Below are 72,089 nucleotides of genomic sequence, written 5' to 3'. Positions count from 1 at the left end.
GTAGCGAACGTTGGGGAGATTACTATAACGTTGTCCAAGTAGCACAGGCACGTGAACTATTTGAAACCGTGAAGAAGGGAGTCCATCATGCGTTCAAAAGTGGCAGGAGCGTTCCATAGACCGAACGGCATCACTTTGAATTGATAAAGACCATCGGGTGTTACCAAGGCAGTCTTCTCGCTTTCGAGATCCTCCATGGCAATCTGCCAGTAGCCGGAGCGAAGGTCAATAGAGGAGAAATAGCGAGCACCGTGGAGGCAGTCAAGGGCGTAGGGGATACACGTCGTTTTTGGTAACCCTGTTAAGGTGCCGATAATCCAAGCAAAAGCGCCATGATCCATCCTTCTTTTTTACCAGTACAACAGGTGACCGCCCATGGACTACATGACGGTTCAATAATGTTCTTGGCAAGCATTTTGCGAACCTCGGCGTGAGTAACTTGACGCTCAGCCGGGGATACTCGATACGGGCGGCGATGAATAGGAGGGGCATCGCCGGTATTCATGCGATGTTTAACCGCTGTAGTTTGGGCCAAAGGACGATCGTTAAAGTCAGAAATATCGTGGTATGATAACAGAATGCGGTAGAGCTCACGAGCGTGCTCGGACGGCATGTCGGGCGCAATCATTTTCTGTAAGTCGGCGATGGTACAAGTTGCCGACTGCGACGGTAGAGGAGGATAGGCTGAATTGTCGTCTACTGCAATAGATGCTACTGAGTGATCCTCTAATTAGCAAAGCTGGGCCAGAGACATCCCGCGTGGCAGCACTTGTGCCGTCAAGCCAAAACTGACCACTGGCAGGCAGACGCCATTCGCCGTAATAGATAAAACTGTATGAGGTACTGTGATCCCGTGTGTAAGGAGGACGTCTTGCATAGGAGCCGCGATGTAGTGACCATCGGGGACTGGTGAAAATGACACGAAGTCAACGTAAATCAGTGCCGAAGGTGGCAAGCGAACGAAGTCGACGGAACTGAAGCGACTGGGGTGTGGTTCAGCGGGATCCAGAACAGGCAGGTCAAGGCGGAGAGTACTGGTGCAACAATCGATGAGAGCAGAATGTGCGGAGAGGAAGTCTAAGCCGAGGATGATGTCGTGGGGACAGTGGGCGATGACTGTGAATAGCACGATAGTGGAGCGATCGGCGAAGGAGACGCGGGCGGCACACATACCAATTACAGGGGCTGTTCCGCCATCGGCGACACGGACAACAGGCGTCGTGGCGGGCGTGATTATTTTCCTCAGCCGGTTACGAAGGTCAGCGATCATTACCGACAAATGCGCCCCAGTGTCTATGAGAGCAGATACAGAAACACCGTCGACTTGCACGTCAAGAAGGTTCAGATGAGTGGGCAACGTCAGTAGAGGATTTGGTCGCGTAGGGAGCAATGCAGCGTCACCTCGAGGCGCTGCGTCGTCTAGTTTTCCGGCTGGGAGCGGCGTCCGAAGGGAGTCGGCGAATAGGAGCGACGGGGCTGGGGGGAGCGAGATTGTCGTCGTTGGGGCGAAGGCGAACGAGAATAGGGACGGTTCGGCGCAGGAGAATCTGTGGCGGCATTTTCGGAGCGAGCAGCATAGGGACGAGAAGGGCCAGCCTGGGGGGCGAGAGTAAGCAGTATATATAGACCGGTTCGGGGAACTCCAGCGACTGCGACAGTGCCGAGAAATATGCCCGATTCGATGGCAGTGAAAACAAATGGGCTTGTCGTCAGCAGTGCGCCATTCATACGGGTTGCGGAAACGTGGTAGGTAAAAAGATGCGGGACAGGGTGGAATCGAAGAAGCCGGGTGGGTATCAGGGCGATGGGCCGAGGAGATGGTGTGAAGACCCACGTTTGCGAACTCCTGGCGGACAACTGTGCCTGGATCAGGGAAACCGTGACTGCAGGTGCGTTGGAGGGGCTGGAGTCGAAGGCAGCCGGATAGGCGGCCTCGATCTCACGCCGGACGATTCTGGTAACATCGCCAGTGTTATTGGGACGAGGAGCGTCGGCACAGGAAGATGTCGCTGGGGTGTTGGGCAGACGGGCAAACTGTTGGTCGATACGTCGGCTTTTAGCGAGTTCCACGCGGCGGCACTCTTTTATAACTGCATCCACCTTCGCCACGTTGTTGAAAACGAGCAAGTTGAAGGCGTCATCGGCAATGCCTTTGAGGATGTGGGAAACCTTATCTGACTCAATCATGTGTGTGTCAACTTTGCGGCACAGAGCCAAGACGTCCTGAATGTACGTGCCGTAGGGCTCTGCTGACGTCTGCACACGGCCGGAAAGCGCCTTCTGCGAGGCAAGTTGGTGACCGTAGGGGTTGCCGAACAAGTCTCGGAGCTTTTGCTTAAGCGAATCCCAACTGGTCAGCTCATCTTCGTGCGTCCGAAACCAAACTCGAGGTGTGCCACCGAGGTAAAAGACTACGTTCGCGAGCATGATAGTAGGGTCCCACCGGTTATTGCGGCTGACGTGTTCGTACAGGCTGATCCAGTCCTCGACGTCTTCCCCATCTTTGCCCGAGAATACGCCAGGATCCCGGGGAGCGAAGAGAGTGATGTAGTTCGTCGAAGTGGCAGCAGGTGTCGGAGCCGGCGGAGTCGAGTTGTCGTCGCCGGGAGCCATGAAGGAAGGCTCGACGTACCGTCCACTGCGAAGCTCCGTGACGAGGTACACGGAACGTCCACCTCCACCAGATATGTTACGTAGGAAGACGCCGACGAAAAGCTATATACAAGTATATTTACAAGGCAATACGCCGCACTTGGCCAAGAGGCAACGGCCCGCGCTAGCCTCTAATCGTCGTCGTCGTCTTCACCCTGCTCGCCTCTTTTTCATCGCAAATACTGTTCCATAGCAATATTTACAGTATCAGCTTAACGCTCAAACGTTATATATTGGTTCTCCAACTGTTTTGAGATGTCTATACATCTTGTTTTGTGGTAAATAGGTTGTCCTTGAATCAGTAATCTTGGGGGGCGGAGAAATAAGAGCCAATCTAGCGAAAACAACATCATGATCCCTTATACAAGGAATAAACTCACGTTTGACACAAAATTAGGGACATCGAAAAACAACAACTGAAGAAGATGAGGACCCAGGGTTGGTTGAGAAACATGCTGATAAAAGCAAAGAGAACTTGACAATGTTTTCCGTTGACAATAGGTTCCAATATTCGAATCGGACAAACAATCACCATTCGCCCACGTGATATCAGGAAGGTTCAATTCACGGTCTAGAATAATGCACTTGTTAGAAAAGCTGTGAGCAATTTTACACAATTGGTTTATAATATTAGTCTCAGAAGTAGGCGGGTGATAGACGGCCCCTACGGCAAACCTTAGGCGTCATTTTGCGTAGAGAGAGAGAGAGTGAGAGAGATAAATAGAAGACAGAAAGGGCAGGGAGGACAACCAGACGCGTGCCCGGTTTGCTACCCTGCACTGGGAGAAGGGGTGTGGGGATAGATAGATAGATAGATAGATAGATAGATAGATAGATAGATAGATAGATAGATAGATAGATAGATAGATAGATAGATAGACAGACAGACAGACAGACAGACAGACAGACAGACAGACAGACAGACAGACAGACAGACAGACAGACAGACAGATAGATAGATAGATAGATAGATAGATAGATAGATAGATAGATAGATAGATAGATAGATAGATAGATAGATAGATAGATAGATAGATAGATAGATAGATAGATAGATAGATAGATAGATAGATAGATAGATAGATAGATAGATAGATAGATAGATAGCAGTTTCGCGCATATTTAAAGGTTCGCACCGAGCCTACGCACGGTTGCCAGGAACTGTCGACTTGAGGTATTTTAACAGCGCTTTCGTGGCTTTCTGTGCCATCGATGCGTACGGCCATGGTCCAAGGATCGTCATTACCAACAACGGTCTAGAGTCCAGCTAGTTCAATGCTGTCCGGAGCGCTTCACGCTCGACGTCATGTTGGAGATAGATACATAGGATGTGTTCAATCGTTTATGTAGTTACACAAGAGTCGCACATGGACGTATAACCCATTAAATTGCGGAACGAGTAGGCGTTTGTAAATGCGACCCCGAGCCAGAGGCGGCACAATACTGTCGCCTCAGAGCGGGAAACTTTTGATGGCACTTGTAGCTCTAAGGATGGATCCAGCTTATATAGATTACACTTCGGGACGTTGGTAGAAGACCAGCATTTGTGTGTCATAGGTTTAGTCATAATATGAAGCTTTCTTGCAGCGTCGGTTCTTGATGAGGGGATCCAACTGGTTGGGCTTCCAGATGGGCAGACCGGGCGGCTTCGTCGGCGAGGTCATTACCAGCAATGCCGGTATGTCCAGGTAGCCACTGGAATACAATTTCATGCCCTTTAGTGATAGCTTGATGGGGATCTTCTCTTATTTCATATGTCAGCTGCTCATGAGTGCTATGATATAGGGCAAAATGCAGACTCTGAAGTGCTGCCTTAGAGTCGCAAAAAATGACCCATTTCTGAGGTGCCCCTTGCAGGAGGTATTTGACAGCAGCACGCAGGGCAGCAAGCTCTGCCGCCATTGATGTTGTCATGTGGGACAGTTTGAATTTCATTGTGGTTTTTGTATAGCCGGTATGACAACGGCACCTGAAGAGCTGGTAGGCGAGGCCGTACCATCAGTATAGATGTGTATTCGGTCCCCGTATGTCTCATTGATTAATAGCAGCGTCATTTGTTTCAAAGCTATTGTTGGGTGATTGGCCTTCTTCTTTACATCCGAAATACTTAGGCGCACCGGAGGCTGTTGGAAACACCACAAGGACAATAAAGGCCTTGCTGCTGGTATGTATCTTAATGGAAGACAATCTGTATGGGTCATTTTGTGTAACTTGGCACCAAACAGACTTTCTAGGGTTGCGGCCAAGCCGAAGTGCGAAAAAGAAATATATTTGCCAAAATTCAGGTAAAAAATTATCATATATGCATCGACAACATGCAAATTCTTTTAGCATACACATAGGCGCCGCGTACATCATAAAGTACACTTTCGTTCATTTCCTTGCGATGCTACAAAGATTCATTGTATATGCAATGTCATGTATTTGTTATTTACGCTTTCTTTTGCAAAACAGATGCACAAAAATCAACTTCGAGAAGCAAATACTAAGCATGATAAAAAATAGATAAGTTGCGGATACAGCAATGCTCGCTATGCTCAGTACTTCTCCAAGTTTGGCGTTTAATAGACCAAAAACATCATGCAAATGAGAAAAAAACCACAACGTGGTCGTATTGGCGAGGCACTTCTTAGCAAAAGTGCATATTATAAGGAAAGCAGGATGTTTCATTTTTCAATTCTTTACAAATAAACATAGTACTGTACATTCAAAAGTACACTGGACTCTAGTGGGTTAATCCGGATATCTATATTACATTCTGTATGAGCCCGTATTTTGCTTTGTGATGTTAAACCTCATAAGACAATCACTCATCAACTGCTTTCTTAAGTAAAAAGGAGGGCAGCAAAGAAAGAGAGCGATGAGGGGGAACAGGGGAAGGTCAACCAAAAAGTAGTTAGTTTCTTAAGCGCGGAAGTAAAAAAAAATGGGGGGAGGGGAGATTAAAAGAGGAAGAAATGAAAATGGACGAGTAGCGGAGCTCAGAAAAAAAAATCAGTAGTAGGTCATAAGATGGCGTACACTTGTCCTCTGAAGACGATATTCCAAACGTATGTGCAAATGCGCAAGTGGCTATTGTTATTGGTAAGATAGAGCGCTAGGATGACGATACTCGAAGAAAGAGGAGACGCACATTGCGTGTTCTTGTCCAAGCGCTCTCTATAGTTTCCCAATGATGAAATGTCAGCAAGCCCAAAACTCAAATTTCCGGCAAAAAAATAGACATGAAATATTTGTGCACATTTTTTTTTAATTGAATAAATATTCCGGAAGATTCCAAGCCTGACAAGAACGCTTCAAAGCGTGTGCTTTCTCGTACGCAAGATCCATCACGACTGACGTGAAAGGGCACTACTAGTTTTTGCTTCTGTGTAGCCAGTGAGATGCTGTATGCCACCGAAGATTCTACGTACGGCGACAGTGGCATAAAAGGCTGCAGCCGGCACGTTCTCATCCCCTCACATGCCCTTACAGGCGGGATGGCTAGCTACCCTACCCGATGCAAGCCAAAACTGGTTTTAAGCCCGCGCCTTCTCCAACAAAGCTTCGCTAGGAGGCCTACAGGTGGCGCAACCACCACCGTGGCGCTGATGTTTTGACGACCGTCATCGAGCACCCTCGTCCCGCCTGAGTGGAGAGGCGCGTTAACTCGCGCGAGTGGTCTCATTCTCCTGCCGCAGCATTTCGTATACCCGCAAAATTAGAAAGCATACACCTGAAGGGTGCATTTTAGTTGTAAAATCCTTCCACGAAATTGTAAAAACGTTTTCAAAATATGGTACGAGAATGTTTTTGCGAAATGGAGATGTGCCAGCAGAGTGATCTTCCTATTCGCATGAGAAAATGTCCAACAATGGCAATTTATTTGCGTAATCAAATTGTCTTTTTCTTCTCTACTTTTATGGAATGCTTGTTAATTATCATTTAATTAGCATAAGCTCTTGCCGCAGGGGAAGAGGGGCATTCTTAGAGGATAAAAATTGAAGTATTCTTTTCGTCGTGTAAATTCGGCGAAACGTATTTGGGATTCTTTGTTATTTGGCGACCCCTAAACTGCCCGTCGCGCATGGTGTTCGGGCCCGTATTAAATATATACACATGATCCCCTAGCTAAATACAATCTATTTGCAGACAATGCACGCTTACTGATAACGTTCGTATGATACAGCACAAGTCCCCTTATCAATCGACGCCGTTGTCAAACTGAAACGAGTGCGGGGAAGTATGGATTGACTCACGAAGGAAATCGAAAGATCCTGATAAGTCGTTTTCGAAAAGTACGGAAATACGCACATACTATTGGCTCCAGAGAGAGAGAGATGAAGAGGAAAGGCAGGGAGGTTAACCAAATATCAGTCTCCGGTTTGCTACCCTACACTGGGTATGGGAGATAGGGGTTAGAAAGATGACAGAGAGGAAAACGGTAAAAAAACAAAAAAGAAACACGCACACATGGACACACACACACAAAAGGCGTTCCAGTTAAAGACGTTCACAAAGGCCGGTAGGTCGCAAAAACCGCAATAGCGCTTGCACGGCCTTCTTCTGTGACGTTAGGTCTCTTCGATGGTGTAGAATTCGTTTTTTCCGATAGCGGATGGTCATCCAGTTGGTCAAGTTCGTGGCGAAGACATTCCCACTGTGCTATAGTGGTAACATGATTTTGGCTTCTAGCGCGAAGCGAAACACGGGCACAGAACGAATCAGACAGGACTGTGTTTCACTTCGCGCTAGAAGCCAAAATCATGTTACCGTACCAACTCGCCCAACTGTCTATCCTTTTGCTATAGTGGTCCTTGCATTATATTGCAGAAAAGAAATTACAGTGACCACTCAAGGTCCTAAAGAGCACACCTAAAATTTTCACACTATCGGCAATACCTATAGTTACGCCCCGTTCGGCCTGACCATCTCTGTGGCAGCAGGTATCAACGCAACATCAAGCCGTTTCACTGCATATGAATAGCGATGTGGGCGAGTTGGTTTAGGTCCATCGTGCAAAATTTCTGCAGTGCGAAGCACTGAAGTGCGGAAAGGAAGGTCAAAAAGGACGAAGGAAGTAAACACTCAGAGCTCGTGTTTGTTGGTTTCACTGCAGCACAAGACTAGTTTACTTAGAACTATCTGCACACGTGACAGCAAGTGAAACTTGCTTGCCTTGTCGAAACACGCTATGAGAAATTGCTCGCGAGTCTTCCCCAGGATAATTGCGGAATCTTGTTATTCAAACACAAAAGCCTGAAATATATAACATTCTTAATAAACATTTTCGAATTTTGTGTCCCACTTGAGAATGTGGCCAAGAAAGTTGATCCATGCTGTTATCTGCGTTTCTGTGATTTATGGGAAAGAATAAGGAAAACATTCACTATGGTTCCACCATGGGGGACGAGGGGGGAGGGGTCGTATATAGACATGCTGGACTCACTCGCTCGCCACAAACAAGCGACTTTTAGGGGGAAACTATAGATATTGCGAAATAATGAAATGCATTACGGGCCATAAATAGAGTCGGAGACGGTATACAAACTAAAGATCCAAGGAACAAAGCGAACGTGTACATTTTGCCGAAATAGCGCAGCACACCGTTCGTATAACCCCAATGGCTTCGGCGCTGATTTCCAGCTAATGTTCTCAGCGGTGTGTACGGAAGAAAACAGTCGCGCTTAAGAATAGTGACCGCAAAGGAAATGCTGCGATGGCTGCGCAAAGCGAGGACGAAGAAGATGTCTATCGGATATGCATGACGCCGACTGTGGAGCTCTCAACGGCGCTTTCACGTCGGATCGTCGAGCGACGTGAGAGTGCGAAAACAGGAAAAACTATAAATTCAGTGGCTCAGTGCTTGCCCAGCAGCATTATTTCCCGCAATAATATAAGACGAGTCAGTGACTCCCTGTTCAATGTAAAATGATACATTAGGCACGTCAAGCTTTTCTATAAAGTCTACTATACTCTTCCCGGAAGTGACGCTATTAAAAGTGCGCGGCTGGGAGAGCCTTGCAGTTTTCCCTAATCACAAAGAAACTGGTCCGGATTACTCCGTTTCTACTTATTTTCCCTCGAGGAGTAAGTGGAAGTCTAACGGCAGCAATTCATAAATATGACACCGAACTGTCATTTGAACTTTCCTACTTGCACAAATTTTTCTAGCCGGTACTATGTCACCAGAACAAACATTTATTTGACTATGTCGTGAAGACGCCAATTCCAGTTCTGAGGAACCGACGGGGAGTCAGCTTGTGTTATACTTTGACTGACAACATTTCAACAAAATGCTGAATTCTGAACAGTCCCACGTTTACCAGTCGGTTGAAATGTTGCAAAAACAAAAAGAGAAGAAAAATATTGTTCTTCACGAGCATGGATACAGTGTTTTCATAAACGGAAGTAAAGGCGCGCGTCTTCCTTACATTTTACTTAAGGCTCCTGGGAAAATGGTTATTTGACGGTTTCACAAGACATATAGTCCACGCCTCGTAGACCCTCTTCTTGGCGACGTTATTTAAGGCCGGACCTAAAGCTTGTGCAATCGACGGCACAAAAACGAATCCGGCGTAGCCGAGACTCTCGTCGTCCAGCACGTGCCGGCCGAAAAATAAAGAACGCCAGCACGGGCGTTTTATTTTCGTGCTCCATAAGCATGGCGAAAACGCATCCCGCTAAGACGGAACTGGCGCGAGGGCCATTTCGCTGCGCGCGTGGTTTCTTCCCATCCCCGCGCGCGCTCTTGTCACAGTTCTGAATGTCGTGTCGCGGAACGACAGCAGTCCGGGAAGCTCGGGTCGACTGTGAAACCCTCGCGCTACACGAAAATTCCTTTCTGCTCCCGGCAGGCCCAGCGCTCGAGCAGCGACGCGCCGCCCAGGAAAGCGCACGTTTTCTCTTTGCCGCCTCAGTGAGGGAACAGACAAAGCAGTGCAAGAGAGGAAAGGGCAGCACCCTTCTGTGCACTTTTTCCGTCTGTATAAGAACGCCCCCCCGGCGAGTGTTGGACACCAGAGTGCCCGTTGTAACTGCAACGCATACGCATACTACTCTCTGGTGCCATCAAGAAGCACACGCCAAGATACCCCACCAAGCCAGCCTTGTGCACCACCGTCTTCGCCGAGTCCTTCCCCCGGAGTACGCGAGCAATGACCGGCATTCACTTCTGGACCTGCATCATCGTCCTTCTAGGTAGGCCTCCTTGGGATGACACCTTGGCTTTCCTGCGATGTCGGATAAAGCCACGGCCCGGCTGTTGACGAATGGTGTTACACATCCGTGCCACTACTATTCGTGCTATAATTTATTGCCCTGGGCCAGTGCTGACTGGCTTGCCTGCTTTGTTTGAGATTGTTGCGCACGTAGGGTTGTGTGGTGTCAAGAGGTGACAGCATCTTTACATGCAGCATCTGGTACATCATGAACTGAGAAAGGCGGGCTAGTTGGTGGTCGATATTTGAATGCACAATGTAACCATGCAAACGACAACGGACGAAGAAGCAAACTCGCTTGTCCGCGCTTGTTCGCGCTTGTCCAATGTGTTTCCTTCTTCGTCCGTTGTTGTTTGGGCGGTTACATTATGCATTCAAACATCATTATCGTTCTTTGGGCGTGCAGGTGCTGACCCCCCTTGCGTGCTCACGGAATGTTCACACGTAACGTTCTACAGAGAATTAACGGCAAAATATTGCGTCGGGCTACTATATATATATAGTTATTGCAGGACTTCTTTATGTCATATACTGAGTTAGCTCAACTTATCAAGAAAATGAAAATCAGTCGTAGGTGCGGATCCAGAACGAGCAATTCCTACATCAGTATTTAACAAACGTGTGCAATACCACCCCAAGAACGACACAAGCTTTCCACTTTGAAGACGATTCTGGAGCTTTAGAGACGCAAACTTGAGCATCGCAATTAGGCAGACTGTCAGATTGCGAAAAAATATGAATGTGTGATATAGCAAAGCCAGAAGAAAGTCAGTGAAAGTGTTAGTTGCAATTTTAGGACACATAGAACGTATTAACGGATTGAAAAGTACTTATAACCTATGAAAGGGACAGAAGCTTGAATATAAAGGAACAATGAGAAACACGTTTTATTGGTCCAACAATAAACCATTCTTGGTATTTTAGGCACCGTACGCTCAACACACCTTACACAGCATTCATAGTAGCTCAGAGTACTACATACAGTCTGATGCACCTGTTCTCACTCACACCGTGATATGGTGATGTTCGCGCTCGGTATTCTTCTACTGTTTATATATGTAAAGCTTTATGGCAAATACTATACTGCAATACGTTATGAGGGCAAAATAAGAGAGTGATTCACTTGGGAGTAGTTAACAGTGGTAGAACAAAGAATGTCGATGAAGCTGACGTTTCGACAAAGGGGCTTGTTTGCGTCAAGGCGGCGGTTTGCTGACTGCTGCCTTGACGCAGACAAGTCCTCTTGCTGAAACCTTGACTTAGCGACATTCCTTGGTCTACCACAGTTAATTACGTTATAAGGGTTGTTTTTAAACACTTGGTTGATGTTAGAATTACTTCTTTTTAAGCGATCATTGTAAGTAGCGGTTTGTACAAAGCATGCAGGGATTTGCGCCATAATTCGAAGGGGCGCATTGGGATTGCTAGAAATGGAGCGACCAACCACAGCAGCAAGAAAGAAAAATAGGTGCTCTGATGACACGTTCAAGGGAAACTACATTTCATTACAAATGCAAAATAAATCCACTGAAGGGGCAAAAAAAAAGCTAATCGTGAGATGAATACATCATTTCATTCGGTATGATGTCATTATTCTCATACACTAGACGTAAAGGGACATGGTATGCAAACAAGCTCAGTATGCGTATTGCAACATTGGGTGCGGAATATACCGAGTGACTGTCTCGGTCTTGTACGCACCTTCCGCTCACGCAAATTAACCTACTGCCAAATATCACCGTTAATTGTACTCTGCCAGAAAAAAAAAGGAACAAATAACAGCGCCTCTACTGTCTTTAGTTTTTTTTTTTTTTTTCCATGTCTGATGGTCCCGAAAGAGTCAGTTTTACGCTCAACTATATCCATTGTCCACCAATGAGCTACAATCTCTTGAAACTGCGTGATCTTTGCTACTTGGTGGCTTTGCTGACGTCTCCTTCGCTGAGATTGTCGCTATCATTTCGCCCTTAAGCAATTGCGCTTTACTGAGGCCCACAGGGGCGACTGTACTTGCTGGAAGCTGTATTTCCTCTTACCAGTAATATATGGTGATGGGCTCTAAATAGAGCCAGTACTAGAGTTGGCAATATTCGCTGTTTTAAATGGCCACAAATAACCTGAAACGGTATCAAGAGCAAATGCATACTCGTTTCTGATCGGAATGGCCAATGGCCCACTTTGTGACTTCTACGGGTGCCGCGAAACGATCGCGCACCTTCTGTGCGAGGGCCCTCCTTTCAGCTCGCATAGAGCAGCCCTATCAGCTACGCTAGACAAATTGGGCAAGTGCCCCCTCAGGAAAACAACATTCTGGGAAACTGGTCTACGAGAACATCAGCGCGAGTCGCTATGAAGGCACTGCTGCGTTATTTAAATGACACCGGGCTGTGTGACAAGTTGTGACATGTTGACACTGTGGAACACTATGTAACGCCTTCGCAGACTGTGTAACAGCGCTCACAGAAACAGTTCTGTATTGTATGTGGTTCTTTTTCTTTTCTTTTCGTATTCTTTTTCTCTCATCTATCGCATTCCCTTCCTCTTCTCCCGGTACAGGGTAGTCAACGCTAGGTGTTCTCTGGTTAACCTCCCTGTCTTTCCTTTGCCTGTCTTTCTCTCTTTCTGTAAAGACTACTGAAATTATAATTGCCTCAGAAAGGGAATAAATAGCCGATTAATGATACCATGATATCGATTCGCAAAAGTACGCTTAAGGCTTAGGCAACATTAAATGACGTCACTTCTAGAAAATTGCAGCATGTGCAAGTGAACTTATAAAGGATAGCGAGTTGAGGATCCTGTACCGCAGTCTAACTAAGAGAACCATAAAATGTTCCGAGGCGCTTAACGGCAGTAAGGGTTGCTGGCTTGTCGGTTTTAATAGTTAGTTCTCAATAATAACTATTACTGAAGTGCAACATAATGTGCAAAATATTCCACCACTGAACATTGACGATGCCATCGTATCGCACGCAGGGACTCTTGGCTCTCTGGACGGCCTTTACGACACCAGGAATTCCAACAGGAACAATGGCCACAAGAACGAGGTACAAATGTTGCAGAGGCATTACAGCCATGTTTCAGCGGCCATTCACTGCTTTGCCCGTTCGCAAATGATTTTTAAATTCTGTGTACTAAAGTAACAAAAAAAGTATACGGTTGTGCATTTTAACTCCTGCTATGTATTCAGAATTGTACTCAGATGCTATTCCATGAACAAACGAACATGAATTCATAATGTACCTTATCGCTTCACATCAATTTAAGGTGTACATTCCTCATTTAAAATGTGCACCCTTCGAAGTTTCATCGTCAGCAATTGTCAACGATCGTCATCTAACTTGCGCGCAGTCCATTCCTTAACTCTGTGCACCTGCTACCGTCCTGGCAGACAAAGAGAAGAGAAAAAAAAAAGAAAAGCAGGAAGGTTAACGAGATGCACGTTCGGTTTGCTACCCTTCACTGGGGAAAAGGGAGAGAAAGAGCGCTAGATACCGAGTCTATAAACGGTTGTAGAGACATGTCGACTTGAGGTATTGCAGTAACGTTCACGTTGATTTCTGTGCCAGCGACGCACCACAGCCATGTTTCAAGAATCTTCGCTTCCAAAAACGCTCTTAAAGAACGCTGCAATGGGTATGGGATGGGACGCTTACGCAGATGTGGTTACATAAAGGAATGTCCCAGGCGGCCATTGTTGCAGAAAGGACATGCGTGGGAGATTGGCGGTGATTGCTGTTATGTGACGACACAACACTCTAAAAAGACTTCATCATCGTTATTAGTGTCGCTATCACGAAAAGCACTTTATTTCATTAAAGTACTTTTATTTTGTGAAAATTCGTAATATCGCAGCAGCGGCAAAGTGTTAGCTAGGTTTGCTGGGGCGCAGAAACATGCTATAGCCAACAGCAGTTAAGTGATAAATGAAAGAGGTAGCAGGTGGCCATAGCGCACTGTATTGTTTCCAAAAGTGTCACTTCCCCCTGAGCGCACGCTCTGGTGTTTCGCTACGCAGCCACGAGAGTCGCTGCCCTCTGGGTCGTCCCTGGTGTTCGTCAACGCAAGCACCACGTTCCGTTGTCGCACTGTCGGCTACTTCGCCGACACGGACACCAACTGCCGCCTCTATCACGTCTGTCATCGCGTGCCTGGATCCCAGTCGACGTTCTTCTACAGGTACTCCTTCCAGTGCCACAACAAGACCGTCTTCAACCAGGTAATTACGAATACACGTAATACTGGCAATCTTGAAGTCGCGTCATTAAATTTATTATCTCGAGATTAAAACACGTCCCCGCGACTTGTAGCACTACTAGTTTACCTTCTGTTTCGCACGCCGTGACCTTAGACAAAGGTTATTCCGTTTACCAGGTTAGGTTGTTGCAAGTTCACTAGTTTATTTGTTTGCTCGTTTGGTTTCGCCCGACGTGTCTATATACACGAGTTTGAGCGTGTATGGTAAAAGGCACGTGTCCTCACCTTTATACGCTGTTAACTTGGAGGAAAATATCGAACATCTACTGTGCTACTGCCCATATTTTGAAAATGAAAGACATGACCTCTGCACAGCTCTCAATCAGTTAGAAATCCGTTCACCTTGAACAAGATCTTGGGACCATGGCCTCGCATATCGCAGCTACAAAAAGCCACAAAAGCGCTGCTGCGATATTTAAAAGCTACCTGATTGAGTCACCGTCTGTGATCCGGACTGAGCGACCGAATTATATCCCCAGTGGATTTTCTCTTCTTCTTTTAATCTTTCCGTCCCATTTTTTTTCCTTTCCCTAGTGCAGGGTAGCCAACCGGGCTCAGTCCTGGTTAAGCTCCCTGCCTTTAATTTATCATTTCCTCTTTCTCTCTCATCTCTCTCACTCTTTCTATCTCTCTCTTTCTGGAGCGTTAAGAGTAGCAACTTGAAATTAAGCGGTTAAGTCGTGCTCATTCGGCAAGTCAATTTCAACATTCGAAACTTTTCTTTCCCTTGACATATGCTTGTAACGTGGCTAGTCTGCCACGGCTATTGACATTGTAAAATTGCGCCCATGAAGACCGCACAATAAGCTCAACTCCACAAACAAAGAAAATATTTTCGTGTGGATCTTAATTTTGAAGGGCGGGAATAGTTTTAATTATCTTAAACTGGATTGAAATAACTTTCTCAAAGAAGCCGTCATAGTGCATATTTTGACCTGGTTATACATGGTCATATGCATTGATTTTTATGTTTTCATGCAATAAGTTTACTGCAGCTAGATGAAAGCGCAGACGGGCGCCTAGCAATACAATAAAGTGTAGGGCGATCTGAGGAGGTCGATGTTGTGTGAGTCACAGCTATACGCATTGGCAGACAGTGAAGCAAGCGAAAACACATGAGGAACTGAATTCTGGGGTTTTACGTGCCAAGCCACAATCTCATTATGAGGCACCCCATAGGGACTACGTAATAATTTTGACCACCAGGGGACCTTTAACGTGCCTCCAATGCATGAGACACGGGTGTTTTCATTGTTTTTATTTTTTTGCATTTCGCCCTCATCGGAATGCGGTCGCCTTACCCGGCATTTGATCCCTGCGACATTGCGCTTAGCAGCCCAACAGCATAGCCGCTAAGCCACCATGGTAGGTGAAAGCATATGGGGAGTCGATTGTTGTGTTTAATTCAAATGTTGAAATAATAATCTAAGGGTAAATGAACGTTTACGAAGTGATAATTTGCCGCAGGTGAGAACCAAATTCTCATCTTCCGCATTACGCGGAAGGTGCTTTATAGTAAAGCTAGCGCGGCGCTATCTTATCTGCATTTGTACAAGATTAGCTCTGGGAATGGTAGCCAGCGCCGCGCATGGCCAAGGCGACAGACCTATATAGAACAGCCTAGAGTGAACTTTGGTATGAGTTTCTCGAAAATTGACTTGTACGACTATCGTTCACGTTACTGTGCCCTTACTATCGCTGTCAGTGCGCACTTCCTACGCCCTTGTGTGTTTTTTTTTATTCATATGAAAATAAAAGAAAGATACGTAGTCTTGCTTGTTCAACATCGTAGAATCCGGAAATCGGTCACACGTAGCAACGAATCCTAACGCAGCGTCGCTCTGAAAGTTTGGCCGTGAGCCCGAAATTCTAAAAGAAAAAGAGCCTGTCCTTTCTTCTTAGACGACTTGCCACAGGAAGGGGGACCGTTTAGAAAAAAAAAAAAGATCCCATTTTGCTTCTTAGGCGACGGATCGTTTTGTAAACGTGAGTGCGCTACTGCTAATCCTAAGTTGCCGCACGTACGCGTTGTATCTTTCATCTCGCAGGCCACGCTGACGTGCACGAACCCGGATGAGTCGCTGCCGTGCGAGATGTCCAAGGACTTTTACTTTCTTCACGGCAACGAGCTGGACGACTCGGACTACAACTCGGACGGCGAGTTTCTGGAGGACCTGTTCGAGCCCGACTTCCCCGTCCCCGTGTACGAGCCGCTGCGCGAGGAGCCGAGTTCCTCCCGGGAGCGTCACGAAGACGAGCTCGACGACTTCCTGCTCGACGCGTGGGCGCCCATTGAGACTCAGCCGCTTGAAGAACGGGAACAGTTCGGCCGCCGGCTCAGCAAGACGTCCCGCGAGGGACGCGATCAGTCGCGCGGTCGATCGGCCGACCCTTGAAACCGCACAGCCTCACAACCTGTCACGGCTCTCGGTTCTAGCATAGTAACCCCGCAAAGGTCGCGCAAGGCGAGCTTCCCCGAAACCTCACAGAACGCTCAGCCTGTCATTTCATATGGCTCCAAACGTGGACCCAACTGTTGCGCGCGTTTTGACGTCACAGCACCGATCAGTTTTCCTCCGTAGGACGCCAGCCTAAACTTATGCGGCACTTTCGTCGCATTTCCTCCAGATCACCTGCCCTGGCCAGCACCCGCCGTCACTTTTATACTAGATGAACCAAGCCGGAGTGTGTTAATTATTTGTTTCACCTTTGTGTTTACCCTAAACTAGGGTAAACTAGGATTTTACTCGACGGGTGATGTCATCCAAGACACTTCAAGTGGGCTAGCTGAGTTCTGCTTAGTTTCTTCTTGTCAAAATGCCTTCATTTTGTTTCTGACAGGTTTTAAACTATGCAGAAACACATGGGACTGTGGCCCTCTTCGTTCCTCAACAGAGACCCTACTATTCAAAGCGCACATATCTCATTAAGAACGACGTCACTCAACGAAAACGCATTGCATCAATATATGTATAGCGGTGGCTAATAGTCCCTCATCTGTGAAATAGAAAGTGACGTAAATCGAAAGATAGTTCGGCGTAAATGAGTCTTCAAGTCAGGCAACTGCTGCTCCTTGTTTCATATTTATTCATTAATTCATTTAATATTACTTTACTTTGCGAAGATGGCCAATAGTTTCAATTTGCTGGTTCCTCTCGGTGTTATGCGGCTCCTAATGGTTCTTTTCTTTCAAAACTTCCGCACTCGGGTTCAGTCTTCCAACTCGTGGTTTCCTCGAATTCGTAGGTAACAGCATAATCTACGCAATGCTGTCCTTCTTTGACACAGGTAAATAAAATTCCTGGGCAAATCTGCGAGTGGTGTGTTCCTTTGTGTACGTGAAAAAAAGAGAGAGGGAGAAAGAGTTTGGTGTTGGTGCGAGCACCAAATACTCGTGGCACACTACAAACATGCACAGTGACAGTAAGCATAAAGGCAGACTCATACATAATGTGTAACATACGATGTGCGATACAATTAAGCCCGTTTGCATACTCAAATGCCCTACAAGCGCTTTGCACTGTGTGCAGTGCGCGGTGTAGATACATTAATGGGTATACGTTCATAGAGAATGAAATGGAAAACAACATCGTCTCGTTTATGTAAAGACAAGCCGACCTTCTGTCGCTAGCTGTTCGAAAACGAAGCCACCCTTTACAAATGAGCGGGGAGTTACGACATTTAATGCGTGATGTGTGCGGCGCTTTGCTTTGGGAACGATTAATCAGATAGAGCCGTCCCAGTTTTGGTGTGCCATTCGCACTGCGGCTTCACTAAATTCCTAAAGCTTGAGGAAGTAAAAGCCTGGTCGGTACTACACGGTAAAATTAAATTATGGTGTTTTACTCGCCAAAACCACGATCTGATTACGAGGCACGCCGTGGTGGGGGACTCCGGAATAATTTCGCCCACGTGGGTTTCGATAACGTGCACCTAAATCTAAGTACACGGGTGTTTTCGCATTTCGCCCCCATCGAAATGCGGCCGCCGTATGTGTGTCTGTATATATATATATATATATATATATATATATGTATACATATACCAGGTGATCATTTTCAAGTTTTGCAGAATTTTTCAAAATCCCCTGTGGCAGATAGCATAGTTCAAGTCCATCAGCTAGTTCATTAAAAGGGGACACTACTTGTACAAGAAATCGAAAAACATATTGCCCTAATTAAAACAAATTCCCGAATTAACATATTAATAACTTTACGGCACATAGTGCAATTTGCGAATTGTAGCCGGTGAGTTCGCAAGGCGTGTCGAGTTCGAATGAATTTTCAGAATGACACCAGTTTCGAGATATTGATTGCCAAAGTGTACAATGAAATACATAGACGTTGCAGTTACTTTTGCCCTTCAATGCGTAAAAGAGCGTTTCTATAAAAAGTTAAGTTGAACAACAGTGCATTTTTACTGCTAGTTTGCTGGCGCATATTTCGAAACCCATGGCGCCCTCAAAATTCCTTCCAAGTGGATATGCCTTGCAAAGTCACCGTCTGCAATTCGAAATTTGCGATATATGCCGTAAAGTAATTAAGTAAGAAGTTAGTCAATTTTCGCTAATTAATTGACCATGTCTTTCAATTTTTCGTGCAAGTAATGTCCACCCCTTTGAATAATCCAGTTCAAGGACTACAATTAAGCTATCTACCACAGGCAATCTCTAAAATTCTGTAAATCTTCAAAATGTCATCGCGCATATACACAAGCAAAATACACAAGGAAAACAAAAGGATTGAAAGTAAAAGAACAAGTTAGAAGCATTTTATAGCAAAACTCAGACGTTGAAAGTTCGAAAGTTTATTTAACATAAATGACGTGTACAGTTACAAAGTACATGCTTTTGTGACCCAAAAATTTGTTAAAGCGTCCCTAATGCTTCCTAACGGGTCTTTAACGCGTAGCGAAAGCATTTAAGAAAGGAATACCGTGTTTCAGACAGTACTTACTGTTTGTATACAACAAACTTGTACACATTACGGTAAAAAAAGTAATCGATTACAATTAGAATTACTTCTACCGAAAATGAAATTTATTGCAATTACTAATTGCAGTCGCACGAGAGCAACAGAGCAATTACATAAACGTAATCGATTACTTTTTACGTTACTGTCCTTCCAACTTATATTATTATTGCATGGATAGAGTATACAGGATGTCCTAACTATCGTGCACCAAACTTTAAAGATATGCAAATGCCACGTAACTGGACAGAACAAAGATAAGGTTGCTTGCCGTCGCTTGGAGATACTCAAACATTTTTTTTTTCATTTCGTTTAATCAGATAATTATTCTTAATTAATTATTCAACTTCTCAGTTATTATAATTAGAAGAAAAGCGTAAATGAGAAAATTGTAAAGCAACATGAAAAGCTCCCTTTACAGCTTTCTGTAGCTCAATACCTGCTACATAGAAGCGTTTTTTTTTTTCGAGCGTGAAAGAAGCCCGCGAATACACGCAAAATTCAGAAGTACACGTTGCTGGGGTAGTCGGTTCACATTGCTGAGTAGATCATAAGTACGATCGCTTGGCGCAAACAAGGATTGACTGAAGGAAACAAGGGGAGCGCCAAGTTTCTACTGTTTGTTCTCTATTGTATGAGATCCAATATATGCACGCAGGCGAATGTGCAACATACGGAAAAGCTTCAATCGCTCCCCTTGTTCCCTTCCGTCAATCCTTGTTCGCGCCAAGCGATCGTATTTATCGTCTACTTAGTAACACGCAAAATTGCCGCGCGACTGGCCGCTCGAAGCACTTGTATTCGCGAGCTTCCTTTAGGCTCGGAAAAACACTTTTATATAACACGCACGTATTGGGCAGCAGAAAGCTGCATAGGGAGTTTTTTTCATGTCGCTCTACAATATCCTTTTGTTATCCTTCTCTCTCTCACCTATCGCATCCCCTTGCCCCTCCTCCAGTTCAGGGTAGCCAACCGGAGATAATCTCTGGTTAACCTCCCTGTCTTTCCTTTGCCTTTTTCTCTCTCTCTCTACAATTTCCTCCTCATTGGCACTTTTCATCTAGCTATAATATTTGAGAAGTTCATTAATTAATGAAAACTAATTATGTAATTAGGCGAAATACAATATAATCTGAGTATCTCCAAGCGACGGCAAACAGCGTTACCTTGGGTTCTGTCCAGCCAAGTGGCATTCGCATATTTTTAAATCTTGGTGCATGATGGGACACACTGCATATGTAAAACGAATTGGCCTGGATCTTTCAGTGCGATGTTTCAGCCCTACACACGTTTTCTTTTTTTTTTTTTGTTCACTAACAATAGCATTTCAAAATATTGATCGCTCGTCTTCCTTCTTTCTCCTATAGAGGAATCGGCAGTGACAGTGAGTACTTGTTTGATGTGCGCGCTGGAAGGAACGGCGATGTTGTAACGTACGAACAAGTTGCGCATGAGATCGCGGTTGCTTATGCTCGCGTCCTGGGTCCTCTATGAAGCGCTTAACCAGCGTGTGTGCGTGTGTGTACAGACATACAGGACCATGTACGCTTAGAGACCAAAAGCTTGTCTGTATATGAGAGAAATCATAGACTTCACTCAGCGAAGAAATGAGTAGTAACGCGTACCGCCTGTGGATGCTGCCTAGAAGCGCCTCCAGGAAAAGTGCGATAAACTAAGGTCTGCTATCGAAACAAGCGTGGATGCGTGGATGCCCTACAGTTGGACGACCGCGGGCGTCCTACTGTAGTTCCTGCCAAACTGAAGTGCTAAAAGCTGCGTCTTCTGTTACAGCTTGCCTCTTCAATAATGCAACTGGTTACATGTAAATGGTTACCGTAAGAAGTAATTGAATTACAGCGACCGTTACCGAGTAATAAACGTAATCGTTAAATTACAAAACCACCAAGCAATGTAATTTTCTACACGTTCTTGCACGTAATCCGTTACGTACAAGTCCGGTAGACCGTGGTTAAAGTTATGGGATATAAGTCCAGCGTAAAAAAATCAAGCTTTATTGTGCTGAAAGGGCCGCTGATCTGGCGGATGCGATAAATGGAAACAAAATTTTAAAAAAATGGGCACAAATGCACTCTTATAGTATAAAGGCACAAATACCTAGGAATGATGCAAGTACCGTAGTGGTAGAACTCCGCGGCTATTAGCCGACAAGGTCACTGTAAATTACAACTCTACTGTGCGTCGATTTCATGGTGTAATAATAAGATAATATCGTCGGTGTACTAAAGAAATGGAGTACAATGCTTAATTAAATGAAAATAGCGCAATCATTGCAGCTTGCTACACGTTAATACAAAGCAGCCCTTTTAATTACTGCATAGAAGAAAAAAGATGAACGCAGACTAACAGCAGCTCGGAATAACCAAACAACTAACCCGTAATTATTGCACAAATTCTCAAACAGCAACAAACAAATGGTGTTAAACGTCACATCAGACGCGGACGCAGTATACAGGAGATGCACGATGGTAAAAGCTCATTCGCACTATAGGCCAACACGACACCGATTTCGGTCTGCCGATTGTCGGTGACAGCGTTTTCTCCATCGTGTCGGAGCCTCAGTCACACTGTACCAACACCGACAATCTGCCGATGGTCGGCGGAGAGCTTGTCGTCGATACAGCGCCACAGAGGTGACGACGCGAAGGAGAAAACGCTGTCGCCGACAATCGGCAGACCGGAATCGGTGTCGTGTTGGCCTATAGTGCGAATGAGCCTTAAGGAAGCAAGGCATGGAACTGTATTGAGAAGCTAATAATTAAAATATACCTGAAATTATTTACGATAATTCTTAATGCAACCCGCCGCAGTAGCACAGTGGCTACGGTGTTGCGCTGCTGAGTTCGAGCCAGCGTTGCCATCTGGTGAAATTGGCCACCAGATTTCGGAAATCTGGTGAAAATGTAGAGCTCCTGGTGGCCAGGCCAACAAACTACTACACCATACAAAATCTGGGGATATCTGGGGAAAACCACTCTACCGAAATTACCGTCTACCCGCGCTGCTCATCCAAACATTTAACACTAGGTAGCGCCTGCGGCCGCCGCGATTCTAAGGCCTATATTTGTATTTGTTTATTCCTCATGAAATCCCTGTGTTGCTGTGCTACTGCTAGGGTACAGTGAACTATATAAAGCTTACTGTAGCTAAGGTTTGTGCTAGCGTGTGATGGGGCTAGCGCTAGGTTTCAACGCACGTATAGTTATAAGTCGTTTCAATAGACGGCACCGGCTGTTCTAGTGGAGGAATGAATTTACCGTGGGAAGCACGGGAAGAGCAACGCCGGGCCACCGGCAATGCGTCAAGTGGCCAGCCGACACACGTGCTGACGCTCCGCTCGTTTCGCTGTCACAAAAACCTGTTGCGCAGGCCGTCTTCGACGGGAAACTTCCTGAGGATTCTGCAACATTCTGGGCTAGAATTTTGAAGTTTAAAAATGCCATGGGGGAAAAACCCTACCAGGATTTTGCATTGTATGCACTGGCATGTCTTTCTTGCCCAGTGTCGAATGCAGTGGTGGAGCGAGTCTTCAGTCAGGTCACGTGTGTTAAGACGAAGTACAGGAACAACATGTCGCTGAAAACTTTGGATTCCATTGCACGAATTCGCACAACGTTGGCCTCCAGAGAGGGGTGTTGCGTGAAGTTCACTATCAGAGACGATATGCTACGCAGGTTTCGTTCAGGCGTCTACGATGCTCCAAGGGATAATTAAAGGCTTCTCATCGTGATTTTATATAAATAATAAGATGAGTGCTTGACGAATGTTAATTCTTGGTCATTTTTGGGCATTTAAAAGCAATTTTATTTTCTGGTGAAATCTGGGGAAATTTTAGCGAGTTTCTGGTGTCGTGCCGACTTTCCAATCTGGCAACGCTGGTTCGAGCTCGCGGGTTCAATTCCGGTCGCGGAGGCCACATTTTCGATAAGGAAGAAATGCAAGAAAAAGCGCTCGTCTATACTTGTATTATTTAGGTGCACGTTAAGGAACTTCAGGTGGTCAAAATTAATCCGGAGTTTCCCACCTGCGGCGTGTGATATAATCAGATCTTGGCTTTGGCAAGTAAAACCCTAGAATTTAATTTTACAGCGACGTTGTCTATGGCTATCCTCAGAGAAAAATCATTGCGGCGAACAGAAAAAGCTTTGCGGCAAAGCCAACTTTCTCGCGAATGCCCTGTAGCTCGAAATATAATGTGGGTATCTTGGGAAAAATCATACCGAAATTGGCCGCTAACATGACTATATCATTACGTCGAGTTTGATTTACTTGTCACAACAGTTAGTTCACAGTGAAGTTGTAAACGTTACAGAATCTGCTGTCAATACATGGGCATCTACGTAGGGAGTATGGTTACAGAAAACGGCTGTAGCTCTTGTTTTATCAAAACTATCCTGAAACAAATTATATGACAATTAGCCGCCAAGACGACTCTAACATTACGCCGAGTTTAATTTACTTTTCATTATTGCGTAGTTCACAGTGAAGCTGTAAATATTGTGGAAATTCCCGTCGACTGTCAATACATGGGTTTTGACAAGGAAGAAACGGACAGCCCCATCCGCTAAAACAAAACTCTGGTCCTTCCGAGTTTCATTCAGCTAATTAACTAGGATGCATGCTCTATCGTAAATTACAAACAAACGTGTTTTGTTTCGTGCACTCCTTTGGACTGCACCCCGGTCAACGCATATCGTCGCTCCCGTCGAGGCTCGGTTTAACGGCCGCCTGCGTCTAAACGGCGCTCCATCGCAGCTGCGTCCACAACGCCTGCATCTCTAGAGCGGCATCGTAAAAAATCCATTGGCAGTGAATCACAGCGACCACAAGGCCATCATCACTTGCGTGACAAGGTAAAGATAAAATAAAGAGAGAAGAGACAAGACAACAAATTATTGTGCATCTCTTCGTATTTCGCATAAAGGACATATGTATAATTTTATGTATAGTTACATGCCGACAAACTATATAACAACACAATGTATACCACCATAGCAGCTTCGCTGGTCAACCACCTTCACGAGGTGGAATGGCTCCTCAATTTTTTAAAATCTAATTCACAGTGGGTGGCTCAACTGTGTGAGTGTGTAATTTTCGGAGCCAACTCATCAAAGTGTACCTGCGTGCAAAATTTAGCCTGCTTTGTTAGAATGTCGCAATATGCGGGGGGATCATTTTTACGTTTTCCGGAATCTTTAAAAATCGCCTTTGGCAGATAACATAATTGTTGTTATACAGCTGGATTACTCGAAGAGGCGGACATTACTAGCACAATAAATCGCAACGCATATTCAAGCAAGTAACAAAAATTCACTAATTAACTCCTCAACTCATTAGTTTACGGCCCACATTACAATTTACAAATTGTAGCCGGTGAGTTCTTAAAACGTATGCACTTGAAATGAATCCTCAGGATGATACCAGTTCCAAAATATTATTTGCCGAAGTTTGTGACAAAATACATGGACGTTCCAGTTACTTTCGTGCTTCAATGCATAAAAGAGCATGGTGCTGGGCTGCTAAGCACAAGGTCGTGGGATCAAATCCTGGCCACGACGGCCGCATTTTGACGGAGGCGAAATGCGAAAACACCCGTGTACTTAGATTTAGGTGCACGTTAAAGAACCCCAGGTGGTCGAAATTTCCGCAGCACTCCACTACGGCCTGCCTCATAATCATAAAGTGGTTTTGGCACGTAAAAACCTATAATTTATTTATTTTTTAATAAAAGAGCACTTTGGTAAAACATGTAAGTGGAAAAACAGTGTATTTTACGGCGAGTTTGATGGCGCATATATCGAAACTGGTGTCATTCTGTAAATTCATTCCAAGTGAATACGCCTTGCAATCTCACCGGCTACAACTAGTAAATTGCAATATGTGCCGTACATATAATTCATCAAGAAATTATGTAGTCGTTTTTATAAATTATTGAATAGGTGTTTCGATTTCTCGTGAGTGAGTGAGTGAATAAACTTTTATTGGGTCAAGCAAAACGCGGTAAAACGCGCACCCGGCTAATCCCACGACGGGACTGACAGATCTAGTCTGTCGGCCCGATCGCGGGCGCGCTGGACGGTCAGGATTTGGTCCTAAAATATGGGACTTCGCCGGAGCGCGTCCCACTTTTTGGTGAACTTCGGGCCCAGCGACCCGCCCTCCTAGAGCATATGAGGCAAAGTAGCAACTTCACCACAGGCCGCGCAAGGACAATTCGGATAAATCTCGGGATATATGCTGTTAAGGGACGGCGGATTTGGGTACGAGTTCGTTTACACGAGTCTGAGTGTGACCACCTGCGGCCTGCTTAGCTTGGAGTGAGGCGGCGGAAAAACCCTTCTCTCTAAGTAAAAGAATTTAGTAAGTTCATTGTGCGTGATAGGAGCGTCTCTGTGTCCGGGGAGAGGGGTGCCCGATCCGAGGGCAGCGCGGTCGGTAAAGCCACGCGCAGCCTCGTGGGCAGACTCGTTGACGTTCAGAGTAACCCCCTCAATCGCCCCGACGTCGGTAGGGAATCAAAGGATGGAGTGTATGGAGGTGTCGCCGTGTTTGGCGCCTTTCAGAATTTGAATTGCTTGCCGAGCTACCCGGCCTTTGTGGAATGCCCTGACGGCCATTTTCGAATCGCTATACACCCTTTCTCTCCGACCATCTTGCATGGTGAGTTCAATGGCCACTTGCTCGGCCACCTCTGGGTTCGTCATTCGGACGGAAGCACAGTTGATGACTTTGCCCAGCTTGTTCACGAGAGAAACCGCAAAAGCCTTGCCGTCTCGGCATGCAGCTGCGTCCACGAATCTTGCTTCGATCTTGTCCTTGTTTATTTGCTTCAGTAAATTCAATGCTCTTGCCTTGCGACGACCTGCGTTGTGAACGGGATGAACGTTGCGGGGCAAAGACGAGACCACGATCTTCTCCCCTATTTCTCTGGGGATTTGGGTGTTTTCAGCCAAGTTCTTTGTGGTTGCGAGTCCGATCTCCTCGAGGATACGTCTGCCGACCGGCGAGGTGGACAGCCGAGTTAGCTGGGCCCGTTCCTGAGCCTCGGCTATCTCCTCCATGGTGTTGTGTATGCCGAGCTGAAGGAGGTCCTCGGTATACCATCCAACACCATCCAAAGTCTCAAGCAGACCACCTTCCAAATCATGCGAATGGTCAGCCGTGTCACCACCAAACAATACGGACTGAAAGAAGACGACATAATACAGCTCGTCCAGGCCCTGATAATCAGCCGCATTGCCTACGCTGCCCCGTACTTGCCCCTCACTCCCAAGGACATAGATCAATTAGACATACTTCTTCGGAAAGCCTACAAGCAAGCGCTCGGCCTACCACCGGGAACAGCGACACTCAAGCTTGAAGCTCTAGGAGTCCATAATACTATAAGAGAAATTATAGACGCCCACCTCACAAGCCAACGAGAACGACTAGCCCTCACACCAACAGGAATAACAGTCCTAGCGCGCCTAGGCTACCCCACACACGGCAAAGGCCACGAACAAGCAATTCATCTGGCCCCTAACTTCCGGGAGCACATCAAGGTAGCCCCTATCCCCAGAAGTATGCACCCGGAACGTCATGCCGATCGTCGCCAACTCCTCAAACAAGCCTCCCAATTCCCGGACGTTGAAATAGTGTGGACTCCAGGACACGAGTCCCTCCACGGAAATCAGCGTGCGCACGCTGTAGCCCGAGCTCATGCCTCCCGGGCGCCACAAGAGAGGGATACGGCCGCATCCATGGAGCCCGTACCTTTACAATACAACGCCATACTACAACACCACAGATTGAACAGACGACAATACCCACCTCCACACAAGACCCTCTCACGTGAGGACGCCGTAACATGGCGACAACTACAAACCAACACATACCCCCATTTAAGCCGACTACACGCACTACACTATATATACAACCTACATACACCCTATACTATATTCATACAAGTGTCCCCTTTGTAATGATTACGCCTCCCTATATCACACCACATGGGCGTGCCCCAACGTGAAGGCGGCCCCGCAAATACCCAACCCCACACCCGAGCAGTGGGAGGCCATGCTGACTAGTTCGGACCCTCGTAACCAGCAGCAACTGGTGCGGCGGGCCCGGGAGACAGCAAGAGCCGCAGGAGCCCTGGACTAAGGGCGCCTCCCGCACAAGCAGAAAGAGACCTGCTTGTCCTTTCTTTTTTTTAATAAATGTTTCTCCTCCTCCTCCTCCTCGGTATGCGTTCTGACGGGCAGCCCGAGGGCTCTCTTGACGAATTTTCTAATGAGGGCATTAAGCTTTTCCCGCTCGGCTGTGAGCCAGTTGTGCATGGCCACTATGTAGGTGAAGTGACACAGCACAAAGGCGTTGATGAGCCGAAGCAGGTTGTCCTCCTTGAGGCCACGATGTCTGTTCGTGACCCTTCGGACGAGACGAAAAGCATTGTCGGTTTTCGCAATTATCTTGCGTAACGCAGTTCCGTTGCCGCCGCGTGATTCGATGAACATACCAAGGACTCTGATGGTGTCGACCCTGAGTATCGGGTCACCGCTCCGAGTGAACAGGTGAATGTCCCTTTTCGAGACCGGTTTCCAGCCCTTGCGTCTGCCGCCTTTTTCTTTTCTATAAAGCAGAAGCTCAGATTTGGTCGGGGAGCAACTGAGTCCGGTGGGTAGCAGGTATTGCTCTGTGACGTCTAGCGCCTCTTGCATGGCGCTTTCCACTTGCCTTCGCCGGTGCACCAGATCGTGATGTCGTCGGCGTAGATGATGTGTTTGATACCTTTAACTTGGGCCAGATTCCTCGAGAGGCCGATCATGCAGATGTTGAAGAGAGCAGGCGAAATGACCGAGCCTTGTGGTGTGCCCCATGGGCCCAGGAGCACCTCGTCGGAGACAAAGTCGCCGATCCGCAGCTTCGCTTTCCTCCTCGTCAGGAACGAACGGATAGTTATATAGTCTGGGGCCCAGCTCGAGGTCTGCGACGGAGGCCAGAATGTATTCGTGGAGAACGTTCTCAAACGCTTTCTCGAGGTCGAGTCCGAGCAGGGCCCTGGTGTCCCTGGTACTGCCGTCGATGATTTGAAGTGTGATCATCTTCATGGCGTCCTGCGACGAGAGGCCGGCACGGAAGCCAATCATATTGTGAGTATAGATGTTGTTCTCTTCGATATATCTGTTTAGTCTGTTGAGGAAAACGTGCTCCGCCACTTTCGCGACGCAGGAGGTGAGAGAGATCGGTCGGAGGTTGTCCACGTTCGGAGCCCTGCCGTGTTTGGGGATCAGGACGACGTTGGCGGTCTTCCGTTGCTCTCGAACGCTGCCATTTTTCCACGTCTCGTTGATCTTCTCGGTGAGGTATCCGATCAAACGGTCGTCAAGGTTCCGCAGCATCCCGTTGGTGATTCTGTCGGCACCTGGCGCACACTTCCCCTTGAGCGCAAAAATGGTTTGTCTAATTTCCCCCATGGTGAAGTCTTCGTCCCAATCCCGACGGGCTGGGCCGAGGTAGTCGGGAAACCGGTCTTCGGGAAACCGCCACTCTTGATTCGCTCGCACCAATCTTCCAGGTCTTTGGGGACGGGTGCGCTGTCGTTGCCGCGGAGCTTGCGAAAAAGGTCCCAGTCCGTGACAGTGAATTCTCTGGATTTACTTCGGGCAACTTCGAAGCGGGTCTCGAGCACGTAATGGGTGCTACCAAAATTTATTACGGTGTTACTTCACTCGGCTCCCTCGACGTTCTTCACGAACGCCAGATCGGAGGTGGTGTCCTGGCTCACCGAGTTGCCGATTCGGGTGGGGAACTCCTTGTCCGTGATGAGCGTGAGGTCCATTTCGTTGGCGTTCTGCCACAGACCCCGGCCATTGCTCGTGTCGATTTCTCGTGCAAATTCGCCTCTCTGAATAATGTAGCTCAAGGACTACAATTATCTTATCTGCAGCAGGCGATTTTTAAAATTCCAGAAAATTTAAAAATGATCACCCTGCACATTCAGAGGCCAATGTGGCCGTAATTAGACTGTTCGAAGCTCTTGGTTAAGAGCGCAGCGGGAGTCACTTCAATGTATTTGCGGTAGAAGATAATAAGAAAAACGCTCGAAGATTGCTTGAGAGAGAAAAAAACACACTCTGAAGTGCATGTAACTTGCACTAATTTAGCAGCGTCACTAAATGTAATGTCACGCCAATAAAAGTACAAGGGCAACGTAAAAAAACTAGCATAAAGACAAGGAAATCTATAGAAGAAACGTCAGCTTAGCATGGCATAAAACATGTAGAAATAGGTTGACTCGTTACCATGCCAACGACTGGTCTTACGGTCGACGAAACAAACGCAGCAGAAAACCAAAAAAGAACTAAAGCTTTCCTAGACAAGTTAGCTCTCACCCCCTGCGTTTCGAAGAGGATGCCCTTAACATCCGTCAATCTATCGGTATTATGATTTATAGCTGGCTCTCTGACACATTTCTCGCCATTTTTATGTAAAATACGCGCATTGACACGCGCATTGACACGCGCAATCTGATTAGACTAGATTTTCTCGCTTTAGAATCGGCGACATAGGTACGTATTGCTCCCAGCGATAATTTTGTAATAGCGGTTAGCCGGCGAAACACGGTAACGGAAAAAATATGAACGATATGCGGATCTCAATACGATTCCGCGGTTGAATGCGTTTTTCTCTTCGCCTCGACAGGCACATTTGTATCAACAAGATTTTATTGGAATTTGCGATAAAAAATGGGCCCCAAGATTCGAGTTGAAAGCGTCCCGCTGCTCTTCTTTATACAGGGTGTCCCAGCTAACTTTAGCCAGAGCTCAAAAAATATGCATATGCCACGTAGCTGGACAGAACAAACCTGATGTTGTTTGCCGTCGCTTGGAGATACTCAAACTATCTTTTCTCACTCCGACTAATTAGATAATCAGTCTTAATTAACTAATAAGCTTATCAAATATTATAATTAGATGAAAAGTGTCAACAGAAATATTGTACCGCGACATGGAAAACTCCCGATACAGCTTTCTCTTCCTCAATACGTACTACATAAAAGTGTTTTTCCGAGCATGAAAGAAGCCCGCGAATACACGGAAAGCGTCTCGAGCGGCCAGTCGCGCGGCAATTTTTCATGCATTTGCATAGGCGTACCGAGAGGATGACGCATTTCTTGTCAACACATCCTCAAATAAAAGGAGCAGACAACGCGGGCTGGCTGTCGATCTTTTTTTTTCTAGGACCACAATTGTGCATAAAACCACAGCAAGTAATGAATGCACCCCGGTCGCTCCCACCAATCATAAAATACAAATGTCTGCGAGGAGATACAAGCGATGTTCCTCATGAGGGCCACATTACAAACACAATATTCGCCAACACGGACACAGTAACTTCAAGTGGGTCACACATTCACAACGCTATTACATCGCTCACGTATAGGCGGAAAGAAGCGAAGCATTCTCTCGTTTGAGCAAGAATGTCTCTTAACACTACGCAATGAAAATTCAGCATGCTAGTCCTCCACTTTATTCGGCTAGGATGGTTTTGCTACAGGTATAAATCACGATGGCAAAGGCATAGTGCATATTAAAGGGCATGCGAGAAAATATTGTCTGCAATACGGCAGCTGGAATGTAATCAAGCTGGCTGACATGGATACGCGTGCGGTTAGTATAATAGTCATCCTTAGACATTCAGAGTATGTATGGACCTCCAGGATGCATGATCACGTGCTGCGACTGCTAGTTCCACTGGCTCCCTCTCATTACTTACTACTAAATCACATTTTCTGTCTTTCCGTAAAGTGCAAATATATTACTTACTTAAACACTATAGGTACACTTGCGAAGCACCCGCTATCAGACGTGAGTAGGGTGATAGTGGGGTGTTGAATGTTCAGATATGTTAACAGGAACGTGCGAGCGCGTTCGAGCTGCTTTGCTTTTCAAGGTCTCAGGACAGCATGAAATGTTGAAATAATGCTGTTGAAATGCACGTTGAAGCGCACCCTCATTTTGTTAAGCGCTGTCATCTGCTACTGTTGGCCTTACTATTAATCATTAACTCTTACTCCTGATTTCATATGTCTTTCGCAAAGAGCAGCAATGTCAACAACCAGCGGTGTGATCGAGTATTTAATCAAACTATTATCGGCATTTATACAAGGGTAGGTGTCATTCTAGGTACTGAGGACGACAGGTTCAGTCATTGAAGAGGAGAAAAAATAGGAAGGAGCGTGACACGACGATCTTGAAGCCCTTATGAAAATACTCAAAAGTTTCGTGGGAAGTAGGCTTTCATCATGTGGCAGGCAAGGGGTAATTTGTAGTCGATAAGCGCACGGAGTATGTAGAGGAGAGTAGAACGGAGAGCGGGTGGCGAAAGCTTATTTTGACGAGGGCGTCGCTAAAATCAAGCACAAACCGAACAATGCCTTAAAAAATCTGGCACCCAAAGAGGGCCTATTTTGTAAGAGTCAACGCGCAGGTGATCCCCGAAGGAAATGGGAGATGGCATCAATGTAGGTCAGCTTGCCGATGCTAGCTGCCTGACGTCATGCTCTCTCCCAGCCTTTTTCGTGCCTAGATGTTCCCATCCTAACCGTTATTACCGTATAAAATAATTTGGCACTACACTAATTTCCTACGCCAAAAAAAAAAGAATTATACGCTTCCGCTCGCGCTGTCTCCACGGCTCTGGATGCTTAGGTTCTCTAGACTGTTCCGCGCGCACACACACACAAATTATCACTTTTCACCACACCATCTATCGACGGTGAGCGCATGCATGCGCTTCCCTCCTCTTCTTTGGTGCACGTACCTTCTCGACTCTGTTTGATTGTTCCCTGGATGACGTCAGCGGTCGCGCCATCCAATCCGGGCGCTCCTACACCGCCAGTGTATTTCTATGGTGTTCCCGCTGTCTCTCCTCCTTCCTCATTTCGACACAGCGCTCACCTGGAAATCGCTCAACGTCCTCATAAGGCTGAGAACCGCTAACGTACCGTAGAATTCACAGTATTCTTCTGCGTCTTTCCCCCACCCCTCCTTGGCCAAATTTGCCCTTGACATTATCTTCCTCCTACCGGGCAATTCTTGTCATTTTCCGATATATTACCAGTCTCTGCCTTTTTCTACACGAGGAGGAGTAGATTTTAATGAAGAGAAAGGAGGAGAGGTCGGCCTGGAGAGCGTGTCTCTAGCCTGCTACTCCTCACTGGGGAATGGGGAAGTGGGAAATACAGGGAAAGGTAGGTGGCGGATGATTATGATACGGTACAATGAGAGATACTATATTTTTCTACACGACTGTACACTCCTGCAATGCACTCGCCATGGTGACGTACTGGGTCTGGCGTTCTGCTGATAAGCCTGAGGATGCGTGATCAAATCCAGGCCGTGGCCGCATTTCTACGGGGGCAAAATTCAATATCGACGATGCTCCGTCCATTGGGTGCACATTAAGGAACCCCAGGTGGCCAAAATTATGCCGGAGTTCCCCGCTACGGCGTACCTGATAATCATTGCGGTTTTTGGCCCGCAAAACCGCGAAATAATATTTAACTCCCGCAATGCGCGGCAAAGGCGGCAGAAGTCTAAACGAAGCTTTGCAGCCGCTGCATTTCTCCGCGTTTTCTCCACGCCGATGTCCTCTAACACAAAGTGAGTTTGTGCTAATGCTTCGCAGAATGTTAAGAATGTTTATTCTGGTAAGTTATGGGCTCGGACTGAAACAGCTTTTGTCGCATAGACTGCAAAAGCTACTCTCTCTCTCTCTCTCTCTCTCTCTCTCTCTCGTAGTCGTTTGCCCCGTGCAATAATTGCACGGCCAACTTTTCCCTTTGGGGGCAAAGCCAATCAGCTCGCCTTGATCATGTTTGTCCTCGCGCACACGTTTCCCCCTTTGGTTCTTGGTATCGGTATTTGCCTAAGAAGCAACTAATCTGCGTAAGCACCATTTGACAGTTAATCCCAGTATTTTGTGCTTGCCTTTTACTAGAAATAGCGCGGTTCTGATACCTGTGAAGAAATTCAGATTCACCGAGATAAAGTGTTTGTTTTTCATTGTTGATTGGCGTAAGCGAGGTATTTGTCTGACTTGTCAACGTATTTCTATTAATGGCATTAACGACGAGGTTATCGAAACCCCCTGACACAACCAACGGTGGCGCTTATTTACTTCAGTGAAATTCGGCTAACCGTTTCTCACGACTCCTACTGGACAGAGGCCCTGAAAGGGCAGAAGAGAAAGAGCAGGAGATTCATAACGGAGAGTGTCCAGACACCGCTACCTGCTGCTCTTTTGCCAGCAGCGCGGGGTTTGATCGCAGTCTTACCAGTCTTTCTGGCCTTTATGACCGGCGCGCACATACATCAGCAGCCGGTACGACAACTCGCGCCGGAAGCGGGCGACACAATCTTCGTCATAAAGGTGCGCTACAGCGTATTTACCTGACCCAGCAGCTTTTTTTTTTCATTTTTCCTTCTTCACTTCTACTTTGCTTCTTCCTCTCGCGCTGTGTCGTTCATTTCTGCGGTCCGCGCCATTTGCATGCGCGGTCGGAGGGGCCGGGCCGCCGGGGCCTGGCCCTACAGCGAAGACACGTGCCGAAGTCGACGGAGACGGGGAAGAAAGCGGCGCTGCTAGAACGAAGAGCGCGTCGCTTTCGTTTGCAGTGTGCCAGTTGTATAATCTGGCCAATTTATGACAGCCCTCCCCCCCCCCCCCTTTCAGCCTTCCTCGCCAGCAATTTGAACGGAACTGAACGGCCTTGCCTGGTTCCGTTAAGACAAAGAACCGCTGCCGAGGAAATCGTTAAAGACGCGACCCAATCGCCGCCACCGCTGCCCAGTGCACGCGTGCCCGGAGATCAAGGAAAGGCCGCGTGATGCTCGCGTTTTGCTGCTTGCGCGGAGGCACGATCGATGAGCGGGCCCGCTCTCGGCCCTACGACCCCCCGGGGCCGCCCTTTGCCGGGCCGCGCGCTGAGGCAACGCGCTGCCGGTCACGCCGTTGTTTTTTGCGCGGCCGCGGCCGCTTCTCCGGGCGCCGCGTCGAGTACGCACGCGGCGAAAAAGAATGCCAGTCGTGATCCGAGCGTTTCCGCAATTTTAGCGCGGTCGGAGGCACGCCGCAGAGAAACACGTGTAACGCCAGCTTTCGAACACGCTTCGCGCAACGAAGTACTCACGCAGCCTTTTGTCTTCGGGCTCCGTGTGAGCTACGAACTTATGTCGGATGTGTAAAGCAGGAATGAAAATTGGAAGAAGGGAGTGAACTGCAGGCGAGCTTAATGAATACGCTCTGCGCGTGACGCTTCGAATTAGCTTGGCAGCCAGGACTGCTGATTTCCCTCGTCGTTTCTCGCGCTGTCGCGACCGTAACGTGACGTTCCTTCTTCTCTTTCTCGCTGTATTTATTCGCTCGATCAATAAATAAGTTCATGCGTGAATACGGCTCGGCATATTCCTCAATTCCTCATGGCCATAGTCCTCGTGCCCACAGTTTGTGTAGAAAACGCTTTTTTTTTTTTGCAATGCCAATGCACACATAACGAAATTACAGCGTAACAATCAAATCTACGATACAACAACAGTGGAGAAGTAACTCGCAAACCAACAGTGCGAGCAAGAACATTGGTTGGTACAATGGGCAACGACAGAACCACATTGCATTAAAAGCGACATGGCGAATAAAACTGATTCTATATATATATATATATATATATATATATATATATATATATATATATATATATATATATACATATACTTTTTTGCCAATGTAATTAAATACGGAAATGTTGGCACCAAGAATTGAAGCCACGTAAACACACATATGTCGCAAGTCGCAGAAGATCACAAAGGTTAAAGAACCCTACGTGGTCAAAATTAAACAGCAATCGCCCAGTACGCAGGCCCCACGGTCAGATCACGGTCTCTCGACGTAAAACGCAAGTACTCAGGTATTTAATTCAGAATATCAAAAAGATAAAATAAATACATCATAAAATGATATAAAGATGGGAAACAGAATACAAGATGTCGCAATAAAGATGAAACCGCACCTTATAACGTCGCAAAGCCTAGATATACTTATAACGCCAACTGTCTGAAGAGATCGAGAGAGCAGGAGAATGGCGTATGTCATTGTTTCAAAACGAAAGTGAATTACAACACACAATGTCATTCTCAGCTGTCAAAACCGTTACATTCTATATCTTAGCATTGGTCAGAAATATTACTGACCTCTGAGAATTAATTTGGAGCTACGAGTGCGCGTTTTAGAAGGGTAATTGTTGGCCATGGGACCAACCACGTCTTCATATATGCTTTAAATTTGAATTGCGGCAAACGGAACTCAGACAAAAGAAAAGAGCCTACACGACGATTTTATTTGGTCCTCCGCCTGTTTGGATCTCTCCAATTTAATAAAGATCAACCAACAAAGCCCAATTCTGACATTGTCTATAGTTTATGTTCATTGGTCTTTCATGAGGCCTAAATAGCTTGGATACGGCCATACCTTTGGTTAATATTGTTTGCGGCATTCTAAATTAAGTTTTCCCTGTCCTAATCTAAGTTATCGCATTCTGCTTTTATACAACTTACCTGGAATGCCATAGCAGGGGCGTAGACAGGCACTCGGAACACTTGCCTCTCTCCCCACTCCCTCAAAAAATTTCTGTACACCCGGATGCGTATATCTAAAATCTAGAAGGCGCAGTGCCTTAGAAACCGTGGTCGAACGCATTTGGCTGAAACACCGCCGGCAACGCTCTGATGTCACGCTGCGAGGATTATTGCCTTTGCGTGTCGCCCGCGATTGATTAAGTTAGGTTAAATAAGGTTGCGTTAGGTTAGGTTAGTGTAAAAGGCGTTAAGGCGGCGCGGCGTACTCTCACAGCGGTTGCAAAGGGCGTTGAGCGTCGTTGGCAGCGTTTCAGCTAATTGCGTTCAACTGCCGTTGCTACGGCGCTGTGGCTTCAAGATTTTCAATACAATCTGGATAGCTGGCATAAAATGACGTCCGACTACAACCCCCCACCCCTCCCCCGGATAAAATTGCTGCATAGCATGCACTTTTTTCTTCTGCTCCTCCTCCTTCTTCTTCTTTTTCTCGTGTTTCATTTTTTTTCTTTTGCAACACTCGCCCTGGGGACAGACCTTTATAGGATACATACGCAATTTATTACAGGTGATTTGGCTATCAACAACACGTTGCTTTAGCGTAAAACGAGTTATTCTGCGAGATTGGGGTGGCCAATTTTGCCTGCTTCTGGAACTTGTCATATTGTTACGGGGATCTTGCAAGTCTAGAAAAACTATATTTACAATATGTATATACAGGATGAGTCAGAATAGTTAAGATGGCAAACCACCAACAACACGCAGCAGCCAGCATCTCCGATCTTCTTCTTTCTCTCTCTTCTTTCATCCTTCCGTAACAGGACCCACAAGTGGCGAAGAGCCGTCTCTGCGAGCGGCAGGCGAAGAATTGCGAGTGAAGTATGCCTTCAGCCGCGAAACGTGCACGACGTCGACAGGCGTCTGACTTGATGATGCATCAAAGTGTAGCGGCGAAATCTCGTAATTTACGTCGGTAACTTGGCGTAGGGCTTCATAAGGCCCTGTGTAGCGAGAGAGAAGCTGCTGGGAGAGGCCAACCCGACGATATGGTGACCAGAGGAGCACCCAAGCACCTGGTGCGAACTTAACATCGCGATGGCAGCGGTCGTAACGCTCTTTTTGTATATGCTGCGAGGCTAATAAACGAGATCGGGCGACTTGACGTGCCACTGAGCGCAATCGATGACTTCACGAGCGTACTCAGTTGCAACACGTGGCACAGAAGGGAGGATGGTGTCAAACGGCAATGTGGGGTCGCGACCATACAAGAGATAAAAGGGCGAATATCCTGCAGTGTCATGTCGGGACGAGTTATAAGCGAACGTCACGTGTTAGCGTGGCGTCCTAGTCCCGGTGATCGCTGGAGGCGTACATCGACAGCATCTCTGTGATTGGTTGAGACGTTCCGTAAGACCATTCGTTTGGAGGTGGTAGGCGGCGGACAGCTTGTGCTCAGTGGCACAAGAGTGTAGGAGGTCGTCGACAACTCGAGATCAGAACGAGCGGCCGCGGTCTGTAAGTAACTCGGGGGGATCCAGGCGGTGACACGAGAGGCATTCAGCGTCCTTCAGGAGATGTTCAGTCTTGTAATTGACAATAAAAGAAAATTCCTGGAGCCGCAAAGCCCAGCGACCAAGCCGTCCAGTCGGGTCCCGTAGGGAAGACAGCCAGCAGATTGCGTGGTGGTCTGCGACGACGAAAACGTGCGGCCATACAAATATGGCCGGAACTTGGTCACATCCTAAACTAATGCCAAGTACTCCCGCTCGGTGATGGAGTAATTTCTCTCGGCAGGTGACAGCAGGCGGCTGGCGTAAGCTATCACGCACACGGTACCATTCTGTTGTTGGGCGAGAACAGCGCCGATGCCATGGCCGCTTGCGTCAGTGTGGACTTTGGTCGGTGCAGACGGATCAAAGTAGGCAAGTATGGGAGGGGTGGTCAGAAACCCGATGAGAGCGGCGAACGCGTGAGCCTGCTCCGGGTCCCATGAGAATGGCGTGTTCTTCTTAGAAGATCTGTCAAAGGCCGAGCAAAGTCGGTGAAGTTTTCGACGAAACGGCGAAAGTAAGAACACAGGCCGACGAAGCAGCGCACGTCAGAGGCCGAACGTGGTACAGGAAAACTGCGTACGGCGCGAACTTTTTCCGGATCTGGTTGGACACCGGATGCGTCAACGAGGTGTCCCAACACGGTGATCTTACGGCGCCCGAATTGACACTTCGTGGAGTTAAGTTGAAGGCCGGCTTTTCGGAAGACTGCAAGATTTGCAGCGAGTCGGGTAAGGTGTCTGCCGAACGTGGGAGAAAGAACAATAACGTCGTCAAGATAACAAAGACAGGTGGTCCATTTGTAGCCCAGCAGAAGAGAGTCCATCATACCTTCAAATGTCGCAGGAGCATTGCATAGGCCAAAGGGCATGACTTTGAACTGATATAAGCCATCCGGCGTGATGAAGGCCGTCTTCTCGCGGTCCATTTCATCAACTGAAATCTGCCAGTAGCCTGATCGAAGATCGATGGACGAGAAGTATTTAGCTCTGTGCAAGCAGTCCAAGACGTCATAGATGCGTGGTAGTGGGTAGACGTCTTTTCGCGTGACCTTGTTTAAGTGGCGATAATCGACGCCAAGACGCCATGTACCATCTTTCTTTTTCACAAGGACGACAGGCGAAGCCCAAGGGCTGGCTGATGGCTCGATGACCCCTTTGCGGAGCATTTTGTCCACTTCTGATTGGATGGCTCGACGTTCAGCATGCGATACACGATAGGAACGCCGACGAATAGGATTCGTGTCTGCAGTGTTTATACGGTGGTGAACAACAGATGTTTGGTCTAAAGGCCTGTCGCCGAAATCAAAGATGTGACTGTACGATTCAAGCAGGGGTCGTAGGTCCGTGGCCTGTGCAGAGGTGAGGTCAGATGCAATCATTTTCGCGAAGCCATCCGTTAAGGAACCAGAGCTATTAGGGGCAATTGGCGCTAATAAGCAACTCTCGGCATTGATACTCTCAATGTCAAATTAGCAACCACTAGAAACGCTGGCCAAGAACATGCCGGCTGGAAGCACTTGAGGGCACAGGCTGAAATTCACAAGCGGTAGAACGACGTCGTTATCAGTAACCGTGACCAACGTATGTGGAACAGCAACGTTCCGGTTCAAAAGCACGTCGATGATGGGGTGAAGCCCATATTCACCGTCAGGAACCTGTTACTGGGTGGTCAAAGTGACGTAAGTAACTGCCTCCGTTGACAGACGCACATCCTGAAGCGAGCACAAGCGCTGTGGAGGGGTACTCGGAGCATCGGTGAATTGAGGCAGTTCTAACTGAAGAACGCAGGCTGCGCAGTCGATGAGAGCAGAATGAGTGGATAAAAAGTCCAATCCAAGGATAACGTCATGAGGGCAGTTGTCGATCCCAGCAAAGAGAACAGAAGTAAGGCGGCCGGCTATAATTAAACGCGCAGTAGACATTCCACGAACAACCAGCACGCCGGCGTCGGCCACACGAAGAACTCGGGCAGCTGCTGGGGTGAAGACCTTCTTTAAACGTCTACGTAGGCTAGCACTCATCACAGATAAGTAGGATACATTGTCGACGAGTGCTTGGACAGGTACGCCTATTTTAACGTCAATTACACTCCTCCATGTGGGCACAGACAGAGGACTTGCTGCAATAGTCGGCAATGCAGCACCACCTCCGAGGGCTGTATTTCCTAGTTTTCCGAAAGGGTGCGGCCAAAAGCCCCAGGGGATGAAAGGCGACGTGGCTACGGCGAACGGGAAGATGGGCGACGTGTTTGCGGTGAACGAGACTGGTGTCCGCGCGGCGATGGTGAGCGGCTGTACCACGTGTTCTAAGAAGAGTTGGCGGTGCTGTTAGACTCGGCGGTGGGCGAAACATTGCGGATATTTCCATCAAAACGGCTCAGGTTGGTCGGCGTGCGAGGTGTTGAGGGCCACGAGTTGCGACAGTATCGGGCGACATGACCAATGCGGCGACAGGTGAAACATATGGGCTGGTCGTCCGCAGTTCTCCACTCAGTTGGGTTGTGATAACGTGGAGATAAGCGTCTGGGTGCAGCGAAAATAGTAAAAGGGCGTTGGTTAGCTCTGGGATTGGCGACAGCACAGCACAGACAGACTTTAAAGCAATGTTTTCAAGTTCCTGGCGAACGATGGCTTGTACGAGGGGAACTGAAAACGTGGTAGCATCAGGGCTACGCGAACAGAAAGCTGCGGGCGCCATCGCATCCAGTTCACGTCTAACGATTCGCACCACGTCCTCTGATGGCGACGCATGCTGCTGTGCGGGTTGATCTTCCCACGTCGACGTTGCGGCAGTACTGGGAAGTCTGACGAATGGTGGCAAGACGCGTCTGCTTCTGGCCTGCTCGAATTGTCGGCACTCTTTAATGACTGCGTCAACTGTAGAGCAGCTCTTGCACATGAGCAGATTAAACGCGTCGTCAACAGTGCCCTTAAGCACGCGCCCGACCTTCTCAGCTTCTATCACGTCGTGATCGGCTTTACGACAAAGTGCCAGCACGTCCTGGATGTACGAGACATAGGACTCCATGGGGGATTGGGCCCGGGAGGCCAGTTCCTGCTTCGCGGCAATTTTACGGCCGGCTGGTTTGCCAAACAACTCTGTCAATTTCTCTTTGCATTGGTCCCAGCTGGTTAGCTGCTCTTCGTGGTTTTCGTACCACACCATTGCCGTGCCTCTTAGGTAGAACAACAGGTTAGCTAGTATAAGTGCAGGGTCCCATCTGTTGATTCCACTCACGCGTTCGTACATGGCCACCCACTCTTCAACGTCGGCGCCATCGTTCCCGCAGAAAGTTCCAGGCTCTTTGGGTTGTACAACGACAATCGAAGGTGACAGCGAGGTAGCAGGCGACGGTGACGTTGGAGGCGGCAACGACGTTGATCCCGCGTGCTCACCGTTATTCATGGTGCGGACGGTGATGCAACGTCCACTGTGGAGCTCCGTTTCTAGCCGTGGTACCCCGCACCTCTCACCAATATGTTAGGGGGATGTTGCAAGTGTAGAAAAACTATATTTACACTATATATACAGGATGAGTCAGAATAGTTAAGATGGCTGACCACCAACAACACGCAGCAGCCAGCGTCTCCGATCTTCTTCTTTCTCTCTCTTCTTTCATCCTTCCGTAACAATATGAACTTGATTGAAAAAAGTTCCAAGAGTAAGGGACAGCGCCACCTTTTAGGAGGCAAGTAGGGTCGGGGACCGAAGAAGGCAACTTGTTGGTGGAGAGAATTTATTTTTCTGTAAACCTTGACGCAACGTATTTAAAATCGTAAAATTAGCCCAAATTCGTAAAGCTTGCGAAGAAAAAAGGTGCAGTTTCACCTGACACTCGAAGCATCGATTGCGATAGCAAATTATTAGACAGCTATACGCAATAAGGATAGCAGTTTTATCGGCAGTATAAACTTGTACACATTCGCTTCCTAACTAAATTACAACCATGGTGTCATGCGCCCGCAAGCAAACATGAACACATCTCCCTCGATGACTGCGTACACTGGCCCTCAAAACGCTGGCGTGAGGAAGCGCGGCCGCAGCAGTGAGCGAATTGACTTTCGAACGCCCACCAATAACAACCCTGTATTATTATTACTCACGTGCTCCCTCTCGCTTCATCGCTAACTAAGCCGCGAGAAGACAGCCCACGAAGCTCTCAGCACTCGATGCACTCTGTCCCCATCGCAGATCGCTTTCAAGACAAAGCCCGCGCGACCGCGCGCGGCCTCGCAATACGCAGCCGCCGCCGGAGCAGAACGCCCCTTCACCGGCCTTGCGCGTGATGGAAGACGGCGCGCTTCCTCCCCGCCTTCCTCCCTTGCGCGCGCGAGGTCGAGCCACCATCACTGGCTCACCCTCGCACGCTTTCACTCGCGCGTACAACATACGGTGTATGGCCATGATGTTATCGCACTTGGACTGTACACGGAACATCGCGCCGGCGGCAACAGCGACGACGACGATGGCGGCGGAAGTACGCCTGGAGTGTCCATATAATTGCTATGGCAATAAAATTCGGGACACTTGGCAGGAATGTAGTTATGTAGCCTGTAACGGAATAACAGACAGCAGTACCCCGCCATAACCATGCAGAGTTAGTTTTACCAGAGGATTTTCTTAGACATAACAATCAGCATAGTCTTGATAGTATAATGTGTTGAATTCTTCCCTGTTGTGTTTGTTCTCAATTCCTGTCCTCGTCTTCTTAGCGCTGTTTCAAGTTTTACTCGTGCTGAATTTCGGAGCGCTGACGGGAATTTTACATGTTGGTTTTTATGTTGGAGAGTGCGCAATCACAAATGTATGATTGCGATAATTACCACTGCTCGTCGGCTGGTATTCACGTTCGAAATACTCAGCGCACCGTGGTACCACGGCAGTGAGCTCCGAGACCTTGAGTTAAAAAAGAAACTATCAGCTCCAGCACTCCGTGCAGATGGTTAACCAGGGAAGCTGAAACGTGCAGCCCCGGTGTTTATCACTGAGTAAATCCCGACGGTTCATTAAAGTATTTCTCAATTATGGGTTATGTGTTCGTGTTTCATAATTAATTCATGAATTAATTCATTTATGACGGCGACGACGAACGCGGGTGCAGTGGCACGAGCGCGGTGGTCAGCTGCGCGAGCGCACTCGTGCCATTCTAGTCAACAGCGCCAACGAGTCAGCAGTTGAAGAAGACGACGATGCTGGAGCCATTGCTGATGATGATAGTTTTTTTCTACACGCGAAGACGGCACTGGGAAAAGTAGCGCTTTACAGCTTCACTGTAAACATGTGAGCAAAAACGGGAGTACGTGCAGATATATTTCTAAAAGACCATCGTTACTTTCTAACTGCAGGAATACGCGATCCGCATGTAAATTTTGGAAACTAAGTGGTGGCGGTGGTGGTGGTGGTGACGTTGCTACAGGTGGGGTTAGCCGGGCAGACTTGGCTGGTAAATGCTTCGCCTGAGCATCTCTTTACGCGCCAGATATGTCACCATGTGTCAATCAGTCCTGTTTGTCGCAGTAACGCGTGAATAATGTGCGACACTTCCTTGTGCAGTCCTTCCGGTAACTGTTCGAGACGTCCGTGAAGAAACCTTCTTGTTGCCATGTGGTCCAGATGTCCCATCCTTTCAGCACATAAGCGCTTGCAGGACCTGATTAAATGTTCTATGTTGCGCACTTCACTGCATTTCACTGCACTCTATATTATTTGTTTGGTGTTGATCGAACATCGCTAAATACAGCACTTGTACATAACCTTTTCCCTGAACCTATGTATCAATAGCCGTATGTGCCTCTATTTGGTCAAGATGTTCTTTGCCGTGTCCATAGAATGTGTATTACGCCAGCAACGAAAAGCTTTTTCTTTAAGCTGCACACTTCCACCCTGCCAGTTAAGACATGGCTTCATGAAAAAAGATTATATGTACCCTGGAATGCGAATTGTAGACTTTGCAACCAACTCGAGATAACGGAACATTGCTTTATTCTTTGTCGGGACGCATTTTATTTTTTGAGACATTTAACAAAGAACTGTCAAAAAATAACTTCCTCTCACACGTTACGGTATCCGGTGCTTTCATTTCAAAAAGACAATCAGTAATACTACAGGATATGCTTTATTTATGTTATTAGGACTCTATTCATTATGGAGTCTCATGATCGACAGACATGGTGAGCCACCTCAGTCGACAAGTTCTGTCTTTCGAGAAGAGGCTGCTCAAGTGGGCAGTTTGGTTGGCACCTTTGACCCCATTCCTGAGTAGATTTCGCTTCTGTACGCTTGTGTTTGCTTGCCCGATTTTTGAAATTTCCTTCTAGTGCGTAGCATGCGTGCATTTGTTTTTTACGTCTCTCTAAATATAATGCAACTAACTCATAATTCCATGCAGTAAAGAGAAAGAAAAAGTATATGTTTAGCCTAGTGGGTAAGACATTCGGATTCCGAGAGTGGGGTCATAGGTTCGAAGTTCACCACCGCCAATGTTCTTTTCGAATTATTTTCTGGATTAATTTTTTTTTATAACAATCCGTCTTACGTGAGGGACGGACGTTTTTTTCTTTTTTTTTCTCGTTGGTTAGGCATAGAAATGCTCACGCATTTAAAATAATCGCAACACTGATATATCATGGCAGCCTAAGACATCCTCATTAGCGGAACCCGACAGTTTAAGTGATGTCAGTACGTTCTGTTTCTGAGTCGTGTATAAAGGATTGTGACTAAGGATGAAACAGTGACTAGTCCTAACTGTTTCATCCTCAAATATAGCTTGACATAAGTTAACGCTGCCATACGTCCCATGGCATCCGGATGAATGCACACAGTCGTCTCGCCGAATGCAGTGCAACAAAAAATAACGATGATGATAACGAGTTTGTCGGTAAGTTTCCGCTTTCCTTTGCAGCCTGAACCATAAGAAGAACGAACACAAGGAAGAGCATTCAACCAGTCCGACGTATACTTTCCCTAATTCGCTTTCACGCAAATGTTGTCAAGCTCAAAATTTTGTTTTAATATGACACAATAACCGAGAACGCGTTTGCTCTGTGAAGTGTCGCTGAGCGCGTCCGAAAAAGCTGCTCGGATTCTGTGTAAAATGGCCGCCTCCTCTGCAGAATGCCTACGTCCCCTTTGCCTTCTCCTTCACGCTCGAGGCTTAGCGTAGTTTTGTTTCAGGCCAGTTTTAGGCCGCTTTTGTCGCTTCTCGACTCCACATTATGCACGCCGCGAAATACTCCAAGTGTATACACTCACCCTCTTGACACCCCCCTCCCTCTTCACCGTTCCAAGGCGAAGGCAGCTGCCACAGATGCCGACCGTGACGGCATGAAGCCAAACTTGGCACTTAAGGCAAGTGTGTCAACGTCTCCGAGGCCAGTTGTCTTGTCACCCCCGCTCTGGTTTGAAGGAATAGCCGCTCTCCCTGTGCAAGCCGACGGTAAGTGTGCAGCTCGACGCCCAATCGAGCAAACGTTCTTTAGCTAGGACACATTTGTGAAAGGAACAATCGGACTTGTGCCTGCAATTCAGGTAATAAGGTGTAATTTTTTAGCCGTGGTTATCCTTCAAGCAGGGCAGATACTTTGGTTGAAGCTTGCCGTCCATAAACGACGCCTCAGCCAATGCTTCTCCCAGCTGTCCAGTGTGCATCAAACAGTCGTTTTAAGGCGCGTCCCAGTGGACTCTGACCATTCCGCCTTATCATGCTCTGCGTGATATCCTATAGGCAACTAAACCAACAACTCTCACGGTAGAATTAAAATAGAACTAACTTTAGAAATATCGGGAATGCAGCTGCAGCAGAAGTGTCTGTGTGCGGAGACGCAAGCGACTATTTTTGTAGAAGGATCTATTTGAAGTAATCGATGCAGTACAGCGTACGTATTGTGAAGTTTTACAGGGGAATAAGAGGCCTGATTACTGCAGTCTTCAAACTCGCCATAATGCTTTAGTAGTGGCTAAGGGTGTGCAGAGCTCATTTAATTTGTAACTTCAATAAGTTGCTCCATGAAACCTCACTTTCTCGACATCATTATTCTTATTTTCGTTCAGTGAGTGTGCTTTTAGGTGTTCCCAAATCCTCATTTGCTGTCGTGCTGACATTTTCATTCGCTTTAAAGATGCTGAAGGGACTCTTTGATATGTGCCACATTTGGACTCTTCTATAATATGGCGCTATCATCCAAGTTGTGCCAAATTTTAGAAGGATCGTCTTGCTGTCACTGTGAAATTGCGCGATATATGTTAGACTGCTCACGTCACTGCTACTACAATACAGCGTTGCAAATATATTTTCTTTACTCTTATGTTACTATGTTTTATTATCATTATTTAATATACAGCTCTGCTAAGGATACAACCACGCGAACAGTGGCCTGGTTAATAAGTGTTAGGTTATGTCATAAATACAAATATGTCATAAATTATTTCCTGCATTGCTTGCCATTCATTTCGTCATGGGCGTTGGAAGTTCTGTACGCGATCTCAACAGTGGCGACGACTTTTCTTCCGTGGTTCATAAACACTACGAGAGCAAGGTATTCGTGTATGGCCTTTAATAAACGACAGAAGTAAACTAAATCTCACGCTGCCATCTCTTTTTTTTTTTTTTTTGCTGCGACTGATAATGTCACGGTACCAGGTGAAGTTTGGAACTTGGTAATAACGCTCATATTATTATTTCAGATCATATATACATCTAAGCTCAGCTGGCGAAAAGAAACTGCAGTGTTGTCGAGTGCAACATCGGGCTCTTTGTAGAAGTTGAAGCTAAGCGATAGTCCACGCTTCACGCATGCGCCAACTGCTTCGTTTGCTGTACGTGCTTACGCGCCTGTAATTTGAATACGTGTCTGAATGAAGCTACGTTGAAAATTATTCAATAATCTCCAGCAAAAAGCTGAAGAAAGCAGGTGCGACGCTTTGAGTAAACAAAACCGGCATTACCGTCATAACTTTGTGCAGTTATTCAACGATGGGCACTAGCAAGGTTCCCAGATTTGTTATATTCTCAGCATATAATATATTCACTAAGATAGTGCATGAGTACCTGATAAGAGCGTCTTGTCTTTGCTGGTGCACTTCTTCTGCAGCAACACAGTGGCCATTTGCGGCTCTGGGCGCCGACATGTTTCTCTAATGTTAGAAGTATGATATAAACACCGGATCAGTTACTGCAGCGTATAGGCATGCTGTGTTTCAAGTCGCCGGGGCAGTACTGAGTAAATAAATAATAATAACAAAAAGATTGAGCTCTCTAAGCCACAAGTACCAACTGCATAATTTCAGCGTCGGATAAGGACTTCCTGTTCATGCAGACGTAATTATCGTGGCAGATAACAAAATTTAACGCAAATAAAAGTACTATTCACGTTCTTTCGCGGACGTAAAAGCGAAAGAAGGCAAGGAGAGGAAAGGCGGACAGACAAGTGGACCAGGCGAGTGTCCTGTTTGTTACTTTGCACTGACGGTAAGGGAAAGGGGAATAGAAAGACGAAAAGGGGGAGAGAGTGAGCACCGCCAGCACACCGTAGGGTTGCCCAGCAGGACTACAAATCATTTCTCAGGTCGGCGCTCTCAAAAAAACATTTTCTAGTCCGCTGGACTAGAATCGGTCACCGTCACCGGTATACGTGGCCATGACCCAATATTTTGTACTCCGAAAATGGTTGGGACTGCAGCCAGCTTTAAGTTGCCTTGAGAGAACCGCGCTAGGCGTAACCGAGCAGTTCTGTCGGAAAGGTGCTTGCGGATGATGCCGCAAATGCATCCACTGACAAGGATGCCGTGCCCTTTATCGAAGGCACCAAGGTAAATCACCCTGTTCTCAGACGGCAATCACCCGTAAGCCCTACTATGCCACACTGATTTCATGCATTAGAATCACAAAGTAAAACCGATTTCGTCAGTTATGCTTGTGCATTCAATTTGTCGCGCCTCGTCTCCGTATCTCGCTGCTGAAATCGTCAGTGTTCAATACGCCGCCCTCCCTTCTCAGAACCGGTCTGTGGTGACTCAGTGGTTGAGGCCTTCTGCTGCTGAGCACATGGTAACGGGTTCGATTCCCAGTCGCATTTTCGTGAGGGCGGAACTCGTATTCTTAGATTTAGGTGCACGTTGAAGAACCCCAGGCTGTCAAAATTGATCCAGAAACCTCCACTAGGACGCCACCGTAACTAATCTAAACTACGTACAAGGTAAACTATGAAGTATATAATGATGATTATGGGATCTTATGGCGCAAGGGCCAATGCAGGCCGAAAGTATGACTTTATTTAATGTAATTAGTTTAATTAGTGAATATATTGCTTTGATTTTTCTTGAAAATTGTGTCCACCTGGGCAGATAATTCAGCCGTAGTGACGTAACTCAAGTAATATTAGGCTGTCTTCTTTCTTTTTTAATGAAATGGAGCCAATATCGCCCCGCACAAACGGACGCTCTTCACTCGGCCTTCATCTCGTATCCCGCACGCTGCTATCTCATTCCGATAAGGGTAAAATAGGTATGCAAAAGCATCCACGTAGTGAAATTTCGGTTGTGATTAGGGAGAGCCCGGTCGAGCGAAGTAATCCAGAGTGCCTCACTACAACGTTTCTAGCGAGCCTGTCTCGCTTGTGAACGTAAAACCTCATCAATTATTACTGTATTGAACACTTAATGTAATCTAAGGACGTTGGAAAATGGCTCTTGCCCAAATAATTGTCTGCTATATTTTTTACAGAAGTACCAAGCAGCTGCGGATGCCATGAGAATATTCACGTTTGCCCTACGTAAGTATCTAGTGAGCCGTGGAATAATAATTCCGCGAAGAAGTCTCTCTCTTCCCCGTTCTTCAAACTGTGACAATATTCTGAGGAACGCACTGTGTTCTCGACAACAAAGGAGACGCGACCCACAGTAGTGATATGGACAGAGAAGTCAGATGAAGTGCAAATATTGTGCTCACAATACGTAATTTTTTACGCTTTTGGGTTTTTATGTGTAATTATCATTCCTTTACCACGCTTAGCTACATAGGCTTGATAGTATGTATAAGTTAATAGGAGTTATTCCATATTAACTACAACATTAGTTGCATTAAAAATATAAGTTGCGCTTCAAGACAGTCTAAGGAGATATATTTATTTTGACGTGTTCTTGTGGTCGGCAAGGCATCGCTCGGAGCAACTGGCCAACTCAACTTTTTGGCCGCGGAATAAACACTTGGTGTTTATCAAGACGTATTATTTTCCAGAGACAATAGCGGCACGCAGTTGTTATACGAAGGGCGTCCTTGAAGTGACGCCGGAGCGCAGTAATTAAATACGAATGGCTGTACCAGACGGCGTTGATACAGAGTGAAAAAAAAACGTGATGCATGCATTTTCCCGTTCACTGCATGCCGACGTAGATGCAAGAAAAGCAAAAAATAATAATAAAGTGAAAAAGAAGAAGAGCAAGAAGAGAGAAAATACGAGCAGAAAAATATAGCAATGAATGGCGTCTTCCCGACAGCGATGCGACGCTTGCTATGCGTCCTTGAACACGAAATCCTTTCAGTTCGATGTGAGACGCTCAAGGGACGGGGAGCATTACTTTTACACCTGCTCTGCGAACGCGCCGGCGAGTGACAGCGCTGGCAAAACGCTGCAGACTTGTCTTTCGCAACCCTTAACGGCCTTTGGCTGCTGAGAGGTCGTGCGCAAAAGTAATCGATGGTCACGCGAGTCCTTCGGCACTAGCGCGGTGTGGGCCTCGTGATTAGCAAAGGCACGCGAGGATGAGACCTCAGCGCTCTCCGGAGATCGTACGAAGGCGATATTATTGCGCTCACCGTTCATTTCTAAGCAGGATGTGTGCATAGGCAAGGGAGATGCGATACAACTTCCTGGTGGCATCGTCTCATTGCTTTTTACAGCGAAGCTGGTAGCCTCTCGGTGGTCGGCATTTTTCGTGTCCGCGACCGTTAGTAAAAATGTGGGCCGATCCCAGCGACTGTGCAGGCCAGGAGCAGTGGCTCGTACCCCTGTAATGCAGACGCGTTTCAACGCTAAAAAAAGTGAAGCGAACAATGCACACATTCTTCGGAATCACGCATGCATGCAACATACAGAACAGCGTATGTTTCAATAAAGAACAAGCACAAAACAAGCATCTGAGCCACATAAATGATGATAAGGCGCTCCTGACAACAATGCGAAGCACGTGGCGCTCCCCGCATACGTTTCCCAGTAAATATTGTTAGAGAGTTTTAGCAGAGCGTTTACGATCCGTTCCGCTCAGACCGGCCTATCGCAACAATAGAGAGTTTTAGCAGAGCGTTTACGGTCCGCTCCGCTCAGACCGGCCTATCACAACAATTGGCAGGCAGCCGCTCAGCAAAACGCTACTGGGAACACTGACACGGGTGCGCACAGCACACATAGCGGCAGCGGAACGTGGGACGCTGACCACGTTCCGCTAGGAACCCGATATAGCGGTGCGTCAGGGAGCGTGTAGTTGCTTCTGTAATCATTTTACAGCCAAGCCGAGAGGACGTCAGTGACGTCTCTGGAAGACGCGCTTGTTAGATAAGCGAAATCAATGCATTCTATGCAGCCGCCGGTGCGCGTGAAATGTGTGCGGAGCGGAGCGTAAGCAAACGCTCTGCTAAAACTGCCTATTACTGTTGCGCAAGCTGCCGCGGCGACAGCAGCTTGCGACGTGGGAAATGACGTCCCTAGGCTTTCGTATATAAAAGAACTAGCCTAGCAACTGATTTCAGTGTTGTGGCAGCACCGCTATGGGCGGCGGCGTGCTGTCAAGAGAGAGAGAGAGAGAGAGCAAATGATAAATGAAAGGTAGGGAAGTTAACCAGGACTGAGCCCGGTTGGCTGCCCTACACTGGAGAAAGGGAAGAGGGGACGGAAAGATTAAAAGAAGACGAGAAAGTCCACTGGGGATATCATTCGGTCGCTCAGTCCGGATAACAGACGCTGACTCAATCTGGTAGCTTTCAAATACCGCAGCAGCGGTTTTGTGGCCTTTTGTAGCTGCGATATGCGAGGCCATGGTCCCAAGATCTTGTTGGAGGTGAGCGACTTTCTATCTAACTGTCAAAATTACCATTACTCCTATTACTATCATTACTCTAAAGCAATAAAGCATTGCATGCCCCCTCAGCAATTGTAGTGGTGGTTTTCAACAGCTCCGCTGGAAATCCAATTTCGCAGAGCCGGGATGGCGAGTCATTTTTTTCTTCTTTTTCGCTGGTTACGCGGCGCTTATGAACGTAGGCATAAGAAACTAGCACAAGTTCGAAAAAAAAACTCTGTGCCCTTCCACTCTGTGAAGAAGGATGACCTGCGAAGCTGTGTATGTGGGCCCCTTAATGTCGAACTGCACCTCCACCGCGGGTTGGCCTGGCATTGCACTATCTTCGGGATCGATCCACGTATAGGAAATGGATAACGCCTGCTTCACCTCCGCCACGGGTCCGGCCGGTATTGCACTATCTCCGGGATCGGCCCACGTATGGAAAGTTTTTTGCCTACCACGCCAATGACACGAAAATTTCTTTGGGGAGTAGAGGTATACAGCTTCGCTGTAAAAATGCTGATAAACATATTCCTGCTCCCTTACACATCAGCCCGTTACCTCTGGTATATAAAGGCTACACTGTCTCACACTTATTTCTTCAAAATTCGCATGTAGGCCGTTCAAATTAACAAGCGCTATTATTAGTTTTATTAGGTACCAAAACTTTCTATTTCATGCTGTAATATGTATTGAAATATGGAGCCACAGCCATGTGGTGGATGTCGACAGTATTATTGTGTTCTGTCTAATTAGATGTAAAGGATTATCCAGCTGGCTTTCCATATATCGATTTGAGCACCTATATTTCAACAGAACGTGCTAATGTCAGGATGGAAAACTTACTAACTGCTCGTTTGCGACGCTCTGTACTTGTATTTGTCTTTTCTTTTATCGCAACAGCGCAATGTTAGCGATACTTAATGCAAACGGACACAAGGCTCGGCTTGCATGCTTCTGCAGTGCTGCTGTTACACATTTAGCCAGTGAATGAAAGGCATGACATATTTCACTTCACTGGAGTAAACGGACGGAGACGTCACTTGCCAGGGGAAATATTAAATTCTGGCGTATTACGTGCCAAAACTACCATCTGATTATGAGTCACACCGTTGTGGAGGGCTCCAGATTAATTTTGACCACCCGGTGTTCTCTAACGTACACCAAAAGCACGGTACACTACCGTTTTTACATTCCGCCTCCATCGGAATGCGGCCGCCGCGGCCGGGATCGAGCCGGCTACCTTGTATTCAGCAGTGCAACGTCAAATATCCACTGGTATATCGCGGTGGGCCATGCAAGGGGAGTGTCTATGAAGGAACGAACAACCATGGCCCAGTAAGGGCTTGGCAGAATTATTTACCACTTAAGACACTTTAAACTATTGCTAGCTAGCACAGCTGAAGATTTTAGACATTAGGGAGGACGGATGATACCCCAGCCATTACAGTCAGTTCGGCGCGCACCCGGGCCTCAACCTCACCCCCCCCCCCCCAGACACACACAGGCAAACACACAAACACACACAAACACCAAATCAAATATCACCTCATCGGTGCCTGGCTTCGACTTAGCTGATGTGCCGAAACTGATGTTGTTGCGCTGATGCGCCTAAACATACGCCTAAATCGATTGCTCAAAAAATGACGTCTGCAACATTTCTACCCAGCTAAATTTAAATCACCATTTGTCTTGCAAGACGTATCCGTCTCTTCGAGTAATTCGCCTGCAAAGGCGGAATAGTAAAATTACAATCTGCCATAGGATTAGTTCGTAAATGTAAAGGAGGGCATATATAGCAAATATTTTTGAGCGCAGAAACTTAGCCACGGAAAGTAAACAGTTTCGTCTTCTTCAATTGTCTCAAGAAACTTAGTTTTGCAATTTGAGCCGTCAAACTAACATATTGCAGAAGAAAAATCAACGAGGAGGCACTCGTGGTTTCTTCAACTAACTGTTAACACCATACTGTGGCCTTGAATTACATTTACATCATGCTGTCTGGTGTTCCCAAGAGGCCCGTATAGAAGGAAATAAAGAAAAGTGTTGTAAATTAAAGAAAGGGGGGGGGGGGGGTCGAATAGGCACAGTTGCTACGTGGTCCTCTTGTGGGTATTGTGGGTCCAAATTCTGAATGATGTACTCGTGTTACTTCCTATTCCCGTAGAAATGTCTCTGAACTCACGTGGGTAACTCTGCATGTGCTCGGATGGTCGCGTCTTTTTAAGTACGCCTAAGCTATTAAGCCCGTTTGAGCATTCTAGGATATTGGAAGACACTGATTCTCGATAGGATATAACATAAATGAGCAGCATTTTTGCCGTAAAGTCATTCTGTCATTTATTCCTTCACGCAATTTAAGAATAATCGCTTTTATTTCCTTTTGCAGTTTTTTTGGGCAGCACCACAGCAGGAAGCTCACGGGTAAGTATTGCATTTTTATTATTACTGAGTCGTTAGTTTCAAAAGAATGCGTTGCCTGCGCGATGTCTGTATAACCTCATGTCTGTTATGCGATGTCTGTTAACATTACAGCATCGTTGTATTACTATGCTAACGCTGCTTTTGATAAACTGAACTAAGGAGTGTTTCATCTTTGCGTTTCCCATGAGCCTTTGCAACTATTAAATTACTGAGGTGCTGGGCCCGTCGCAATAAATAAATCTTAAACAGCGCACGCTAGTAAATCTTCCCGAGCTTATTCGAGGAAGCAACAAATGGTATGAACAGTTCGGTAAGGATTAGAGAAGATGAGGGTGTCAGCTTCAGAGTAGATTACAGTTACACTTCGGCAACTCACCCACCCGTGTGCTAATTTTTATGCATAGCAGTCCCTGAGAAGTCGACGTGATTGAGAACAACGGAAGGATAGGTCGTATAATTAAAACGCAAGTATGACATAAGAGCTTGACAAAAAACACGGAAGGGGTCATTGAGTACAGCGTAAGTTGCGTTCCGTCCAAACACTGCTTGCAAACAATAATTCTAAGCGTTATGACACGCTTAGTAACCGAACCCTGTTGAAGACTTTTAATGGGTGTCATTGCACCTCCTCGTGGAAGAAAATGGTCATTGTGTTTACTCAGTGTCATTTGAAGTATTGTGTGATCCCATACGTCAGATATTGTATCAGTGCAGCACGTCTGAAGTCCATCTTGGAACCGAGTCTGAAGCCCAGAAATCGAACGCAAACGGGACTGGTCTGCTTAATGCGCACGCCATCAAAGCTAAGCTCGATTCATGCGGCAGTTCGCCGTGTAATCCACGGAGCAGAACGAATAGGCCTTCCCGATGACTGAGCAGAAGCAAGCAACGTCCATTGAGCTTCGGTCAGCAAAACATCTCCCTGGGTTATTACTAGAGATTTAATATTTTAACCGTAAGAGCACGCTGATAAGCCCACCTGCCTGAGCATTCTTAAAATATAAATTAAATTCTGGCGTTTTATGTGCCAAAAACCAAGATATAGTTATGCGACACACCGGAGCGCGAGGACTCTGGATTAATTCTGACCGCCTGAGTTTTCTTAACGTGCACCCAATGCACGGTACCCGAGCCTTCTTCCAAAACGCTCTCATTGGAAGGCGGCCGCCATGCCCAGGATTCAATCGGCGACCTCGTCCTCAGCGGCTCAACGCCGTAGCCGCTGAGCTACCTGGGCGAGTCTGCTTGAGCTCTCTTCTAGACGCTGAACCGCAACCGTGGGAACACTGAGCAACCATTAAGGCAAGGCATACCGCTGAGACACAGAGAAATGGTCATTTACGTGTACTGAAAACCCATCCTCACATTATATGAATGTGCCCATTATTGCGCGAAGTGTGCCAAAATTATAGATACTTCGTAACTCTTGTCAAGTTATAGACCAAACATGGACCTCTGGAGTGCGCACTTACACGCCTTTCTAGAAGATGATCAATCACAAGGGTGGTCTGTATGGATTGCAAAGTCAAGGCGTTATTAATGTTCGGAGTTACTATGGGCACTGGATAAACTTGACGAGTTCCAAGTCACTATGCCGACCTCACACCCCTCACTTCCTTCGTCAGCGTTGTCAAGGAAAGGAAACAAAACAGGCGGTTTTGCTGTTTTGTTGTAATGGGCACGTAAAAGTTCTCAACGACCTGTCGTCGTAATGCCAACACCAGCAGATTGTTACTTGTGACCAGTTCTTTGTGGTAATATATAAGACAAAGAGGATAATGTGTTTAAATGCTTTAGCTAAATTTGCAAACATCTGTGATTGGGCTTTGTTTATTGAAATGAAAATAAAAGAAAGAGATTTACTCACCCTATAACGGCTACTACATTTATCATCGCAGGAATAACAATATATTAAAAAATATGTAATAAGAAAATGAGAAGAAACGGCCACAGAGCCGGAAATCCCCGGCACAGTCCTATGCATCCATGAACATATAAAATATAAAAGGCAAAGGCAAGTCGCACAACAATCAGCTTGTAAACAAAGTCACAAAGTCACACAAGCGGCCGCAATGCAGACTGCGATGATCATGCAAACAGATGAGATTACACAGGGTTAAAATAATACACGCAGAGCCAAAAGTGAGTTTCAGCACAGAATACAAATCTGTATAACACGTAATATGCAAGCCATAATAACTACAAATAATGAAAGCAAGTTGTAGTTACATCGTGTGTCTTTTCAATGCGATATCTAGTACTTGTTAAGGTTGCCTGTCTCTTCGTAAAGACTTCCGAGTGCATTCAATTCTTTTCGCTGTGTTATTTTCGATGGCCAAGGACATCAGCAATCTTGCGAGTGAGAAAGGTCGGTGAGGATCAATGGAGTGTAGCGTTTCGTCTAGCTGCCGTCTTTGCGTCGAGTGTCTGGGGCACTCGAAGAGGAGATGGCGAACCTCCTCATCGTCGTTGCCACAGGAGCAAGCCGGGGAAGAATCCCGTTGTATTCGATATAGAAAATGTTTGCTGTATGCTGATCGCAGTCGATGAATTGGTGTCTCGGTACTTTTCGAAAGTTCTTCATCCAGCCGGTATTTTAGTTGAGGGTCCACTTCGTAAATAATTGATTCCTTAGTTATTTTCATTGAACTACGTTGACATACACAACTTTTATCAACGAGGCAGAAAATGAAGCCAAATCATAACGCAAGGTTAGTACCTTGCGCTCTGATTGGGCTTCATTTTCTGCCTCGTTGCTAAAGATGGTACAGAAATATACAAGCTGTTGAGAGCCTGCCGTTCTTCGATGAAGTAATATTTGCCTAAAAAACTCCTCCCTTATCTCGAGCAGTAATTGCAGCTTACACACGGATGCAGCGGCATCACCAAAGTTATTGTCGTACAGTCGGCATTAGGAGGATTCCACCCCGAGGCCATTCGGTACAAAGTGTGCTGCTCATACAATTTGGCTCCTTTCGCACAATCTGAATAACGTGTTGTGCAAAAGATAATCTAATATAAAAAGAGAAATGCATGTATAACCCCAGCTCAAGGAGCAGCAATCTGCGTATCCAAGTGTTATCGTCCTTGTAGTACAAAAACTCAGCAAGCGTTTATTACTTAGAAGTTGTTTCAGACCTGCGAGTAAAGGATTCTCGCTTTAATACTTGTTTCGGCTCCCTTTCACTTACTTTGTGGGTATTTTACCTTGGTAGCTTTAAAGAAAACAGCATTATTTCTGTGTATCAATTCTACAGTGGATCTCCTAGCAAGTGTGTATCTCTTCGATTTGCTGCCCTTGGTAGCACATTAACCAAACTTGAAGCTGCTACGGTTGGTTCATTACTTCAAGGTAGCGCATAACAAAATGTAACCCTTGCAGTGACCCGTCAATTTCTTCCATCTTTTCTTGAAATCTCTTCAATAGGTCCGGCGAGGGTCCTACAGTCTTCCCGACGGCTCGGAGTTCATCGTGGGCCTCCTCAAGACATCCTTCCGGTGCCGGGCAAATGGCTACTTCGCTGATGTCGACAATCACTGCCAAGTGTTCCATGTGTGCCACGAGCAGCCAAATTTTATGGGGCCTTCTAGATACCAGCTGTTCAGCTTTGTCTGTGGAAATACCACCATATTTGATCAGCTGACGCTTACGTGCATGTATCCCGACGATGCCATACCATGTGGCACTGCACCGCTCTTCTACGACGTAAACAGCAATTTGGGTGATGACAGCGCCTACTTCCTTAGTGACGACGACATCGTTGACAGAGATGCACATCGTTCTCACAGCTCCTTGGAGGACGCCCCGCCACCGCTGCCACCACCACCGCCTCCCCCACCCCCGTCCCCGCCACCACCACCCCCACCACCACCCCCACCACCGCCGCCACCACCACCGCCACCACCACAGCCGTCGCCCCACGTATTAGAGTTTGATGCTCCAGATGACTATTTCACAGGGTATCGAGAGCTTGAATATTTCGACGACCATTCTGAAGACAGTCCCCCGTTCCTAACAGCCACCAGCACGACGACGACGACAACTACTACGACCACGACTACGCCGAGGCCGTATACGGCGCGGTACACAACCCGATCGTCCAAACGCGGAAAGTACTTCCCGCAACGCTCGAGGTCTCGCACCACTCCCAGTCGATCTCGTGGCGACATTCCCATCCTGGAAAGCCCGGTTAGGTCGTGGGGTCTGCACAGGGGCAGCCGCCGAAAGGAAGCGTTCGGGGTAGATGCAACAACAGTCAGACCAGCGGAACCGATTGTGGTATATCCGAGGAGGCTACCAAAGAAAAAAATCATTGTGACACCTCTTCGCCGACCTGTGACTCGCCAGACAACGCTCCCTCCGCGACACCGCGACGAAGTACCAGTGTTCAACGAAAAACTTGAAGCGCGACCACGGACAGTTCCTCCGTTCGACTTCGAACAGCGGCAAGCTCCGAAACCTGTCCACCACACGCCAAAACCGACGCAACGCCACAGACTGAAGAGCTTTGAAGACGAAACACCCGAGAGCCTTTTAAGACAACTTGAAGAAGCTTTCGCGCGCGATTATCCCAATATTCCTACCCGCGGTGATCCAGTAAGATCCCATATAATCGGAAGGCTATCAACCGGTCGCGTCGATTCGAAGAAGTCAGAACCATTAGTCTTCAGTAAAGATAAGACCGTTGTTGACATAAACAACACTACTCTGAAACAAGGGAAGGAAGAAAAATACCAGGGAATAGCTGTCCTATCAAAAGATTTTATTCAAGTAGCCCCGAAGGATGCCGATTTGACTCCTGTGGCACCAGCAGTGAACACAGACGGTGATTTCGCATCAAACTCTTCACTCCTTGATGTGCTGGAGGTTACCAAAGAAATAGCACCGACGATACAAGGATCAACTCCAACACAGGTCGACGGACCGACATGGAACAACGAAGGCAATGCTAACTACACGCAAACCGATCTCACTGCGGAAGTCGATAGCCCTGTCACAAGTGTATCGTTGGTCACTGCTGACGTAGTGTTAACGCAACCCAATGATTCTATTACGGAAGCGGCACAAACAACTCAAATTGAGCGGGAAGATTTCTCGTATCGCACGGCGAACATAACTAACTTTCATCCATAAAGGGTACGGGAGGCCTTCATGAAGGAGTTTAAGGGGCCGGTTCTCTTAATCTTCAGTGAAATCCCTTGTATAATGTAAAAAGAAAAGTGAAATACGGTGTGAAAGAAAGTCTATGACGTAACCTGTATATAATGTCGAAATAAAACCATCTCTCATGATACCATTTCTATTCCCATAGGTCTGGTTTGGCACCTTCTCCTAAATGTTTTTACTGCAATGAACCCGAAACTATGGATCATTTCTTTATAGAGTGTCCTAGGTTCAACGTGCATAGAAAACGACTTCTAGAAGGTCCCTTCCGCCAACTTGGATTAGCCATTACGCTACCTATCATTCTGTCTCTGGGGGCGTCGGCACTAGGACACTGTAATAGGAACGTATGTGATGTCATATATAATTTTATAATGGAAACAAGGAGACTTCCATGCTAATTTTACTGTTTTATTTTCCACAACAAGAAACCAAAAACATTAACTTCTAATTTTAAGAAACTATAGGAGGAAAATTATTATTAACGATTAAAATTCATTTAATATCTCATTTTCAGTAAAAAAAAATCCTATTTAGGTATTTATTCTTTTTCGACCCACCGCCGCCCGATTCATGGCCAATCCCCCGTAGTGGGTTGTGCTATAACTACAGGCACCAAACCAAACCAAACCAAGGGGTATGTGCTCCTCACTTCGTTTCTCTCATGTAACAGAGTCCGCTCATAACGGAAGTTCGGTTGCCGGTATCTTTAGTCCTGTCCTCTGCGGGTACACGCCTACCGCTGCACATCGTGTGTGAACGTAAGCTACGTGTGCCCGTCACCACTTCCGGTTTTGTGAGGTTCTTCCAACTCGGGAAACAGGAGACCGGCTTGAGATGACCAGGTTTCGGCAAGGTGAAACTTTGCAGGAACCCAGTATACCTTGTCTACATATATGTGAGAGCCACTGTGGAGTATATCATGGAATTCCAGCTTTAACTTGCAGTGAAACATGGTAGAGCGGCTTGACGACACCGCACCTAGCGGTGGCCCTTCCCGACGTTTCTAATGTTCTTAACGTACGAGTACATTCCTGCAGAATTCAGTCATTTCGAGAAAGACTGCAGCCAGGAGACGGCATTAACAGTGCATTTTGAAATACTTTTGGGTTTTCGAGATTCACTCTCGGCTGACGACGTTCTCGGCGCATGCCATGTACTATAGCAATTACTTGATATTTTGGCTGCAGAATACGAGGCCAGCAAATGGCACTAATTCAAATATTTCCCCTTGAGTCTCAAAAGAGATGGTGTGTTATTTGTAGTTGTTGATGCCACTTACTCGTCACTATGCTTAATATGAAAACTAACTGGTGGTCAGTATTATATGGCAATAATCGACTAAAAAATCATGTTATCTTTAACGTTATTTTTGTTCCCCTGTGACAACTCCTGTCCCAAGTTTAACACACCTGCCGAACTTCTCCTGCACGCTATCCGGCAGCAGCTTACTCACCAAGAACCTTAATTTCACAGCATGGTTTCCCGGTATGCTTTCTTGCTTAATAGGGATATCAAAAATTCTCAGTGATCTGGTAACCTGGCCGCGTCTTCTCTGACGCGCAGTTGCGAAGCACCTGTGTGTTGTGTGGCTCGGCGATCGTGGTCATGTGGTGTTGCGTACTCCAGGGTAGCGTATCGTACTGCTGCCGAGTTGTAGCAACGTCTGTTTATCGAAGCTCGACCGACGTTACTATTGGGTAGCGTGGCATTGTCGGCGGGCTGCAGGCATCCGGTATACCATGGCGACCAAGCAAGGACGAGACGATTTCTAGTGCGAAACTTGCACGGTTTATTCAAAGGTTGGTGAAAGATGAAGAGAAGAGAATGAAGTGTAAAAAATGTACATTTCGGAGCCCCTTAAATAGGCTCTCTACAATCGTGGGAGGGATTTTGCTTCCGTCGACGTCACGTGACAGGCACAGAGTCCGATTCACGGAATAAGGGCCCCGCCTCCAGTTATACCAAGCCTCTGGTTATACCAAGCCTCGGGTTATACCTAGCCTCGGGTTATACCTAGCCTCCGGGAATTGTAGAGGCTTGTCCTTCTTTTTTGCGCGTTGCTGGTTCGGGGAAGTTCTCCTGTAGAGTTTGACAGTTCGAGAAAAGGGTCCCTCTAAAGTCGCGCACACACACACAAAAGAGGCCTTTAAACACTGCGTGGCTTCCGCCAGACCGGCTGACACTCGAGATGACCATGGCGTTAGGAAGTCACACTTCGTTTCGACGAGGCATGGTGGGCGCAAATCCTTTTTGCACGGCGTGCTAGATGCCAACCGTAACAGTGATTATTCAGGACTCTAAAATACAACGGTCGACATTATCATGCAGGCATTAATGAAGATCGAAATTCACTGTGCCCCCACGAGTCAACGATGCCCCACACGCTGATTTTTGCATCCTTGCATGTCCGTCCAGACGGCATTCTCAAGAGGCGTACTGCTATGAAACGGAACCCTTCGCCGAGCCTCTTCGCGGTGACGTGCACTTCAAACCTGAGCGAATTAAGTGCCCTAAACAATTGCTCATACACTCTCGAATTTTCTATTGAAGCCTCTACCTTGCATTGCATACAACTCCGCCCGTATTCAGGAAAGGGAACTTGCGCTAGAATTGTTTGCAAATGCAAAATCCAGCCACTGCTGATGCTAGACATAGTATTAGTGAAGGCGGCTGGCAAATCGACGTACGTGTTCTCAATTGCATCGCTTTGTCAGTCGGCAAGGCCACGTATTTGTAACACATTTCGGCGATATTTCCTTCGGTGCGAGTCGTATGAAACTTACAGTGCACACCCTTATGGCCACTCATTGGTTCCAGTACATGGGTCACAGCGAGGTTTTGTTAAACAGATGCCCGGCAGGTAGGTGTATTGCATTCTTTCGCCCAATATTTCTATTAACTTATGAAAGGGCAATGATTGCATAAAGTAAAGAAAATCAGATGTGCTGCTATATGCATTCAGAGATGAGGTTCACCAGTTAACGTACAGATATAGTTGAAGCCTACTTCTACTCTCAAGATGCCGTTCGAAGTCCCGAATATGAGCAATTCTACACAATTATTTAAAAAATGAACAAGCTTCAGCTTGCTATATTAGTGGAGGATAGCGTACGTGAATGACGTACCGCTTATCAAAATACATCTAGCCTATTTCTTTGCAGAAAGTAGATTAAAAAAATGAAACGACTTAGCAGCGTCGATCGGTTTAGCACGTCCTCGGTCAACGTCAGAGATTCTTACAGCTTCGTCTTCGAACAGGTTCAAAGCAGAGCCTTAGACAACGTGTAGCGGCACGATTCTCTCCCTCCTTCTCTTCCTTTTTTTTGCCTTTTTCTTCCTTTTTTTTTTCGTTGAAGGCCGTTGTTAAGAGGATGCAATACGAGGGACGGCTCGTCGTCTAGAAAGCTGTGATAGCTCGTGACAAGGATCGAGACGAAAGGGACGCTGCGTCGCCGCCAGTGCCTTCTCGATCCTTGTCATCATCAAACACAAGTTGTGTATCCCCGTAGCCGATCACTACCACAATATCCTGTGCTCACGCACACTGGCTGACTGGCACTCTGATTCGGCTGCAGCTGAGCGGCACCACACTCGCAGCGGAACACGAGCTTGCAACTACGGCACATTCTCGACCCGCGGCAAAACAGAACCTGCGCGTTACGCGCCACGGAAGCGCTGCGTGCGTGTGCGTGCTAGTGCTTGCGTGTGTGGGGGTGTTCTTTAAAACCTCCCCCTCTTTTTATGTGTGGGCATTTTTTCGTTGTCTTTACCTTTACCTTAACCTTTACCCAGAGCAGGGTAGCAAACTGGATATCTATCTTTCGGTTAACCTCCCTGCCTTTCTCATTTCTTTCATCTCTTTCGTTCTCTATAATCGATTGCAGGAACTTACTGAGACATTTCGGCACGCGCACCATATACAGCCGCTCGCAGAAAAAATCGACAGCTACAACGAGCATCGCTTCGCCGATAAAATTGATAACATTGCAGCACGTTCACAATTGCAGCCGAACTGGTCCATGTCTTGCCCTAGTATAGGCTGTACTTTCGTGCGATGCACGCGTGAAATCAGCGCGCATTCAATAACCAGCCTGGCTGGGTAGAAATGTAACCGCGCTGAGCGACGGTCAGCAGCCTGAAGCGGTTATTTTGCAAGCACGCAGCGCAACGCGGAAGCCGACGTAATTTGGGGATCTTACTTTTCACGGGGGCGTATGATTCCGCTGTGACAGCCGGCCTGCCGATGGGCACTGTGCAATTCAGCTGTCAGAGGGGGAAGCCACCACCGGAAGCCCCGCTTTCAGGCGGCCCCGGCGAACTGTCCAGACACACCCGGAAATTGCCGCCGAAGTGGTCGAATCGGGACTGACGCAGCGACAATCGTGATGCCCCGAATAAAACCGGCAATCAGGTGTTTTTTAGCGACGAACACGTGTCGCGTCCGATGTCGAATTCTAGCCCCAGAGGAGCACCGGGGACTGCGTTTGATCGACGACTACTGCACTGTCGACGGACCCGAAGGCCCACTGGTAAAAGTTGAAGAGCTTAGGTATATCAGATCGTGACGGCTTACGCATGTGTACCCGCACTTATCGCTTTCTATTCGCTCCACTGGCTATAGAGCATTTCATCGGGCGGGGAGGAAAGGGCGCGTGGCGAGCCTTTCCAGGAAATGGAAAATCTGCTCAATATCTGATCGCTTGGTTAAACATAAGAGCGCATGCTCGTGTAGGGCCAACCTAAAGCAACTCCGAAACATCTAAGCGCCAGGCTCCATTAAATATTTGCGATACACCGGCATCGTTCTCACGCATTTCAAGTCTGGTAGACTTGAATTCACTATGACATGTCTAGGCTAGCCTCCTGTATGAGGCCGATGGAGCTGCTCAGCACAGCGATCATTGCGATTGGTAACCAGCATGATACATATGATAAGCTGGGCGTGTGCGTGCGTGCGTGCGTCTGTGCGTGTGCATGTGCGCGGGCGCGCGCGCGCGCGTGTGTGTGTGTGTGTGTGTGTGTGTGTGTGTGTGTGTGTGTGTGCGTGCGTGCGTGCGTGCGTGCGTGCGTGCGTGCGTGCGTGCGTGCGTGCGTGCGTGCGTGCGCGCGCGCACACGCTTCCGCGTTGCCTTTCTTCCCTATAAAGCCCTAATATCAGAGAGGGATTGCATAAAACGAATGCGACGGCTATTTTTGAGGACAAAATTTCCGTAATGCGGGTGAGTGCGTCGTATAGAGCGGGACGAACACGACCAAAAAAAATCGGTTATCATCCTCTTTCTCGAAAAAAAAAATAGAAAACGGGCTAATCTCGCAATACGACCTCGCATGGTCACGCCGCAGAACGTTTGTACATCTATAAACGTTGGTGCTGCATGCTTGGGCGATGCGCTATATTGAACAAAGATATCTGTAATCCAGCAGCTACCACTGCTTAGCACGCTCGCGCAGTTCGTAAACGGTCACCTTGCTGGATAAGTATAATTCACACTGTAAGGTATGCTGTTATTAGTAACCAAAACTATGTTATTCATGGATGTAAATCCCGCACACCGAACCAAGTAGTCATGCAATCTAATCTACAACTAACAGTTTGAACGCTTCTATAAGTATACCAGCACAACTTCTACCGTAGCAGAACGGTACACACGCTGTTACGATCGTCGCGTATGTTTTATTGCTCCTAAACCGCAGCTTATAACTAAAGGAGAATGCTGATATACGGTCACATTAGTGAATGGAATTTTCCGAAATACACAATTGATCTCCGAGAACCGCGCTGCGTGCTCCGTCCGCCTCAACGCCAGCAGAAACTCCGGCCATGCTGACTTAAACCCCTTCAGTACGTCTCACAGAACTCACAGAACGTCACACTAAACGGACCAGGCGAGCACGACAACAAACACCAAAAACCAGCGCCGAGCGTTGTGTACCTGACATACAAGACGGAGCGCTCACCCAAGCCAGCATGGCGACTGCCCATAGATGGCGCCACTGCGTATGCAATATGGTGGCGCCCATGAAAAAATGGTCTATAGATGGGTTTAGATTCTTCTTACAATCTTCTAACATTGTACGGAAGTGCTTGAACATGACAATGAACTTGCACAGGCAATTATAGACTCTCCATCGTTTATTAGCGCATCAGAAATGAGATAATGTAGGTTAGGATGTCACTATAGATTCCGCATTCCTTTCCTTTATTGCCGAGAAACCTACCAAAAGAAACAAAAAAATATTTTTATTAAAAAAGAAACAGAATCAGTCACCTTTCAGTGAATTCTCAAGGACTGAACCAATGTGTCGAGGTATTGCTTTTTTTTTGTTAAATTCCGTTCTTGCGTAAGTTTTTCTATTATACTGACGTCTTTTGCCTTAAGCCTGAAGAAAACAATTTATGGACCTGTTTCATTGTGTTGCAACATGTTTCCTTTAGAAAAGTTCAGATCTTGCATATCTCGTCTTTTCCCATTGCGAATGAGAAACGAAACATCCTGATCGCATTCACAGTGGAGGCTGTACATGACAGTTGAAAAGGATCGCTAATGTGTGTGTATTTTTTTTCATATAAAATATCATGCGTATAGTCAAAATGTACCTTCTCCTTACTCCAGGATCACATTTGCGGTTGGTTTTATCATGGTCCATGAATATACAGGTGATGAGATGAACATAGCAAGCCCTTATGTAATTCGGGCCGTGGCAGTATTCTTTTCCATGGTAATATTTACAGGGAACAAAATAAAATTTGGAATATTTATTGGCTTTTTAAAGTATAGCTGGGAGCAGGAAACCCATGCACAAGCACGTATGTTTTCCTAAGCCTGAAATGCTTGACCTGACGAAGTGGTTTCAAAGAGGCAGCCTTAAACCCATACGAAAACCAACAAAAGCTATCGGAAGTCAGCACAAGTAAACCACTCGAAAATATATATATATATATATATATATATATATATATATATATATATATATATATATATATATATAAAACGCGGCTCCGAAGAATCGACCGGGTGCACCAGACCAGGCGCATTCGGCATGGTATGGCCGATGGTCACGCTGCATCGAGTCAAGCTTCCTGCTAGCCGAGGTGGAGAGAGGTGGAGAAGGCGGAAGGAAATCCACGCGCGCAATGAAGGCTTGCTCACGTCTCTTGAGTCCGCTACCGAAGCTGAGCAAAAACAGCAGAATGAGCATCGATGCACGCTTGCTGGAGTTGTTTCTATCGTTTTACACTTGACTGCCTTTGCATGGCTGCCATTTCATACGTATCTTCCTTTCGCATCTATTTTGTGTATATATCGGCTTCTCTTTATTTACTGTAGTGTTGTGGAATTTTTTTATGATCACGCCAGTCAGTGAAACTCTACTTGTTTTTCTTTAAAGTGCGAGAAAAAAAGATAATTAATGCTGGTTGGGCCACTGTTTTATGAGAGCATTTCTGTTGCATATATCTAAATGATAAATCGGAGTTGGGCCAGCGGTAAATCTTCATTAAGAAATGTTACCTGATGACCACGTATCAAAAACAGTGACAATATAAAATATTTTTATACATGTCCCTTGGACAAATTCTGATGTGGCTTGTTGAACTTAAAAGGAAAAATTTTAATTTACAGGCTGTTCGGAACAGTTTCCACAGCACAGGCACTCACTTCTTTTAGAAAGCTCATAAAAAAAGATATAAATTACCAGAATCAACATTGTGGGATAAAATTGAACAAAGGTTGCAAAGACACGCTTGTATCCACTGAGAAATAAATATAACAAACATTATAAGATATGCGAAATGTATTGCCGTTTAATAGGCCCTATCTCCGGAAAAATCAAAAATTTTCCTTGAACAGGTATGGTATGGTATGGTAAAGCTTTATTGAAGTCCTGCAGATCGTGAGTCTTCACGAAGCGGGCCGCTCCCACGTGGGAACCTGGAGGCCGAGCCTCTCGGCCGCATCGTGAGCCTGCTGGACAGCCCAGAGTTGGTCAGCCAGGAGAGGGCTGCGGACAGCTATGGCACTACAAAAATATGGCACTACAGCCCGGACCTGCCGGGCTGCGACCACCGATGTTCCGGGCTGGTTTACATTGTAATCGCTCTAAGAGTCAAAGTACGACGAAAAAGCAGCATCCTCACACTCGCTGCTACTCTATCCATCGATCAAATAGCCGCAGGCGCAGCGGAATCACGAGGTCTGCGATCTTTCGAAGCGCGCGCTTCAGGCGGCCATATTTGCTTCCTACTTTGACGATCGCGAAACTTCGGAGCGCGTTCAAAAATCACTTCTTGGAAAACAAAAATACAGTTCTCCTCCTTCATTATCCGATGATGCAGTGTGTCCGGGAGCGGCGCGGAAAGTCTCGAAGGCGGCGTTTAAAATCATCGTTAACGGGATAACGATGCTCAATGGGCGCGGTAGGGAAAGAGTTAACGGGCTGATTGGCGTCATTATATCATAACGCCGTGATAGTTCACTGGTGCATATTGGAGAGGGAGGAAGATTAGGTGGATGTTAATGGATAATGATCAAGTGAGAGAGGGAGAGTGGAAAGGCAGGGCGGTTAATCAGATGCGAATTTCCGGTTTGCTACCCTGTACTAGGGTGGCGAAAATGTAAGTTTGAAAGAGGACAGAGAGAGAAAGAGAGAGAGAGAGAGAAATTGAAAAGAAATAAGAACATGAAGGGCATTCCAGTTAAAGGTTATCACACAGTCCGGTGGATCTCAAGAACCGCAGTACAGCGCTTGCACGGCCTTCTCATGCGACGTTAAGCCCAGTCGATATTTTCCGTCGTGCTCGAACAGTTGGTCGACTAGCCTCTGTCAAAAGAGATAAAATGATAAAATGAAAATAAGGCGATCGTATTGGTCGCGCAGGTGTATCTTGATGTCTTGTAAACCCCCCTCTCTCTCTCTCTCTCTCTCTCTCTCTTCATTTATGGCGCTCGCTGTTGAAAGGACAGTCGACTGTCTCGCGTTCCTCCACACTTGTCTTCCCTGTGCAACTTTAAGATCTAGAGTTCAGCTTTCTCGCCCTACACACGACGGTCGGCAATAGGGGTCAGTAGTTTCAGCAACAAGCTACGATAAGAGTTGCCGCGAGAGTGGCGACGTGAGCGCTACCTGACGGCGTCATAACTAGGGCGCAAAAGGAACTCGCTTCCGGCTCTTCGGATGCGGGATGGCGTCGAGCGCGCACTGATCGCGCGCTTGGGAGCAGCGTAGTCATGGGCGAACACGATAGCTAGAATGCGCCTCTTTTTGCGAGGCTAGCAGGCTTATTCTATAAGTGCAATAGATTCTTTTTTCTTTCAGTGCACTGTGTGTACTATGTCCTTTGTTACCAAGAGCACACTTGAGACCCCACGCAGTGGAGTTACTTTCCATGCTGTTTCCCACTGTACACGGAGCCTCTCCCACGGCTTGATGAGTGAAATTAAGGGGCAGGACCTTTTATAGGAAGTGAAACCATGCTTTGGTAGTACTTTCAAAATCTCGTAAAGACGCCCGCTTCACTGAAACGAGTGTAACTATAGTATCCAAGCATCTGCTGCTAGCTTAGAGAGGCTTTTGCATGCAGCTATATGCAGACGTCAAAGTCAGCGCTCTTTGCGAGCATACACACTGGCTTGCGGCGACGTGGTGAACGACCAGGTGGTGGCATTCCATGCGGCTAACTGCCGTTTTGCAGATCGATCGTTACTGCATCGGTCTTGTCATCCAGAGTTGCACAGCTTAATCGCGGTTCTGTCCAAGCCTAAACCTTTTTTACAGGAGCCGTACTAAACGTGAAATGCGAGGCGAGTCGTCGATGGCGGCCTGCCAGAAAGGATGCCGTTGATTAGGTAATGAAGTAGAGAAAGGGAGTGAAGAAGAAAGGGAGGAGTGACGTCCCAGCATGTGGTGGAAAGGGTGGACGTTGTTCGAGCGGGGCAGCCGGCGGAGATCGGCGCGGCTTTCCGAGAGTGTCGAGCGACCTGGCTGGTGGCATGAACACCAGATAACGCAAAAATGTTTATCAGAGAGATCTGAAAGACCGTTGATAACGCCGAAAGAAGCAACAACAAATTTTAACTAGGGTTTGTCATGAATGCAGGTCGTTAGACCAGGTGTTATTCAATGGTGTATGCATACGTGGGTATTGGTGGCATGGATCCGCTGTAGGTACGCTCTGCGATGTTGAACATATCAGACATTGCAAACTGCGGCAAATACACGACTTTTTTTAAAAGTGAAGCTTTCTTTGCCTCTTCTACCGATTTCCGAGCGCTGTGATGGTCTTGCCGCGCGTGCCACTGCGTTTCTTGCAACACCACCAGATGGCGCTTGCCTCCGCGCATCCCGGTGGTTGACGTGACATTTTGTGGCGGATGGACGTGTTTTTCCAGCGCTTCGTGGCGGCGACGAAATCATGAGTATTTTGTGCATGCTCTGAGCTTGCTTCTGTTTTTGATTTGCTGATTTTTTTCGCCTTGAAATAATAATTAGGGAGTCTTCTTTTTTTCTCTTTTTTCATGTGCGCGGGTGTGTTTCGTGTATATTTGGTTTTGCAGGATAGTCAGAGCATCCTTTCGCGCCACGTACTTCAACACGTGCAACCGTGTGGGACACTAAGTCTTTATAGCCTTTAAATAGTAGCTTGGAAGTGGCAAGACTAATAGCTATTAGTGGCTTTATTGTGTGGGCTTTGGTATCGGGAATATTGCTTTGGTAGGAAAGTGAAAGCGTGGCCACGTGGTTGAACACGTGCGAACGCGTGTCATTCCTTAAATCTGTGCGGCATTAGTTGCTTTTAAAACATGGGTGAGAACCACTTTGCAGGATTTTAAGGATTTAGATTGTGTGCGTATCGGTTTTCGCTAGAAGGCAGGCGCTCTGAAAGCTTCGGCATTTGCATTAGAAAAAGCCGGCCAATACATGGCAAGAAGGCCGGGAAAGCATGCAGTAAGCGGGGGGGGGGGGGGGGGTCCCTCAAGGCAAGACGAGGGAACGGATGAGAATGTAGAGGCAATCGAGTCAATCGACAGACACTGTGATGTCGATGCTACGCTGAAGAAAATGAAGGCTTTTCAGGATGAGCTTGTCAAACAAGTCGAAGAGCTCAAAAATGAGCTAAATATGGAGCGTGATGCACGGAAGGTAGTGGAAAAAAAAGACTTCAAACAGCCGAGGGAAAGGTGAACAGGGCTGCCATTCTGAACGAGAATGGTCGTGATAGTGGAACGCATTCTCCCTACGTGACAGGAGGGGGAGTGCAAGCAAAGCAAGTGGAATGCGTGCAACGAGGGGAAGGGGTAGCTGGAAAGAGCGGCATCTACTTTGAGGCCGCCACACAAAAAAAGCAGGAGCGCAGAAGTCAATGCCCCTTGTCGAATACCGAATCACGCGGAAAAGGACAAAGGGAAGCAGGGAGAGGTAGGAGAGAGTGAAATGGTGATTATCGCCGGCCACTCAAACCTGGCTAGGCACTCAGAAGCAATTGTAGAGAGGTTGAAAGGCGATAAAAGAGTGGCGGTAGGGACATTTCCAGGGCGGGCACTGGGTTCTGTCATGGAGCGAGCAAAAACAAAGCTCGCGTAAGATGCCCACGTGCGCAACCTTGTCATAGTAACAGTGGGCTAAATGACGTCCTAAATAGGAAAAGCACAGGACTAGCCCAGCGCTTGGCGAAGGGGGTAGACGACTTACACGAGCTGTCTCCTCAGGTGCAGATCGTGGTGTGCTGAGTGCCGGAGGGACTGGACGAGACAGTCACGTACAAAGAGCCGTAGTGGCTGCTGAGGCGATATGGAAAATGTGCTGAGAGAAAGGTTTCAAGGTTGTCGAAGTGAACAAGGAAGTGAGAAGGTGTGGTGGTTTTGAACGAGAAGGAATCCACTTCAATTACAGGCTTGGACGAGAAGTGGGCTGGCAACTTGCTGGTCACACTGTTGCTTCTTTAGGGGACCCACGGGCGCTCAGGATGCCAGAGAAGGTAATAATGAAGAAAGACCTCTAGGGGAACCTCAGTATAGCATCACCGTCAATAACAGAAAAAGGAGGAAAACAAGAAAGAGAGCTAGCCATGCAATAGGTTATATAAACATGCAGGGCGGCAGAAGAAAGGAAAAGTGGGCAATGTTTGAACAGCAGGTAAGTAGAGAACAAATAAGGGTGTATGCAGTTACAGAAACGCACCTTAGAGACTCTGAAGGGCTGCCAGTGATTGAGAAATACGTTTTAGAAGGGTGCAACAGAGCTAAGTCGGAAAGAAAATAAAGGGGAGTCGGATTGCTCATCCATCAGGGAGCCAAATGGAAAAGGGTAAATTCCAAATGTGAAGAGCATCTTTGGTTATCAGGTTCAATTAATGGAAAGAAAATTTGGCTGTGCGTAACGTACTTGTGGTCCGGGAATAATTGCACAGTAAAGAATCAGGAGTCAGTGAAATGCCTAAGTGCTGATATTAATAATTTCGGGAATGATGCCGAAATTATCCTATTAGGTGACATGATTCCCGCATACGGTATCTAGATGCCTATACCGACAACAATGGGAAATCAATGTCAGATCTTTGTGAACAACATAACCTCGTTATCGTGAGTACAGGGCCTAAGTGGGAAGGGCACATCACGAGCGAAGTGGGAAGCCACCAATCGACCATTGATTAGTGTCTGATGACAGAAGGAATTCATGATAAGTTGAGAGAAATGGTCACTGACGAGGAAGGGTATAGCAGCTCAGGGAGTGACCACAAACGCATCATTTTGAAAATGAGGTATGTAGTAGGGAAAGAGAGCAAGGAGTGCAAAATGGCCAGTCCAAATTTCAATGCTGAACAAAATGCAAATATAGCCGCAATAATCGAGGAAGAACTTGGTAAATGGCCATGTAAAGAGTGGGAATATAGTGAGCTTCTAAGTGTAATAACGACAGAAATACGGAAAAAGAAACATGTTCGTTGGAAAGGAAAAAAGAAAGAGAAAAGCTGGTGGAACAGGAAGATACTAGAAGTGATCGTCGAACGACAGAAAGCATCCCGAGAGCACAGGCAGCCAAAAAAGGCGCAGTTACCGCAGGATGAAGCAGCCAGTAAATGGGAAATATACCGGGAGAACAAATCTACGGCTTAGATACTGGTGCAAGCAATATATAAAAGATGAATCTCAACGTTGATTGTCAGAAATACGTGAGAAAAAAAAAGGCCGCTCCGAACCACATAAAATTATTAGGCAGGAAGTGAACAACAGTACAACATATCCTAGACGAAGATGGAAACAAATTGGAAGGGGAAGCGGCATTAAATTACATACTAAAAATAGCAGCCGAATCTTTCCAAGGCACTAACGAGGTTGTACTTGAAGAAAAAAATAGCATCAAACTAAACCAGATCGAAAAGGAGCTAGTTCTCATAAATTTCTACTAGAAGAAAGCCGAAGAGAAAATTTTTAAGCGCACAGCCACAGGGTTAGACGAGATTCCCGTTAGGCTGATTCATGAACTAGGACCAAAAAGGCAAGGGAGCTCTGGTGAAAGCAGTGGAAAAAGCTTTTAAATATAGACCAATACCAGACAGTTGACGACAAAGAATAATGAACTTAATTTATAACGATAAGGGGGAGAAAGATAGAATTCACTCGTATAGAACATTGACCATTAGATAGGTAATATACAGGCTAGCAATACAGGCAATTAAATTAAAGCTGCAAGCATGGGCAGGGAATAATGGCATTTTGGGAGAACTTCCGCATGGCTTCAGAATAGGTAGGCGTTTGGATGATAAATAATTTGTTCTTAATCAGTGTATTGAAATATCTAGACTAGAAAGCAGACCGTTATATGTGGCCTTTTTTAGACATTACAGGAGCGTATAACAACGAAGACCGTCAACATTTTGTGAGATATTCTGGAAGGGGAAGGCTTATGCGACAACTGTCTACAGCTTTTGAGAGAGATTTACCTAGAAAATGCCGTTTGCCTTGAATGGGAAGGGATGGTGAGCGAGTAGAAAGTTGATATCAAGAAGGGACTCAAGCAGGTGTGCCCTTTATCCCCACTGCTATTTATGATGTACATGGTGAAGATGGAGAGGGCAGTAGAAGGAAGCAATATCGGGTTTAATCTCTCATACAAACAGGTGCGTGCAGTAGTAGAGCGGCAGCTTTCAGGTTTATTTTATGCGGACGGCATTGTGTTGCTAACTAA

This window comes from Dermacentor andersoni, chromosome 1 (genome assembly GCF_023375885.2).
Source record: "Dermacentor andersoni chromosome 1, qqDerAnde1_hic_scaffold, whole genome shotgun sequence".
NCBI lineage: Eukaryota > Metazoa > Arthropoda > Arachnida > Ixodida > Ixodidae > Dermacentor > Dermacentor andersoni.
This window is presented reverse-complemented; position numbering follows the sequence as displayed.